Raw genomic sequence first — 71,567 nt, forward strand, 5'->3', positions numbered from 1 at the left:
AGCCACTTCTATCAGCAGATGGAGCAGGGGAGGGGCGGCGAGGACGGTCAGTTGCATCATCAGCAGCCTCTGTTGTCGCCAAAGGAGAATTCACAGGAGTCAACGCAGTAGACAGGCAACGGGTTCGAGGAGCTTCGAAGGAAAATTCAAGGAGGAGATTGAAGAAAATTGCAGTCGAAGAGGCTGATAGAATTAGGCTGGTTGGTTGGTCTTCTTCTGTGTGTAGATTTGAGAATTATTACTGGAGAAAAGAGGTGATTGGATTTAGATATCTACTGAATTGGTTACTGGATTATTGGGTCTGCTCTTTGTTTCTCTCTACAGAGTTTCATAATAGTAGCTGATTATTTTACTGGTATTGTTCTTTCTCAAATTGGTTGGATGATAAAATTATTCTCTTTGGCCATTTTGGATGTTGATGATGGACAAATGTTGGTTTTTGATGCAGGTTTATATGGAGGGAAGCCGAATTGCTTAGGATGGAGCTGAAGATCTTGTCTATCTGGAGTTGTATAGATAAGAGATGAAGCCATTTTATTAGGTTTGGATGGGGTGATGATTGGTTTGTATTTTTTGATGAATAAAGATATAAGGTTTCTATTTTTGTCACCGGTGAGATTCTCTGAGAGATGGTGCGCCTAAACATTTACGATAGTTGCATAACCAATTCTTTACCAAGTAATGGTTTAGTTTTAACTAGTTATGTTGTTCGCCATTTTATAATTAATTTTATTATATTTTGATTGCATTACTCCATCAAATGACCATGAAATAAGACAGTGCAACTTTTCTTCTGGAGTTGGTAATGGTGATTGATGCCCAGGGTGCTATTAGTATAGCAAACCATGATGTGTTCATGCTTTTAGACATTGCATATGCTTTTGTCTCTATTCCATCAACAGAGTCCATAACTTTGGAACATTGACACTAGGTTTGACCTTTTCCAAGTCATTGAGCTTTCCCTTTTGCTTTTCCTGTTGAATAAATGCATCTTCATTCTTGTATGCTGTAAAGTTGAGGAAATAATGAATGTGGTGTAGAATGAGTTATTCCAGACATAAGATAAGCACATGATGCTTATCCTTGACCATTAATACTTCAATCAAAATGATGCTTGGTGGTACTACACTTTCTTCAGAAGGTCCTTTTAGCTAATTTTTTGCTTGTGGCAGTGATATGAGTATTAAGAGAGTATAGAGGACCTGCACATGGTTTTCATTGACTCCAGGACTACATGAGGTGCAGTGCCATGGCTTGGTAATTTTAAGAAGATTGGCGTTCCAAAGGGTATTCTATAATGACAAGTGTGTGATATGTGAAGCATCCTTGGTGAGAGTGGTAAGTAACTTACCATGGCAGGTGCATAACCAATGATCATTAATAAGCTCTTCTTTTTACTTTTTATGTATGATGCCGTTTGGTTTTCTTCTTGCTGATGAAGTGAATAGGAGTGAACCAGGTTGCACACCAATTAGAATAAAGGCGAGAAACTGTAGAAGATGAGACCAAAAATTTATAATTAAGGCAAAGTACAACCAGAACAATTTTAGTGGTAATAGAATATAAATGAATATTATGCCTCCATCAAAATCAATGGCCTAATAATGACTACAATTGGTGATTTTGTTATGTTTTAACTTTCTTAAAAGGAAAAGCAGGAGAGATACAAAGTGTACATGCTGCGATCAATCAATCATGGATATGCATCATTTCAACGGTGTTATGGTGTTGCTGCAGGTGTTTGAAACTTGGAAGGCTGTATAAGAAATTTCTAGGCTGGCGTTATTATGGGAATGATAACTTTTGCATAACACAAGAAATTGCAATAATGCTACATGATGAAACCTACATGCTTGGTCCCCAGGGACTTTTGTGTATTTTTGATCATGAGGAGAGAGCTGGGCCCGTTGGTGTTCTTGTTGCAGGAATAAGGTTTGAGCATTCATCTTATGCAACAAATAATGCAGTCAGTGGCACAAATTGCAAATCAACTTTCTCCACGTTTCGGGGTATGATTCTGTCTCTTAAGGTCTTATAGCCAGTCAAGGTCAAAACAGTCTTTTCAAATGTCGTTCAGAGTAATTTTGTCATATACTTTTTTCTTACAGTCTTAGCATCTAGACTCTAGAAGACTGCATAGTTTCATGGATATGACATGATTCTTGTCCTGGCTATATTTAGCTCATATTATTACTAAAAATTTTTGCAATTTTGTCGAGTAAAATTCATTGTGAATGACAAACAGCCACCATATATTTGAAGAACCTGAAAGAAACATGTAGATCTCCTACTGCCACCATACTCATTTTATGCCACCTAAAGCAAATGTAGAAGTACTCTTGGTTCCTTAGGTTAAATAAAGTGCTCCTTCCCATGCCACTATTCACTCAGATCTTAATCTAAAGCCATACATTCACAAACAAAATCTCAACAATGATTAAAAAGATCATAATTCCTGCAGCGTAATGGGATAGCATATGAAGGACAGCATAGCAGTGTGTTACTTGTATAAGGGATGAAACATGAAAAAATGGGGTTACTGTGCGTGGTACAGGAATCTGTTGCATATATCATTTTTTCTTCCAGTACTTATGGGATTTGTATTATCAATTTCATCGCATACTGAACAAAGGAACAAACATAATTATAAGCATAATGGGAGACAACATTTCCACTTATTTTGAGTATAATTGCTCTTTAGGTATTGTGACATCCATGAACACCTGGGAGAGTACATGATTAATCTATTTTCTAACACTTTTAAATTTAAAATTACAGAAGAAATTTATATTCTACAAACTGACAACTAAAAGGTAAAACTATTGAAAATTCATGCTGGAATCTGTAAAGCATTTCAGTTTAATGGAAGAAGTGTTTCTTTCCTAAAGGTTTATGAGTCATGAAATGTTGTAACCTTATTTCGACAAACAACTTCATTATTTATTAACTATTGACAACACTGTCTCTGTTGCGTCCTTTTGTGTATGACATGATACAGAATGAAGGCCAATCTGAGTTAATTAATGTGCCATATTGCCACGTTTGTCTTTTATGTGGCTTGGCATATGTAAGAACTTGACTGAAGTTTGTCAGTCTCAGTGGCTATCGAGTTAAAGGAGACTTCTAGTGTTTTTTGCAGATCTTGAATTGATACTGACCATTGAATTGTAAAGGTTGCTGTTCATCTGAATGCATGATTCCATTCAATGGTATGCCTCCCCTCACCCCATCCCTCTCTCTCTCTCACATGACCTGGAAGCATCAGGAACATCTATATGTGATGTTGTGTGTTCTGGATGTTTGCAATTTTAAGCACCAATCATGGTGGCTTGTAATTAAAAATTCTCCAAGTGGCTGTGTCACTTCCCTAGGAAAACTACCATATATCATCTATGCTAGTGTTACCTCATCAACTTTGTCTGGTTATAGAAGCATGCACCAACGATATCAGATATCAAAATGCTGATTTATGTGACTACATCGTGGGACCCAAAAGCAAGGTTGATGATAAAAGTGAAAGCAGACCATGTGTTGGCAATCTGGGTGAACGAATCTTGGAGTAAGGACATAGTAAACTTGATTTCTTTCTTATTCCTTACCCTTGATATTTAGCTTGTTTTATGTAACTTTGTCCCCCATTGTCATTGAAACTTTTTGACCATGTGCTCTCAGGGATAATGGGATCAATATGTTTTGTCCTTTAGATTTTATCCAAGGATATTTTTGGCATATCATGGTCCTTTTTTTTTAGAAAAAATGTTCCAAAATGTTGAGAACCATGCAGTTGTTCTTTTTCCAGCAGTGTCAAGGATGTGACTACCAAATGCTAATGGTCTGATATACCATGATGCAATGACCTTCTTTTTGTCTTTTTGAGCATGCAGGTACCTCAACTCACTGAGGGAAAGATGGTGAAAGATTGGCTTCTGTTTGCACTTTGGTTGTCTGATTTGCCACTGATGAGTATCAGACAGACACAGCAATGCCCCTCAAAGCTGCTGCCATGCGCAAAACACAAGCATCATGTGCAGCACATCTGGAGTGTCAATATTCAATGGAGTCAGATGATAAGCTTAAATCCTCAGAAGAAGAAAAGGCTGCTGCATGAAAAAAGTCCAAGAGTATAGACACGCATCGCTCCTTGCAGCCATGAGGATTGTACTTCAGAAGGATATCAAGAGTCAGACTGATAGCAAAAAAAAAAAAACAAAAATTGATGACTTGTATGAAACATAAAGATAATCTGCCAGCTCCACCTCTTCCAGTAACTGGATTTCCTTCTCTTTACCTCTTATCATCCTCACCACCTGAGCCAGAACATGTGCAAAGCTCGTCTCTTTCTCCCTTGTGGAGTGCGGTGTATCTTTGTTGTACATCCCTCCTTTGATGCCAACTCTACTTTTCTTCAGTCAGTTTCTGTCATTATATCATCTAATGTTTCCTACCTTCTTTCATCATCAAACTTTACACCATCTTATTCTTTAGTGCTTGAGTGCTAGTGACTGCATTTGCTGCTATTTGTGCCTAGCCCTCACATGCTGCTTTACCTGGTTATAATGGAAACTTATGGTTATTTGAAATTGGAGGATAAATCTGGCATGTGAACTGCTATTGTTTTCTTGTTTAGTGTACTTGCAGGAACGATGTGCATGTAAAATTTTGAAGTGTAGAAACCCCATTCATGGTTTGTGTTCTAAAATTAATTCTGTATTACCAAGTGCAACCTTTGGTGTTTGTTGCCTCAATGGGGGTTGTGATAAAATTTTACTCTATCATTACCTTTCCTCATTGAAGGGAGAAACAAACCATTGTCTTTGCTGGAATTGTTTGCTGCTGAATGATTTACTCCATTCATGTGTGTTTCAAATATAATTGAAACACATGCAGTCTCCTTCATGAAGTGCAGATCCTCTGGCATGCTTTCTGGCACTCCACACTTTGTTGGCATGTTTTCCGGATGCTACATCTATTCATCTTAATATATCATTAAAAAAAGTAAAAAGAAATGATTGAAGAGCATGTACTCTAGTTCAAGGCGTGCAGGTTTTCCGAGATGATGTGTTCTAAACAATACAATGTCCTTTTTAGTGCATTCAACAGCACAACCTTTAGTTTTTATTTGTTTTTGCCTTCTGTGAGGCTTCCTGCCACACCACGCGCTTAATCTACCAATTTTTTAATATAATTATTTTTTGGTTGCGGAAGCCAATTAGTCATGGATCATCTCCAACTTTAAAAAGATTTCCTTATAAAATTGCATCTTTATTGGATATTCCTGCTTCTGGCATATCTTTTTTTATTCCTTTCTTGTTCTTTATTAATTTGAGAAGAGATTGGCAAGTTTAGCAATAAACCACAATATTTATTATATAAGAAAAATAAGAAAAAAATTAAAGGAGTTCCTCATCAATTTTTGTTTAGTTTTATTTATACATTATCTATATTAAAAAGCATCAAATTAGTTTTTCAAATTTTCAAAATATGTTAAAATAATTTTATCATTTATCTTCATTAGTTAAGTGATGTCACATGACTATCACATATAGCAAAAGTGAATCTTTTGATCAACTTGGAAAACTATCCCTTTTACATGATTTGTATAAGACTTTACGTCTTTTAACTAAGAAATCTCAAAGTTATGTATCATTTTAGCATCTTTTTTTAATTTTTATTTTATTTTAATATTTTTATAATTAAAAAGAAAAAAGTTATATTTTATACATGCCATCGTGGTCAAATAATTATCTCTTGCCGGCAATTCTATGCTTTCCTTCATTCTGGGAGGTTGCAGAAGTAGGCTTGTTTGGTTCGAGAAGCACTGCCCTTAAAAAGTGAAAAAAAGACTTTCTCACCTTACCTTAAGAGCCGATTAAATGAAAGAATTTTTGACGTCGGTTTCATGATTGATATAGCATTGGAGCTCTGGGTGGGCAAGGCGCCAATTTTGGTTGGTTAATTCGATCAGTTCATCGATGGTTGGATGGATGCTTAATTAGCTTTAATTGGATAACTTCTTTTCCTTACACTATTGTATAAGAAGAGCCTCGAAGAGTGAAAAGAAGACCACTGATCATACTTTTTATTAAATATTTTAGCAGATTTGACTCGGCACAACCTAACGATACATCCAATACCAATGATTTGTGCCTACTTAAGCCTTCATTTCTTGCTTCCGATGCATCAGGAATCCCAGCTGATAGAGATGCGTCAGATGAGAGAGATGCCATAGCACTTTTTTTTCTTAGCAGGAACGAGTGCAGGTGAATGAGTGGGGCAGGTACAGAAATGGTGATAAGGGAAGGGACATAAGGTTGAAAGATCTTGAAGGTGGTTGAAGGTAGAGTGTTAGTTAAAGGATTCGGAGGTAGGGGATGACTTGTAATTAATTTGGCTATTCGGGTTAAAGGGAAGGGCCACATCGAAATCATCGGCTTAGAAGATTTGGATTATTTGTCTAGCACAGGAAGCTCTCTACTTTCTTCACTTCATCCTTCTAGTCCATTTTTTCTCGACTCATTTTCAGACTCATGAACGGGAGTGTTATCTCACACTTTTCTATCTGATCGATCCATTCAACTTCCAGCCTGGCCCTAGCTGGGACTATATTGTTTGCCTGCCTAACTTTGACTTCCTGCTGGGTGGGAACTCAATCTTCAGAGAATTGAAAAGGATCCCCCTTTCGTTGTTTTTTATAGGGCAAACACACACGCGCAGGCATCCTTTCAATTTTATGGACTTTTTAGCTTGAGTTTAATAATGGAATCGATATTTTTATTTTGTAATAAATCGATCACACATGAAGATAGGCATCCCTTCAATTTTATGGACTCTTCAGCTTGAGTTTAATAATAGAATCGGTATTTTTATTTTGTAATAGATCAATCTTGTTAATTAAGTTCCACAAAAAATAACAAGCTTGTTAATTAAAAAAATTATATAAAAATATTTGATTAAATATTTTTTGAATATAATATATATTTAAGTATAGTATTTTTATAAAAATACATCTTAGGAGTTCTTGGATGATATTGTCTAAAGTACAATAACGATAAGGTGATACATAAATAAAATACATTACAAAGACAGGCATCCCTTCAATTTTATGGACTTTTCAGCTTGAGTTTAATAATAGAATCGATATTTTTATTTTGTAATAAATCGATCTTGTTAATTAAGTTCAATAAAAAATAACAAGTTTGTTAGTTAAAATTTTATATAAAAATATCTGATTAAATATTTTTTGAATATAATATATATTTAAGTATAGTATTTTCGTAAAAATATATCCTAGGAGTTCGTGGATGATATTATCAGAAGTACAACAATGATAAGGTGATACATAAATAAAATACATTATATATATTTATTAAATTTTTAATATATATACTATATTTGTTTACTTATCTAGATTTAGAGAGGAAGTATGTTTTGTGTTATTTTTATTTTATAAAAAGAAAAAATAAAAATAAAATATTAATTTCTTTATTTTAACTATCTTCTTGCAGAAGCATTTTCTATACAATATTATCAAATGTTTATTTTTTAAAATTTTTTCCTTTAAAAGTTGTAAATAAGCACTTTTTGTAACAATATCTAACATGCAGCTCATCCTAAAGTTGCTTGCAAAATTCAATTTATTTATTAAAGATCTATTTTAGTAAATATTTTTTTCTAGTCAGGATGGGATACGCTCATGGGCATCCTCTCACGTGCACGGCACGTGTCTATACAATAGCAAATCATAACTTCCCCTTCCTCCTACCCTTCTCCCCAACATCGCCCTTCTCCCCATCAAATCCTGCAGACTTCTCCGCCCCCGCCGCCGGCCTCTCCGCCGCCCCCGCCGCATCTTCACCTGCGGCCTTCTTTCCCTCTCCTCCCCTCCCTACTCCTCGCTGGCGGCGAGGACTGCTGTGAGAAAGGGCTGGAGGCTTGGAAGAAGGAGCGGAGGAGCAGCGGCGGAGTGGAAGGACGGTGAGGGGCGAAGAAGCGAAGAGAGAGAGACGGCCGACGGTTCCTAAGGGAACTCAGCAATGGCGTCTACTCTGGGTGCTGTGTTCTTGTCGCCGCGACAGGCCCCAGCCCTAATATTTCTCTCCCAAACCCGGCAGATGGACCAGTCCTCGCTTCTCTCCTTTCTTCCCCCAGTTCCTCCTCGGAGCTCTCGTTTCCCTCTCGGCTCTTGGCGATGGAAGCTGTCAGCAGCTCCCAAGGACGTCTTTCCAGTGATAAAGGCAAGCTAAAAATTGGATTTTTTTTTTTCTTATGGATTTCCCAGTTCCTAAGATGCAAATGGAATTTTTATTGGATTTTCTTATGATGTTATCCATGAAACTTCTATGTTCTTAGGGTTGGGGTAGGACTGAGGGGAAGCAGTATTGAATGCATGGCTGTGGTCTTATCCAATTACAAATTTTCTTTTTAAGTTATAGTTCTTACTACATGCATTCTTAATTTTGGTCGCTGCACTTCTTCTATTTCCTTGAATCTAGTTTCCAAATTTAGTCCTTCTTTCTGTGTAGAAATGGAAGCTAGGTCGTGTGGCATGCTTTATGCGTGAAGAAGAAGAAGCCTCTTCCATCAATGGCAGTTTTGAGTTCATGGACAGCAAGCAAATTGAAGACTTGGGAAAGGCTAAGTTGGATCAATCAAGTGCGAAGAACAAGGACTGGACCTCAAAAATTAGAAAGGTGCACTATTTGTATTGTTATATTTGCTGCAATGATTTTATTTTACCCTTCTTTTCCTCTCTTGATGATGAGAAAATTAGTTCATAGATGTTCTCATAGCTAGAAAGTTCATAGTTGTATACATGATTAGATTCATAGAAAGAATAAACAATTCATCAATTACAGATAGTGTATATATAGGCAAAAGTGTGCGCATGGCAGTGATACTAAATTGTATATCTTTTACAGTTATCCTGTCATGATTTTATGGCACTAATTAGAAGTTTAAGACTAACCCATGTTGTATTTGATCCTGATTATGGAATTGGATACCATATTATCACTTTTTGGAACCCTTTGCGTGATAAATATTCCAGCATGCCAATTATTTTGTTCATGGTAGCCAACTACTTTAGTTATGTATCTGAATATCAATTCTGCCATTTTACTATCGTCAGCTGGAGTACCATCTGATACAGTTTGTGATTCAAATCATTGCCAGTAGAAAATTGCTCCATGAAAATCATCACCAGTCTGTGGCTGGGCCCTCCCTAACCATCTGGCATCCTTAGTTATGAAATGTTGAGATCTTTTCCCATTTTTGCCTGTATAAGTTCGTGTTGCATGTATGTAGCATTCTTGCTATTCCTTGTGCTTATTTGATGCTAGAGCATGTCAAAGATTGTTAAATCGTAAACCTGTCATGTTCCTTATATTCTCATTTTTTTTCCCCATGTTTTTGTTTTTTGGTATGAAATACATCTGATTGTAGGCTCCTTTTTCATCACATAAAAATTAATTTCTAGCACACGATTGCATGTGGGAGGGCATGTGGCTCTTGGAGCCTTTTGGAGTGTTTTCAATTATTATTATCTTTCTTTTTTCTTTGTGGAAACAGTGGGTACAATGCATCCTTGGTACCATAGAATGAAGGGGAGAAGACCTAGGGTCTATTTGATGATGGGGCTGTTACCGGGTTTATGTTAGAGTCTACATGCACACAGAGTTGTGTGTTTCAAGGCAAGGCACATGGATCTGTTTTTATCTTTTTTCCCAAGAAGTGTTACATAGGGGCAAGGATAACATGGAAAGCTTTCAATTTTCATTTATATGAGTCAAGGGAATTTACAGATGGAGTTATTCGTATCTGTGCCTTCTTTGCCAGAATAGAGAGACTTGGTTGAACTTCTGGAGGTGATGCATCATTTGGTATTTGGGTGCATTGTGCAACAGGAGATATTGTTATGATTATAAGCCATTTGTGATTTCCTGTGGAAATATCTAGCATTGTCATATTTTGGTAGCCAATTCACATTGTGTGGTCTTGTATGTGCGGAGCCTATCATGCTGGTGTGAAGAGCCCATTGACTTTGTGCAATTCCATGTCATGCTTATGCCTGTTATGTTCAATAGTTGGTAGGGTATTGCAGGCTCATTGTTTCAACCTCAGTGGTAGATTATGACAACAAACATGATAACTGAAAAGAAAGGCTTAGCCCATCTACTTGCTTAACTGCCAACTGACTCAGATAATTCAGAAGTTCACAAATTTTCAGATACTTCATGAAGTTGGAAGAAATTAGTGATGACTTATTCATGAATCATTTATATCCCTATCAAATAGTTATTGTTTTCTTACACATGTTGTTATTTGTGTCTAGTTGTTAGTGTAACCTATTTAATTCTGTTTTCTTTATTTTCATAAATTTATTTTCTTTCCTTTTGATTATCCAGAACTTTTCTTGGAGCCCTGCCAAATTTGCTGCATTTTTCACTGAGTCTGAGATTCCCCCTAAGTATTACTTTTCCTTGCAAGATACCTTGTGATTGCAATCAATTCAAACAATAATAGAGCTTCAATATCAACTCTAGGATCTGGAGCAGCCAATTTGTAGACTTGAATCATAATCTTATTGAGTCCACAGCTGTAAGAAGGATATATCTTGCTCCAAGTGACACAGAAGGTCTGATATTTCGTTCTTTCTGGACCATATGGTGATGATGAGCTGCTAAATCTCTAGTCATGGAAGACAGGCTATTTCTTTATTTTTTTGTCTACCCTTCCTATTGTTTTACCTCCTCTTACTCCATCTGAGCTGAAACATCTCCAATCCAGTTCGTATTCCTTGTACAAATCCTTTTGAATTCCAAGTTGAGTGAGATTGTAACCACATCTGTTGGATAATTGTGCATGACCGCTAAAGAGACCTGAGTGGAGCGTCAGAGTGCTAATTAATGGCATCAAAACTTTCGGCATTTCCCTCTTGCTCATTACACTCTAGTTTCCTTCTTAATTAATGGCTTCCAAGTGGAATAGTTTAGTGAGAAAAAAAAATCTTGTGGTCATAATTATTGTAAATGACAACAATACCTCAGCTACAATAAGATAAAATGCCAACAGCTTGAAGCTTCTTGTTAAATTATAGGTTCCGGGGGTCCGGACTAAGGTCGGAATGGGCTTGGGCCGGCTTGACTTCGGGTCGGCCTATGGGCTAGGCCCGAATAAAATCAAGCCGGATTTGGGCTTAAATATATAGCCCATTCTTCTTTCGGGCCGGGCTCGGATATATCATTGGCCCTGCCAAGCCCGGTCCGAGCCCGATGTGGCCCAAGCCCCAGCCCGATGGAGAAGCCCGGAATAAAAGAAGGGGACAATGGGTGGGGTCTCCCATCTTCGGTGTGGGAATAAAGAAGAACTATGGCGGTGGAAGCAAAGCTGCGATGATGGAGAGATGCATCTTGGTCATCTTGCTTGCATGGAGGTACAGCAAGAGACTATGGAGGAAGGCGGAGTAGCAAAGGCTAACAGGCTAGAGCTTTTCTTTTCTTCTTTTTTTTTTGTTTTTTTTTTTAATACACACACTCCCCAACCCACCCCCTTGAGGCCCGTCCGGCACAAATCCGCCGCTCTAGCACGTGCTGCGGTGGCTGATGTGCTTCCTAAAGTCATGGGAGAGGTCATAGAGAGAGGGGGAGGGCTGTGGGGAAGGGAGAGAATGAGAGGGGGAGAGGGTTTCGGTGGTAGTGAGGTTTTTCGAGGAAGGTTTTTTGTTGGCGGAGAGGGAGAGAATGAGGTTCCGATTGGCATATTGTAGTGGTTCAGATGGGGGAAGGGAAGAAGAAGAGGGAGCTTGGCGTTGAGGAGAGGGAGAGGAAAGGGAAGAGAAGATAGCTGTGGGGGATCAAACATTGGTTTTTCTCTTCTTTTTTTTAGTTATTTCCTCTCTTTCTCTCTCTTATCGTTATTGATGGATCTCTACTGGCACTGTGGTAGCCGGTAACAGGGATCTAAGCCCTAATTTTAGGGATGAATTTGGGATCATTGGGTTGGCCCAATCGGGCTCGGGCTAGTTTTTTCAAAAAAAAAAAAAAAAAAAAAAACCGGACCTAAGCCCAGTTTGAAGCCCGAAAAATTATTTTGGGCCGAGCTCAGGTAGGGATATGGCTCGGCCCAGTTCCAGCCCTAGTCTGGACAGACTTTATATCCAGTTATTTCCTCTCCATCTAAAGTTTATTTATGTATTCCTTTAAATAGGCGGTTTGTACTCATGGGGAAGTGCTTAAACAATTATCGAATTTCCCATCGCATCCGTTTTTGTCCAAGTTCATGTTGTCAATCATCTAACTTACTTACACCAAAGGTGGGCCTAGATAAGAATTGTTTGCATATGAGGATCCATAAAGCTAACCACAAATAGTTAGGATAAGGCTCGATGGTTATGGTATCTAACTCATTAGCCAAATTGATTACCATAGAATAAGCATCCACAGGTATATGCATGATTCACCATTTGAAGAGTAACTAGTTGTTCAACCAAAATTACACTTGAAGAGATATCAATTCTACCCCTGATTTTCGCAAATAATATGGCACCCAGAAATTTGATGAGTTGGGGAGACCTTAAGCTACAAGGAGTAAGAAAAAAGGTAGAGGTCATAAAACCTTGTTTCCAAATAAAACATCCTTAAATTATAAATTTCATTATTTATATCATGGCATATTCCCTTTGACCAATTGACCATATAATGATATTTTGGAAAATTAAAAATGTGATTTTCTTCATCAATTCTTCGATCCAAATGAGAGAGAAATTTCCATTTTTTTTAATCTTTTCTTATTAATAGATGAAAGGGGGATGGGGAGGTATTATGAAATGTGAAAATACATGGCTACTGCCTATTACTTATGCTATTTGTTTTTTATTAGAACTTAGGATAAAAATATGTTTGTTTGTTAAGCCATTCCCATCAGTTGTACTTTTTATCTCATTGTTGTAAAGCTTATGAGGCCCTCACTATACAATCTTTGCAACTGCCTCCCTCTCCCTTGCCTTGTGTTCCTTCTATGATTTGATCAATGCACTAAAGTCAAGTGTCATTTTCATACATCACATCATTAAGCACATGTACCATGCCTTATCCAACCAAAAGAACACCCTAGTTCATGACAATTCCCTAAATGTTAAAGTATCCATCTATGGAATAGGATATCACATTTTTTATACTACAAGCTTAATTTCTTTCAATTTGACGACTCCAACTCATCTATTGTTTCCCTCACAACAAGCCTTTCTTCATCAATTTGCTCCACCTTCTTTCTCCCCCATCACTATAAGGCCTTGGTTGGTTACAAGATAGAAAATGTGCGCATAACTAGCCCTACGCCCTGGTATCCATCAAAATATCCTTATTTTCGAGATAAGAACAAATTTCTCTTTGGTTGAAAAAAAGAAAGCCCTGGGAGGGTGTCCCACCTCCCATTGTAATTAAATTAATCTAGAATATTGAGAAAAGTAGGGTTGTCTAGGTTAACTTAATCTCCCAAAATAGAAAGGTGTCTGGTAGGATAGTGGGATAAAATTCTCCTATCCCAGGGTTATTCTGTAACTGAATGCAGCCTAAATTTTAGAAGCACCACCCATTCCAAAGCTTTTAACTTATCTTACTCTCTAGGTTTCATAATCATCCATTGTTGACCTCCGACAAACACATCTAGAAACTATTCGAGAAGCTTCCACCACAATCAACAAAAATCATTTTCCATCAAATGAATGACAGTCCCCCATTTCAATAAACAATTTCAACATCCACCTTCAATCTAAACTAGCTTATAACCCCATGTGATGCATGGGATGTGATTTTTTTAAAACAATATTTGATTTTATTTGCCTATTTTATTATATCTTTCTCCAACTCATTTGTGAGGGGAAGATCGCTGGTTGCATCATCCTCCTTGTCGGCTAGCTCAACACTAGTAAGACTGCCATTGCCATGGGCCTCGTCAAGTCCCTAGCAAGAAGACCTCCTTCAAGATCGAGCCCCTCATCTAGATTTTTTTGCCACGCCATCGGTGTCTGCATCAAAGAGGAGACCGAGATAGATATACATGTATCGAGGCCCTCACTCAGACTTTTCATTGTGCCATCGGTGTCCGCATTAAAGAGTAGGCCGAGATAGATACACGTGTTAAATACTACTAAGCGAAGAATCTTTTTAAAACAATACAATTAGCTGAACAAAATACTCCAAAATAATAAAACACATCTAAGAAATCAAAGCACGAACACCACGAGAAGATCGAATCTTTCCTAAAATTATTAGTATCTAGCATGTTGCAAGTAGAAAAAGCCGCATATTGGCAAACTTGAAAAATAACCTAGGTGGTGGGCATGCGGTCAGAGCCCAAATGACCTCTGAAGGAAGGTGATAGCTGTAGATGACATCCCGTACAACTCCACCGTTGGCACCACTCCATGGGCCATTGCCTGTGGTGGAGCATTGGGGCGCCACTATTTGTGGTGTGGAAGGTCGGGTTGGAGAATGCCGTCGCAACCACTACCACCATCCCCACCGCCACCAGCGGTCCTACTACTATCCCCCTGATGATCTGCCCCTACGGCCCGGTCAAAGAAATCGACAGGCTCACAGCGGTGGAGGTTAGGGATAGCGTTGGCATCGCCGGGGGAAGGTGGCGGAGATGGATGGGATCTTGAACGGGCCATGGAACCCGATGGTCGCCCTCACCGACGGCGCCGCCCCATGCGACGGGGCTGCGAGAAGGGAGGGTTGGCGGAGAGTGACATTGGTGATAGTGCCGGTGCCGGAGAGGACGCAGATCCTGAGGTTCCACAGTCGGGCGAAGCGAGCGAGCAAGTCCACCACGTCGTGCCTATTGGGGATCTCGAGCACGTGGGGGTGCATCGCAGCGGATGGCTCCGCCTTCAGGTGATGATCATCGGTGGCTTGGGCTTGTTCTTGGACTCGAGTGGCTTGCCATAGGGCCGCTTCACCACCCCGATGCTGGCCCCATGTCCACCACCATCGTCAGCAACCACTAGATACTTGTCTCTATTCTCCATTTTCTTCCTCTTGGACTCCAAGCTGCTTTTGCTATTGACCTCATCAGAAACGCATTCTCTTTTTTGGTGCTGCAGCTGATTCTAGCTCTTTTGGTGGAAGCTCGCAATTATAGCCGTACGGAGATCTCAGCAGATCTCTGTGAGTCCCTCGTAGAACCCCCCTCTCGCCCCCCCTGTAGAATCCTTGTGAAGCTCTATCAAAAATCGAAACGCCTCCCTGTAGAACCCCCTACACGTGTTAAACCAAGAAAATAAACACGTGGCAGATAGAGGCTGATGTCTCCATTTTAATATATATAGATCGCCAAATTAAATTGTGCAGCTCCCATCTCCTTATAGCTTATGCCATCTGAACATAGCCTCGCATGGTACTTATCCTAGCTGTTTCAGATGGCTTTATGGCATCTTGTTATCTGGGATTTGAACTTGTATGGTAGTTTTGTCCTCCATATTGCAAAACTATATGCAATACTTTTCTTTTGGTTATTCTATCATTTTTTGGTTGTCTCATTTCTTTTTATTTGGATTTGACTGCCATGACCCTACTCACTTCTTTTGTTCTTTTCTAGTTTTCCTTGCATTTGTTCTTTATGTGGCACTTTTTAATTTATTGGGGATTTCTTGCTGCTCCAAGCCATTTTAATCATACTCACCTTATATTGCATAATTTTTCTTTTTTATGGTGTTATTTAAATATTTTTCACTTAATTAGTTTATTGCATCATTTATCACTTAAGATTCTTTTGTCCATATTTTGTATTCTTGGGTGATTTTGAATATTTATGGTTTTTTGGGTCTTCAGGCTCATGCTCTTGCATACTTATGCCTAACCACATTTAAATTTTATTTGGTTCCTTGGTGTTTATATGTTGCTTAACATTGTGTCCTTTTTGGCCTCCTGCTGTATTTGCTTCCCTCTTTAGATTCCTTTTCACTTTTCAAGTGGTCTTTATCACATTTTGCCTTGCTGCCCCTTCACAGTTTATGGTGACTTTTGATATGTTGAGGTAGGTCATAAGAAGTTAAAATTAATGTTTTGCTAGGACCAATGTTTTAAATCTCGCGAGATAAAGGTGTCCCAGTTTCTCAATCGAATGGGACGTCCTATTGTCTTGTCCCATCCCGATAGCAGTCCCGATCAAGGATCCTGGTGGATAACCTCCATCTTTCTTCCCTTCTTTTTTTCTTTCTTTCTTTCGTTTTTTCTTTCTTCCTTTGTTTCTTTTTTTTTCCTTTACCTTCCTTTCTTTTTTTTTCCTTTTGCTTTTTTTTCTTTCTTTTTCTTCTCCCTTCCTTTCATGTTTTCATTTGTTTTCATTTTTCTTATTTTTTCCTTTCATTTTTCATTATCTTCATCTTTTCTTCCTTTTCTTCTTTCTTTTTTTTTCTTTCCTCGTCTCTCCTTGCATGGATGGATTTCGGAGTCTCGAGCCCATTCCGATCCCGTTTTCTTACAGGAACAGGATGGGATGGCCGAAATGCCCCCATGCGGTCGGGACGTGACGACCGAAATGCCCCCTGTCCCATTGGGACATAAAATCTTAGCTACGACCCTTCCATTTCTTGGATATAAGTAACATATGTAAGAATATGGTGACAAAAAACATTCTTCAGTGGCATTACCGTCGTACCAAGATTGTTTGTGAGTTCAGAAGTAATTGTATCTTGGGTTTGATGAGATCTCTTTCATGTGTTTCTTGTAATTACAGTTTGTTTGATTGCATATAGTGATGAAACCCATTGCACTGGCAATGTGATATATCAAACTATTGAGACTTATCAAAAAAGATAAAAATATGGCAAAAATAAAATATATTTGACCAAGCCATAAAACTTGTATGTTATATTTCACTACTTGCTGCAACAACCATTATGTTTATGAGGAATCTAGATAAGTTGCAAGTTTTCTGCCCTTAAAATGATTACTATTTAAACAGTTGTATGGTATTAACATAAAGATAAGAAAAGGGATACCTAGCATAATATATCACTTTTCCTATTCATAAAAAAGTACAAGAATCTCAGTTCTACCTGGAAGAATCATGCTGTTGATCATTTTTGTGACTTCAAGGCATTAGAAGGAATGGGAGGACATGTTCAACAGTCATGTGATTTGTGCAATTCCTAAGTGGTGTTTCTCTAAATCTTTTGGAGTACTTGAGCAACTTCTTGGTCTCTCTGGTTTGATCTTTATGGCTCATGGTGCAGTATTAAAACAAGTACCTAGATCATGGTAGAAAAGAAGCAAAACTTTTATTGTAGGCTTTGAGGCATCAGAAGAAGTGAAATGATTCGTCCGATGATTTATTTGTTATTTTTCTAACTGAAGGAAATCCAGCATATTAAGATACTTTATGTGCCATATGAATCAAAAACTTTGTTCATAGCAATTAGAGATACAATACCCAAGTACACCTAGATGTGATGGGTATTAGCTAGTCCAGATCTTCTAGTCTATAATTGCAGAAGATAATAACTGAAGGATTGATTTTTGCAGCTCATGATAAGTTGTTGCATGGAAGTTTGATGGAATATAAATACAGAAAAATGCAGAACAGTTACAGATTCTTGACGCCATCTTTAGCTAGACCTGCCTTAGAAATTTTTTTTTGAGTGATGCTCTAGTTGTATCACTTGAACGAATGAGTTGGAGATTGTTCACTATGTTTAGGTAGGTCTGCAGTTTATCTAATGTTAGATACGTAAATCGTATTCCTGCCTAGGCATGTTCTAGTTGTAGCTATGGCTTGTAACAAAAATCTGTCACTCCCGTAAGCACTGAAAGCCTGCAATTCTGTTTGTGGCCAATCTCTTCTAGAGAACTAATGTAATAGAAGTAGTAAAGAAGACAACTTACAATCTGGTAGTTCCTATAACTATAACATTTCTGGAAAGAAAGAATGATTGCTTTAGATTTACTGCATGCTTGGTATGGAATCACCGGATGTTAACTTACTCATGGAACAAGTGGTTATACTTTTTGTCAATATAAATGAGTCTCTCAACTTCAAGGCTTAAAATATCTGCGGAGTCAGTTTGTTTGGCTATTTTTCAAAGATAAAATCCATATTTGGGTTACAAAATCAATTCTTTTATGGATTGGTGATTGAACTACTTCATGTAACAATTGGCTTAATCAGGTCTAGATTGAAAAACAATTTAGTTATTGGTTTCTGTGGTTGTTGTTATGCTGCATCAGGTCAACTAATATGCAGATTGCTATTCCAGGTAGCAGATAGAATGTTCACTTTACATGGTGATCCTTGGATGGTACCATGGACAGCAGAAACTATTGTCCAGGTAAGTGTTTTCTTATTCCATATTCTTGGGTCATGATTTATTACAATCAAAGGATTGCCGAAAAAAGGTTAACCAGAAAGAGAGAGTAGATCTCAATTAGCTGGTTGCTTACTGGTTGAATTGTGCAAGTACAATTTAATCTTTCTGTTTTGAATCTTAATACATTGAAATTACTTGCCTTGTTAAATTAATTGGGCCAATTCATTATTTTAAATTCATTTCCAATTTGTGGTGCACTTTCAAATTGAGGTTCCTGGTAGTTTTTTATTTGTTTTTATATGTTTAACCCTGTTGGTCTTAAGAAACTATTGAAACATGTTGTCGAGGTCTGAAGAGATGTATGAATCTATCACAGTTCATCTGAATGTTGTTGAACAACCATTTGTGCAGCAGAGAGTCTATCATAGTCTTAGGATTACGCAAGAACTGTCCCATTTGTATATGTCATCGTTGTTGATTTACAGTGTGATAAATTAAAATCTAATTTTATTTCCTTTTTATAATTTGTAATTAATTTGATGTCAGCTCTTTTTCTAATGGTGCTGAGTTTCTGACCAAGTCAGTTTAGGTGGGACAGAAATCTGCCATGAAATGGAAGAGGGTAGTTGAAGGTAGGAAGAACCACCTTGTTCATTACGAATTTTGAGCTCACATAACTAGGCAGCAAGCCTCCAATCTTTCCTTGAAGAAATAAGGCAGGAAGGCAGGCTTCTTGGTATAGGGAAATGCATTAACCTGTGGCAGATATTTTAAGCCTAACTGATGAGAAACACATCTTTAACATGTGGTGTAAAGAAAACTTCCAAAAATTACATCAGAATGCATGCAAATATGTCCCTGACATCGGTCATTTGATACATGGTTGTTAAGTTGTGTTCTGTATCGAGGATCACCTGGTCAGAATTAATATACCTTTCAACTTAGAATGTTAGCTTGTATTAGAGGATTGGTGATTGGGACTCTCTCTCTCTGTTACACGCACTTGCATTCTTGTTCTTCTATTTAGCTAGCGAACATGGCCATGTACAAGGAGGGGGTCTTGGGAACATATAAAACCTTAATTGTTGAATCAGGACTCTAGTTACCTGTTTCAAAATGTGTTTTCTCATCTTGAAATCATGTTGTGCTTTCCTTTTAAACATGTCCATGGTTCAACTCCGTGATACCAGTCATCTTTTGCCTAAAGAATGTTTGTGTAACCAAACTCACAGTATTACATGTATTTTCTTAAAATGAAATTTGAACAATATGTTATGACTGTGCAGGTCATGCTCCTTTGGATTGCATCCTTCTGGCTTGTTGGATCTTGGATAATTCCATTTTTGGCTCATGCTGCTGGTTTCAGCAAGGAATCTTTTACTCACAGAGGTCAAGCCCTATACAGCCTCCTTACTGACATTGCTGAAGGCCTAGCTGGGATTGCGATCCTTCACCGATGCCTTGCTAGATTCCAACCCCTTCCATCTGGTTGGTTCCGTTTTAGCCTCAAAGGTAACTGGCACTTTGATGTAGGCTTGGGATGCCTGCTCTTTCCATTGGTCAATCTCCTATCTCAGATAAACATCAGCCTGGTTCCAGTTCTCCCTGCCCCGCCTGTGGGGATCTCTAGTGTGGAGCAATCGATTGTGGCTCGCGATCCTGTGGCCATGGCTCTGTATGCAGTGGTGGTCTCAGTGTGTGCCCCAATCTGGGAAGAGATTGTGTTCCGTGGCTTTCTTCTCCCCTCACTGACCAGGTACATGCCACTCTGGTGGGCTATTATCGTGAGTGCATTTGTTTTTGCACTAGCGCACTTCAATGTGCAGAGGTTGTTGCCACTTGTGTTCCTTGGAGTGGTAATGGGCGTTGTGTTCGCAAAATCCCGGAACTTACTAGCTTCAATGCTCTTGCATAGCCTGTGGAACGGCTTTGTCTTCTTGGATCTCATGAAATGACGAAACCATGTTTGTACTATTATTTGTATATCAGGTGCTGATTCATCATCTTGTTGATCTATGCTGCCATTGCATGAAAAATTGGTCAGATTCACTGAAGAGAAAAGCTAACCTGCACCTATTACTAGTCTACTAAAATTTCTAGTAGAACTTTAGCCTTTACCTGAAAATGTTTATTCTTGCTTCCCAGACAATTGATCCATAAGATTGTTGGGTTTATATTCTGGTTCCTGTGGCAATATGTCCATTCAATTGTAATCTAGCAAGTTAGCCTGTATCAATTTTGACATTAAAGAAAATGATCAATGAAAAATTTTTGAAGACTCATGTATCTGTGTTAGTTGACCTGCCAATTTTATTTCTGAATATGAAGGATTTGTTACATTGGACAATGTTGGGAAGTAGACATCTTCATCATTTTATGCTTTAGATTTTAGTCCTGAAATCATATGTATGTATGTGTGTATGCATGCATTCAGGTATGTATTATGTATGGAAAGTGGCATCTTTCATCTTCTACTTAATCCTATTTAATTCACTATATAGACTTTCCTCCACCTGGTATGTTGAAATTAAAGCAGTGGGCTTGTAAGCAATTGAAACCAACACAATTTAGCTGGTTCAGCCTGGCTTAATTGGTGTTCTCTCTTCTTTCCCTGGGAATCTGACACCCTACGGAGCTGCAGCTTGATTGGTAGGGTAGTGGAGAAGAGGATAAGAGGCTCCATTCTTCCCTGACTGAGAAGGTATTCACTGATACCTCAATTTGGTCTTGCATCTTGGTGCTAGAAATTTTGTTTCCTCTGTAATTTTTCCACTTCAGTAGTTGAGTAATATCTCTTCATGGTAATCTCTTCCTCCTTCAGTTTCAGTTTTTAACCTGGATTTATTCTTCCTGCAGTGGTTCTAGTTACGGGTAATGGTGTTAGAGCTTCTGGTGGTGGTATTAGCATGAGAGATTTCCTTACTACATATGGGCGAGTTCTAGTTGTCTATCAGATAGTTAATGCCTTTTTCCTTTTGTATGAATGCCCCACAGAAGCTTCAGACTATGCATATGTAAGTTTCATTTGTTTATTTGCTTCTGTTAAATAAACATGAGTTTTGTCTAGTTGTCTAAGCCCCTCAAAGCACGGCGGGTGTATCGTTACAAGTGTTACATACTATAATTAACAACATTGGTTATGGTTAGTGACATTATCAATGATGTAGTGCCCAGCAGCAGAGGCCACAGTAGCAATAGACAATCATGCTATTGATAATTGTATGAGCTGGTGGCCATAACAACAGCATTGGACCTGTGCTGTTGCCATCGCTGTTTGCATATGCCTTTATAATGTGATTTGAACACTTCTATCATATGCATCAAGGAGTCAAAATAATGTATGGCATTGTGTTGTTTATATCACATGATTTAAATAGGCTAGTACATCACATGATTTTTTTGTATATAAATAGTTTAGAGGTAGTAGATCACATCCGATGACTCAGATTGTGAATGGGAGTGATACATAGCTTTTTTGTGGGGTCTGTTGTTATACATTTTTTAGAGGGATGGTCTGTTGCTGTGCTTAGTATCTGGTTAACCATATAGAGTTGTCTTTTATTTTTGCTAGGAACTTCTTGTTTGGTTTGTACAAACTATTAATCTCGCAGCTTGGGTGGACTTCTTCTAGAGTTTTTCCCAAGGAAACGTTATTGTGATATTTCTTTTTCTGTATAAGTTATGAGCTAGAAGCTTTTGTATGTGTCTTAACCTTGTTAATGCTCTGTTTTTCTTTTGTTACAATAAAATCCTATTAACAGAAGTGCAAACTGTGTTGCTCACTTGTCTTGTCTTGGTATACAGAATTACAGATCTTGGATAATATAAATGCTTAAACTTATGAGACATTTGAGAAAGACATGGTTAAATATACTTGTACTCATTATAGTTTTATATTGGGTATACAGTGTAGCAAAACTGGGCTTTGCACGCATTTTTTTTTTTAATCAATACATGTTCTAAATCATGTCCTATGATTTTTATTTCCTTTTAGAATCTTTTGATGTAAGTAGATAGTTAACATCATAAATCAAATTTTATTTGAAAGTTTATTATTTCTAGCAAGCATGGTATGATGAGCTATGAGAGCAATCAAATGTTTTGCAAGTGCGAAGTGCTAGCTTATCTAACTAGTATAACTGAAAATGTGGAGGACCATGATATCTTCTCCTTCAATCTAGTGTTCTTGGCAGTAGGCATCAATATGTTTTCCAATCTTATGGGATAATTCCTTATATCAGGAATTTTATCAATCTTGTTGAAAAACATCATCTCCAAAAGGAAAGTTTGTGGCACAGCAAGTACCTGAAGAATGAATCAGATCCACTGAGATCATTGATCTTATTCTCAAAAGAGTCTGGTAATACACCTATCATATCCATAAAGTCAGCAGTTCACCATGTACAAATTCTTTCTGCCAATGTTCTTCTGTCTTTCTTGCTTTCTTTCTTTTTGTCTTTATAACCTTTCTAGTTTCCATCTCTTTCACCACCATACAGGGGATAATTAGAAGCTCAAAATGAGAACAGGGAACATCATAAAATCTTTCATTCCTCCCATTTGACTTGAAGCCCATATCCAATTTATGCATATTACTTCATGAAGGGTATTTTCCCATAATATGTGGGTGGTTTCTGTATCATGGAATCTAGGTTGGTTGCCATCAACATGCATGACAATTTTGGTACGAATTTCGGTCAATTTAGGTGCAATCTAACACAGTCCATTTGCATCGATCCACGAACATCATTCAACTTCCCACAATTGGCTTCCGATATGACTTGTAAATCAACCTGCAAATTGAGAATCGGCTAAATTAGAGATAATCCCTTGCAACTTGAAGCAATATATGCTTACAGAGAGGGAAATCAAGCTGCAGATTGCTTTAAAAGACAGATGAATAAGAAACATCTAAAATCGTGACACGGTCTATTGCACGTGTCAACAGATGAACAATGTTTGTATGTGAGGTGAGAGCTTTGTTTTTCCCACAGAAATTGGCCACAATAATGACACTTGGAAGTGCACTTCTTTTAGGTTGGGTTAACCTAATTCCGATCCAGGACAAGCAATAGTTTGGGTCAGGTTGGTTGAACAAATATGTAATGTGGACTGCATCTGGGTGAAAAAATTTATGCTGGTATGACTTCAAACTCTTCCAGTCAATTTACATCCCAAGTAAAGGACTTGATAATCCAAACTAAGATTGAATTTATATACCAAGAATTTTAATCCACCTAACTCTAATCCTGAAAAGAAACAACTTGACATAAGTGCGCCCATGGTCTAGTGTGGTGATTGGGTTTCAAAAATTGGAGATGAGTTGGGTCTAGGTTTTCACTGATGGCTCTATGGTCAAGCTTTGTCCATGTTAGCCAAAAACTCATTTACACCACTTCAACGGCCATAAACGGTCATAAAATATTAAAATAGAATAAGTGGTTATAGAAAGCTATTAACAAAATCATAAATTAACATTTAATGAGTGAAAAATAAAAGATAAGATCTCGAGTGTGGGTAAGCCAGACCAAGTACACTTCACCTAAATCTAAATTACACAACAAATGGCACGAGGAATAGCTCTTCTTGTTATGGCACTGTCTCTATATAAAGTTTTTGGAGCAAGGGTTGAGAAGCCTTTGGCTACATTTGTAAACAGACATGAAGATTGAAAAATTCCTAGAGACCTAAACCTAATCGTATCACCATCTTTAGCATTGGCTACAAATGGAAAAGAAATCGATCACAAGATTCCTAGAGGCTCAGACCAATGGTGCCATCACCTTCGCTATGAGCTACACATGCATATGAAATCCATCCTAAGATTCCTAGAGGCCTCGGCACAATTGTATCACCACCTTTGTTGTGGACTATCAATATATATATATGAAATTGATCATTAGGTTCCTATAGGCCTGGATACAATAGCTTCACCAACTTCTCCATAGGCCAGTGATGGATATGAGATCGATACCGAGTTCCCTAGAGGCCAGAATTTAATGGCATCACGACCTTCCCCATAGGCTACAGATGGATATGAAATTGACAGGAAAGTTCTTAGAGGCATGGATACAATAGTTTCCACCTTCTCCATAGGCCACAGATAAATATGAAATCGATCACAAGGTTCCTAAAGATCAAAACCAAATAACATCATCTCTTAATCTATAATAAGTCTAGATACATGATGCTAGTTGAGTAATGAGAGAAGTCAACCAAAAGCAATCCCATTTGCATTATGCCTTTCTATGCTTAATGCGTCTTAACGGTCTAATTGGGTTTCATGTTGGATTGGCTTTCAGCATCTGCAATGTGCATATGAACATATTAGAAGAATATTTGATGGATGGTAGTCATTAAAGGAGGACGAATAAAATTGATTTGACAAATGGACATGTCCCTGAAAATTCGCAATGTTTGGAGATGGGAAATCTCTCTCTCTCTCTCTCTCTCTCTCTTAAATTGTATTATTTTTGAAGGACAGAAGAGACGATAATGCTTTACAAATTTTCCATCTCAATCTCTTTTTTACATATCATCCTTTTTTTTTTTCAATTAGAACTGAAAATGGATTGAATACAAAAACATATATCATTATGTTCATGTTTGTATATATCTATACGAATACATATTTGATATAAAACAACTACAGAATTCATATCTATATTTATTTTTCAAACAGATACATACACATACCAGCACCAAGTAAGGATGGATATAGATATAAAGTAAATGGTTAAGCTTTGTGACCATTAAAAAAAATATCATTAAATAGAAGATATATTAAGTCATTTATATATGGAAATAGCTTTAATTATTTTTTTATAAATCCATGAGTACTATATCAAATTAAATAAGATTATAAATAGAATTAGATATTCTAATACAAATAGAGTAGTTGTCGACCCGTTCTTCTTTGATAGATATGAATATAAATATAAATATTAAGTAAATAGTCAAATTTATATCAATATCTAATTAAATTCAGAGACAAAAACTAATTGGAGTGGATATTATCCACTTTGTCTATTTTTAACCGAGCAAATAAAAGAGAGACCACTTATCTCAAAATTTAAAATAAAATCATGGAAAATGTCACTCCTCCAACGAGCACCTACGTCTAATACTACATACTCAAAATTATAAAAAAATAAAAGAGATGTTAACAAAATTTAAATAGATATTAATTGTGCTTCCTCCATCTCAGCATGTCAAGAGAGTCTTCTGCGTGGACCCACTTGGCCACTTCTCTCTTTGGTTAAATACTGGATGGTCCACAGTTCTGTTGCTTCGCGTGGAGTCGAATATGGTATACTCGCCTGTACTCTTATTTGTGGCACCACATTTTATATAAATTTATAAATTATATAAAAATAATATTAATAATAGTACTTTATCATGTTTATGAGCTAAGAGGTGTACTTATAAGTTATAATTGTCAATATAATAAATTTATCTTTGTTCTGTGCTAAAAGCACTCCTAAACCTTATCAGCCTGTTAATAAAAAAATTATGATTGAATATGGTGTGAATTTAAGGGTCTATTTGGTTGGGATGTATCAAATTATGGGATAATCTAATGATTCATAAAAATTATTTATTTAAAAAATTAATTATAAAAAAATAATTTTTACTACGTTTGGTTGGCAGGAAATTTACTCGAAAAAATGAGATTGAAAAAAGATTACCATATTTGATCGGAGATAATCCTATATAGGAATATGACGAAACTTATAAATATAATTTTTAAAATAAAATAATTTTTTAATATTAAGATAGTATTATTATCTCTAATTAGTTTTTATATAATCACTATAATCATAAAATCTTTTGTATAATGTCATTTTCATCTTTTTTTTTTTTTGTAAAAATTTTTTATTGAATAAATTTGAAAAGATATTAAAATAAATTCAATGATTCCATTATTTTTATATATAGTTTTATTGGAGATATTTTTATCCAATATAGATTATCACCATTCGAAAATTTATCAAATACCAACCTTCATATGGTATTTATTTTACCTTATCTTTTCGAAAAATAAACATGGTGCTTATCATATTTTTTACCTTCTCTTTCTTTCATTTTTCATATTAAATATGATAATCTGATATAAGATTTATGTTTTCATATCATATTATATCCAACCAAACGGATCCTAAGTAGTATTTCAGAAAGAGAGAGAACGCGGTCATTAAACGTTTTCTATTTAGAAAGAGTTAGATGCCACTCGTTCCAACCCCCAACCCGCACCATAAGAAATTACTGGTTAGATCTGGTTAACCAGGGATAATTTATTAATTAAAAGGCATTAAATACCTATAGCACATGTTATTAAGGAGAGAAAAGTATTAAATACATAGTAATGTGAGTTGTTAATGAGGGAAAATATATTAATTATCTCCCCCATCTCCTTCCGCAACTCCTGTTCCCCAACCTAGCTCTCTCTTCTCTTGCCTTCCCCTTCCCACCTCACCCTGGCCCAAACAAGAGGGCTAGAGCCCCTACATGTGAACATCTTGCAATTTAAGTTGCAATATAACTCAAGTTATAGTGTAGCCTCACCAACGAAGCTCCAAAACAAGCTATCCTATATATACTCCTTCTTTGATTGTTGACTCTAATAAAAATTGAACCCTTACCCTTGGGTCAAGAGGCAAGAGATGATATCATTTGAGCAAACACTCTTAAATAATTTGGATCGATTTAGTTATTTAATCATTTTTATATGTATAATTATTTGGAGAGTGGTAAGGGGTCATAGAGAGGTTTTAGCATATCCTTTTCGCTATAGTTTTGAATAATAGTGTTAAACCATTCTAATGGTCATTAAAATGTTTATGGCCATGCCTATTATATTGTCAAGATAAATAACATGAAAAAATAATGGTCGTTATTTTTCGTTCTAATGGATCATTATAACATAAATAGTGGCTATTATATTTTCTTGTTCTTTTTTTTTTCTATAAAATAATATCTGTTTCAAATTTCAATTTTTTTCTTCACAAAATTCCCTCCAAAAAAATATTTGTACGGTCTCCAAAAGTATAGTAATTTATATAATAAAACAAAGAAAATATCATAATGTTATAATTTTTCCATCATTGCGCATTATGTCCTGGTAGCCATGATTTCAATGGTCATTCTAATCTGGAATTGGAAATTAAGTTTCTTTCTGAGATTAATAACAGCTGCTATGACCATTAAAACGGCTAATGAGAATTTGGATGGAGGGTTGCCATAACACCACCACACATTATTTCAAACTATATCCTCTGCTTCTTGATCTCTATTATTGTTTGTGAACCATATCAACCTATTCATTCATAACAAAGGAGGATGCACACAGAACTTTATCTGGAAGATAGAGATTACATCGTCATGGATTGAGCTGAATTTTTGCTGGATTCATGGATGGAGCCATCTATTATTTTATCAACCAAAACACCTCCCAGTCCAAATCTTGTTGAAAGCGGAAAAAATTTTATGACTCTTTGTTTTCCCTTCCTGCAGCCCAACAGGCCCACAGATTAGGATAGGGTTGGGATTTGTGCAGATCCTTTGAAAATATCAGCTGGATGGGCTACCATGTCCGATTCCTATAGGATTTTTAGTCTTGCAGGAATATTAAATCCTACAGTAACGTCCAAACAGCCTCTCAGTGCCTATTTGGATGTCCATATGTAATCTAACAGGATCACAAGACCATAGGCCGGTCCAAGTCAATATTTATAGAATATCTAGAAATAGTTTCAGAGTGGGTTGGCTTGAATCCCATAGGAAGAAAAGAGACCTCAGTAGGTCCTTTTTTTTTTCGTCGGACCCCTACAGGAATGGGTTGGGAAAGATCCGGCCAACATCAGCTAGGTCAGTTCTTATATTCTATAATACAAGAAATCCTATTTTTTAAATCCTGATGATCCAGCAGGATCATTGCTGGATCATCTAAACAAGCCCTCAATGTTTTTTCCCTTGACAAGAAGGAATGATGTCTTGTATGATCCATGCAAATGAAAGAGTAGCATTTTGTTTCTGTCCAATGTTTGATGGAAAAGTTCTCTAGCATTCCCCTTGTCTAGAACCTTGCCTTGAAATACATATCAAGAACAAATACCAAGCACAGTTTTCATGACTCAACCCAATCTCATCACATATAGTAAAACATATCTAACTCTCAGCCAAATCATAACAGAATCATGGTTAAATATGAATATGACTTGCTCTAAATCATGTTCATCTTTATATTTAGAACTCACTTTTTGATTGGGTTTCATTGCCTTTGAGAGGGACAAGAAGTGAACCATAGTTTTTGAGTTGCAATGGGAAGTTCTGCTGCACCTGAGTACTAGACTGCTCTAGGATTGGTGGTCAAAGTTTGAAGATAAATTTTCTACCAAAAAAAAAGTTTGAAGATAAATAATTTCCTTTAATGCATACTGCAATCATGCATGGTAGAATTTGAGAATGTAGTTTTACTTTCCTTTTAGAAAAACTAGCAACCGACAGGGTGCAATGCGTGCTTGGAGAAGAAACAAGAGGGGGTGATAAAGTACCATATATTTAGTAGTCAAATCTTAGTGTGCAATATATTTCAAAGTCGACGTAGAAAAAGAGATGGCTTCCAATTTATTTTTGACTTTTGTGAAAGAAGACATTAGAAAAACGAGAAGAGAGGAACAATGAGAAAGATTGTCAGATAATCAGTGTATTTATTTAAAATATATAAAAAGTATTTTTTTGACATAAAATTGATAAAAAAATTAAGAGATAATATTTTTTGATTTTAAATAATTATTTTTGCATATAGTATAGACCAAGCTATACTATAGTAGGGAATAAATAATTCGAACAATTTTAGCTGTAACTTAAAAATAGTGACTCTTTCCATCCAAAGAATGGTAAGAACCCAAAAAAAAAAAAAAAGAAAAAGAAAAAAAAAAAAAGAAAAGCTAGAAGCACACTAAATTAAATTTTTTATTTTTTAAAAAAATATTATATTTTATGTGTAAATATACCTGTGTGCACATTATAATGAGATATTAGCATATAGACCCATATGATGTGTGGAGGTTTTTTTTTTTATTTTAGTTTCGAATATTTACGAGCTCTTTCCCACCTATCCCACTCTCTTTGCTGCCATCTCTAGCCGGCCTCCACTATCGCCTTCCTCTTTATCGTCACCGACATCAGCCTTCCTCCTCCAATCGCCCTCAAATACTTTTCTTCTCACATATCTTTGAAAAAGAAAGATGCAAATCTTCTCCCAACTCTCTTCGTCGTCACCTCCCATTGGTCTCTGATGTGGCTTTCCTCTCTATCGTCATCGATATTGGTCTTCTTCCTCCAATATCTGTCAGGTACTTTCTTTCTCACAAATCTTTGAAAAAGAAAGATCAATTCATTAGATAACCTCGAAAAGCGGCTTGGATCTTAATTGCCGTTGCATCCTTCCGCTTCTCGATGCTAGCGGCGAATCCAACGATGCTCTGCCCACTGCTTGTCAACCTCACCACTACGACGGCATGACTGCCTTCGCCACTGTTGTGGTCATCGTGGTTAACATAATCGTCTGTTTGTTTTACTTATCTCCATCCACATCCACCAATCCTATCGTCGCACACACCAGGGAGGATCACGCCACCTCCCTATACAAATCCTTCGGCTGTACTGGTGATGGCAATAGGTATTCTTCTCTCTGTTGCTATTACTATTTACTATTTTTTTCACATGATTTTTTTTTTTCAAAAGCCCATGTGCCAAACGAAGACCACTGCATTGGTAAAGATGTTTATATATATATATATATATATATATTAGGCGTCTCTTTTTCTTTTTTTTTTTGAATTAGATATCTGTGTTATATTAGCAAAAGTGAGTTGTTTTTTTTAATCAAAACTGTCAGTGGTTTTACCTTTTTACACGTTTACATGACACACTAATGTAAATATAGAAACCTATTCATTTCTCAAGCATTAAAATATCTCTTTTCAATCCATATCCTCTAAAACCCAATTAAATTGTCAAAAACTGCCATTGGTTTTACCCTTTTACACATTTACGTGAAAAACTAATGTAAATATAGAAACCTATTCATTTATCAGGCATTAATATATTTATCTCTTTTCAATCCATGTCCTCTAAAACCCAATTAAATTGTCAAAAACCGCCATTGGTTTTACCTTTTTACACATTTACATGGCAAACTAATATAAATATAGAAACTTATTAATTTCTCAGGCATTAATACATTTATCTCTTCTCAATCCATGTCCTCTAAAACCTAATTAAATTGTCAAAAACTGCCATTGGTTTTACCTTTTTACATATTTACATGGCAAACTAATGTAAATATAGAAACCTATTCATTTATCTCTTTACAATCCATGTCCTCTAAAACCCAATTAATTTGTCAATGAATTTTAAATTGTAAAGGACCATGAACATTTAAAGTATCTCTTGTGTCATTGCCTTATTCTTGCAGTAGTTCAGATGGGAACATAGAATGATTCTATATATGTAAATTTCATGAATCAATGTCACAACAATAAATGATGGAAGGGACTGGATAAGCACACAAGGAAATCTAGTCCACAGAGACCCACATCTCACAAGGGTTGCATGAACAAAGTGCAGAGGGATGAAGGCAATGCAAGAAGAGGAGCCGCCCAGGGACTAGAAATGCAGGCCACCCAACCAAAAGCAAGACCCCAGGGGCAATTTGGGTAAGTTGCTAAATGGGCCCCACCTCTCCTCCATTCCCCCACACATAAATATATTATACACTATATGTTGCACCTGAGTGCAAAAAAAAACAAACATCTCTCCCTCTGTGTGTGTGTGTGTGTGTGTGTGTGGGTGTGAGCTGTGTCTCTCCTTTCCCTCTCCCCCCCCTTTCCCCTTGGACCAACCGAAGAGCCACGAAGACCCATAGTGCATACCAATATGAGAAGACGCAGAAACCATAGCCCTTTAAGAGGGAAAGGAGTGAGATAAAATAAGAAACAAAGGGAGAGACCTTTTGTTTCACCACCTTGCTGCTCTTCTCCCCTCCTATAGTCCCTGTTCTGCTACTGCTAGCAGGTGCAGTGCTTCTCACACTGTGATGGATTATGGGCCTCATCTTGACGTTGATGATGAGTATGGGAAGCTGGTGATTCGAATGAACCCTCCAAGGTAGAACCTTCTTCCATTTCCCTCTTCCCTGTCTTAATTAAAATTTGTATCTCATAGTCTTGTGGGAGTATTTTGATGAACGAAGGCAGTGTTTGCTCTGTTTCTTGCTCTCAGGGTCACTGTGGACAACACTTCCAGCAAGAAAGCCACGTTGGTGAAGGTCAGTTGTGTGGTTTTGGCCTTTTCTTTTTCTGTTTTTTTTTTTTTTTTTGGTGGTGTTTGGTTTTATGTCTTGTTAGGCTTTGGATTTGAGAGGTTCAGCTCTTTTTCAATGCAGGTGGACAGTTCGAACAGGCATGGGAGCTTGCTCGAAGTTGTGCAAGCCATAACCGATCTCAATCTCACCATCAGAAGAGCATATGTTTCCTCTGATGGAGAGTGGTTTATGGATGGTAGCCCTCTCAATTCTCTTCTTTCTCTCTTAATCTTCTTAGTTTTACTCATCTGTTCTCTAAAAAAAAAAAAAAAAAAAAAAAAAAAAACTTTTATACTGCTATTTGTAGTTTTCCATGTTGTTGACCAAGATGGGAATAAGCTGCATGATAGCGAAGTCATCGATCGCATTCAACAGGTAAGACTGTGAATCTCATCTGTCATTTTAAGTTTGGGAGGTGGGGCGAGGAGAGAAAATTCATTCATCATTCAAAATTACTAACTCTTTATCATACGTCGCTTCCTTTATAGCTGTTTACTCTGTATTGGGCATATAAATATATATTTGTCTTACTAAAAATCGGGAATTCTTTTGGAGTCAGATGAAATGTCTTATATTGGCATGCAGATGTCAGATTTTTCTTTTCTATCCCATACCTTGTTAGGAATTATGACTCAGTCGAGCTGTTTCTCTTTTTCTTAAATTTTCTTAGATATCAGCTGGGAATATAAACAAAGATTTCAGAACAATGGTAATTGATGAGTAGCAATTTTTTTTTTCTCCTTTTCAGAGCTTTTTTTTACAAGATATTATTTTATTTTGGCATGACTCAATAGTTCCTTCCATTTTGCTGCGGATAGTAGTAATTACTGATAATATGTTCCAAGCTCGGGGGAGTGCTGACTACCATCTTGCAGTCACTAGGAGCAAAAGCATTTGATTTGTGGTCATTAAGAAGATCGGTAGGCGTCCAAGCCTCTGGGGTGCACACGACAATCGAATTGATCGGCAGAAACCGGCCAGGGCTGCTCTCTGAGGTCTTTGCTGTTCTCACAGACCTCAAGTGCAATGTGGTGGCTGCAGAGGTCTGGACTCACAACTCAAGAATGGCATCAGTGGTATACATCACCGATGAAGCCACCGGAGGACCGATCGATGATGCCGATCGCCTTTCTAAGATCAAGCAACTCCTTCGCTATGTGCTGAAAGGAAATAGAGACAAACGAAGCGCCAATACTGCCATCTCCTTAGGCGTGACCCACACTGAGAGGAGGCTGCACCAGATGATGTATGCTGATCGTGACTACGATCGGGGCGATGCCGATGAGGAAGAGTCCCCAAGTGATAGGAGGAAGCTGCAAGTGACCGTCGAGAATTGCACCGACAAAGGCTATTCGGTGGTGAATGTGAGGTGCAAGGATCGGCCTAAACTGCTTTTCGACACCGTTTGCACGCTAACTGATATGCAATATGTCGTATTCCATGCAACTTTGATTGCTGAAGGGCCAGAAGCATATCAGGTTTCCTTCAACTCAATGCAAACAATCCCCACTCTTTACATCAAGAGGCAAAAAAAAAAAAAAAAAACGTTTAGCATTATTATCATCATGTCATTAACTTGCATATGATGTCTGTGAACCAACTAGAATGAAATTTATATGTTTCACATGATGCAGGAGTACTACATTAGACACTCAGATGGATTACCCATCAGCTCGGAAGCAGAGCGGCAGCGGCTAATTCTTTGCTTGGAGGCTGCAATTAAAAGGAGAAACACAGAGGTCTGTGCTAATAGAGAGTTGGTAGACTTCTCTTTCAAAATGAGAACTATCCTATATTGATATCAACATTTCTTCCACAATTCAGGGTGTGAGACTAGAGCTCTGCTGCGATGACAGGGTCGGCCTACTATCTGATGTTACCCGTATATTTAGAGAAAATGGGCTCACGGTCACCTGTGCAGAAGTCTCCACAAGGGGATCTCAAGCTGTGAATGTGTTCTATGTCATGGATGCATCAGGGAATCCAGTTCAGAGCCGAACAATCGAGGCCATAAGGAATGAAATAGGGGAGGCAATCCTGCATGTAAAGGATGACATGTATTCGAAATCTTCGCCGCAGGATGGTGGGAAGTTCTCATTTGGTAACATTTTCAGGTCCAGATCAGAGAAATTCCTCTATAGCTTGGGTTTAATTAGACCAGACTCTTGAGATCTTTGGTACAATAAGATTGCAAGGTTGCTTCTGATTTCCATGGAATTCACCAAGTACTAGTTTCAGAACATACTATCTAAACTTCCTTTCACCTTGGCTTAGGCCTTGAATGAATGCCAATGCCTCTGCAAAATTACAAATGAAGAATTGTTGGATGCTGTAAATAGAATGAATTTTCTTCCTCAATCTGGCTTTCCATTGTCATTCTTACATTCTATCTATTATCTACGCCAACACTAAAGAAAAAATTTCAATAGTTCTGAAACTTTTTATCTAACTATGCTATTTTGCAAAATTTCGTAAAGCTTCTTCCTTGACTGACAAATATTAATGTGGAAGGCTTCTTATGGATTGAGTTATAAGTTTCTGTCAATCTGTTTCTCTGCCATGTCTAAATGTTTTCATGCAGTTTTTTGTACATATGGTAATGATGGATTAGAAAAGGGATTGCTGGCTCCAAATAAATAATAAGTCAACTAGAATTTTACTCGATCTAGTACAATTGAACTATTACGATATCATAGACCGGAAAGGGACCTCTGATTACTCCAGTAAGCATGTGGAATGGAGCAGAAGGGTAATGACAAGTTAAAACTAAAACATTATGTTCTCTGGATATATAGTTAGAATACTTGCTCTCAAACTTGTTGGACAGTCTGACAACAGGTACAGACTGCAGCATAGGATATGCTATTTTGGTTCTCATGTATGGAACATGCTAATCAGGGCGAGCTTTGGCGCAATAATTAGGTTAGTTCATTGTTTTCTGGAGATCATAGATTCGAAACATGGAAATTATCTCTCTGCATTCTTGGATAAGGCTGTCGGTCTCACAATGGTGGGGTTCATGCATTGGCTTACCCTTTATGGCATGTGTTAATTCTTTCCCAGAGATGAAAAATATCCTAAGTGTGCAGTAGAAACTTAGAGGCTTTCTTTTTAAAAGCAATTGTAGTTGAGTTGTCATGAATATAGGCAATCATTGGACTCCATGTACAATGTTATCTTTTGCAGGACTTTCTTTTTGATCTTTGCTCTTTTTTATAGTGAACTTTGGACAATTTTGACTCCAACCCCACCCCCAATGTTAGGGGTGAAATATATTTATATCCAATAGTTTGAAAAATTAATACTCACCCTCTTGAGGTTTGTTTTTATCCAATAATTTAATTCATAATTTAACAGAATATTAGTCAAATCATTAATCTTAACTAGCACAAAAATAAAATGAATACTATATTAGAATCATGATCAAAATTAACAAAATAATCTTAAATAATATAATAATCATCCAAGGATAGAAAATTATGTGCATATTCCTTCCCATCAAAGAGAAATTTTGATTTTTCATATCAAGTAAATGGTTTCACTAACTCCGCTAATTTAACTAGATGTAACCATAAGTTCTACAAACAATCAGATATAAGCGCTATAGAATTTACTTGATAATTTATTAAACCATTGCTCTAAGCCTAAATGCATGATGCAATTTATTAATAAAAAATTGAGAGATCATATCCACCAATAACATTTGACAAGCAATGGTATATGAAGTCATATTGATGTCATTTAGCAACCAATGAGCATGTGAGAAACTCGAGAAGGAGATCATGGAGGGGTCAAGACCTTGATATGCTGATAATTACTAATCATGGAACGAGCCCATGGTGATGGATACATATCACCCTCCCCCCACTGCACCATATCCAACTACCGGTCCCATATGAACGCATGCCCTCTTCGTCCCGTCTCACACACATGCTGAGAAGGGAAAGCTTTTTCGTGTGGCCTCTCGTGGGGTCCCTTTCCCATTCTGAAAACCCTACCACCTGCCAAAAAGATCCCTTTCCGCTGACGTGGGACACTCTAACCCCTATGCAATTTCCCCCACCGCCACTGGGCTCTTCTAGAGTATACCCTTGCCATTATCACACCAAGAAGAAAACAGTCTATCTGTAATAAAAGTTCAATTAGGATCCAAACTACCATTAAAAAATGGTCACTATGATTGTTTTTCAGAGAAAAAAGGATCACTATTGTTGGAGGTAAACTGCAAGATTTCTTACATTATTACCGGTGGGAGGGCCTAATTATATATTGTTTGGTTGTCGATGTAAGAAATGTAGGTTCTAAGTACAAGATGGTTCAAAGATTGTTCAAGTATGTCATATTTGATGATTGTTTAGGCGAAGGTACTACCATAATAGTTTAGAGGTTTCCCTTATCTAAGTTGATAAGATTTCAAGTTTGACAAAAATCAACTAGCTTGTAATCTCTCATTTGGCCTTAATTTGAAATATCTATCACCTTTTTTCTCCACAAAAAAAAGAAAAAAAGAAAGAAAAGATAAGGATTATGCCTGTCTTCTAATCGCCGTCCGTGATAACCTAATGGCCATGATTGAATAAGACCCGTATGCTTTGATGAGGTGCACTGTCCATGGAATCCACTTAATCACGGCCGTTGATCATGGAAGCTCGTGATTGGATGACAAACAAGCCCTCTCTAGTCCAAGTTAAGACTGGAAAAGATCCAAGACCTATAGAAAAAGAAGCAAGATTACTTGTCAAAGTATATAGAAAAAAATGTTATAAATTAAAAGATCAAACTAGAAGATTAAAAATAGAGACCTAGCTGGTGTACCGTCTGTTTAAGAATTTAATCAAACACCCATCCTTTTGAACTTGGGAATCAAATGCAAGGCTAGTTTGCTATTCATTTGATAGGTGGAAGTTGGACGTGAGACAAGCATCAAGGCAAATGTTGGAATGTTGCACTTGTTTTTTTTTTTTTTTTAATGAAAATTTCTTGAACAAAGAGTAAACAAAAATAGACATTACTTATCGAAATAAATGACAAACAATATTTAAACAAATAATAATGATAAAATTTTAAAGAAAAGATTGATACCTTTGATCTAATAATAATGATTAGCATGTCTATTTTTTCTCAATTATAATTTTTTGTCATCTGCTTGTCCAGTAGTTTATAAATAGATCACAACAATGCCATAAGAACAAATATTTAATGAACAATTGGTAGCTAATTATCTCAAAGAAACCTTCCAAGGATCATGACAGATAGGCACTTGTGTTTTTTTTTTTTTTTTTTTTGTTCTTTTTACTGGATCCGGGTCAATCTTAAACGGACCTAGCCCGGTTCAGTCACCCTTCTAGAGAAATGGTCCCAATGCGTAAAGTGATGTAGAGCATTAGGTGGACCACTGTTGGGTCGGATTTGGAGAATCGGGCACGGTAACCAACAAAGATCCCGGATCCAGTGGAGCCACGTGATCTGGAGCCCCAAATTGGGAGGGTCGAGATTAGGATACGTGGAAAGTGGGGGCGGGCCGAAAGGGACTGGTCGGATAGGGAAGCGGTGCTACCGCCGGAGTTGCGTGTCCGCTTTTCCCGCTTCGTCGATAATGTCGGCCCAACTTTGGATCCGACACAACTAAATATCTGGTGGGTCCCATCTTTGAATTAACAAAAGATAAATGAAGAAAACTAACCACACCTAAGCTATGCTTACCTGCTCCTTTGGACTTGATAATTAACATGAAAAAGTTTTAGATGCTAATGATGTGTTGGCAATGATTGCATCGCAAAAAAAAATTTATATAACCAAGATAAAAATCTTATATTCCTCGCAAAGAATAAGTATAATAAATAAATAAATTGGCTCATATGAAACAAGAGTCTTCTATCCTGCTAACTAAAGATCTATCATTTACTACATATAGAGAAAACATATCCTTTAATCTAGCTAGCATGTATCTTTTTCTTGATGTAGTTTATGCAAAATTAAACAAATGTACCTTATGTGCTGAGTAAATTAGTATTACTTATGAAAAAAGAAAAATTAAACTAAATCTTTGATTAGTTTTTCATTAATTAATTCCTAAAATCATCTATATTTGGATGTTAATTTCTGTCTTTTGTACAGTTATATTTTTCTTCCTAAAACCTTCTAATTTATACATCCATTAGATTACGTTAATTTGATGGCAATGAAATGTCATATTTTTACTCTTCTAGTGGTATTAATTAATATCTTCTAGGAACTTTTGTTCTAGACTTAAGTGATCCCTTAAGTTGTTGATGTCTTAGTGACCAACTCTTGAGAAAAAAAAAAAAAATTAAGTATGAAAGTTTGAGATCTCTAACTTAGCTTGCTGTTAAAGTAAAGATACTTTCATCCTCATGCAATTTTAGTTAATTGTAATTCGAGTTCCGTTAACAAAAACTAATGAAAGACTTGTCTTTCACAAACAAGCAAAAAAAAAAAAAAAAAAAAAAAACTCTACAGGAAGTTTTAAATAAATATAGGTAATATAGAAAAAATAATATGTACAAATGAAGGATTCTGGGAACCAATACATAAAATAATAACTCTGCTTAGTTTGTTTGGTTTTCGTATGAAAAGAAAAATATGCCAACACGAATGAACGCTGGTATTCTCACCGATGGGGTCCAAACCATAACGTAAACGAATCTAAAAAGAGCAGACTTATGCTGCGGTCCGGTCCAATACTGCGGCGGGGTCAAACATTCCAATTTGGGAAACCGATGTGGTACACCGGTAAGATACCTCGCGGGTGTTCGTTGGGTGGAGGGAGGAGCGCTGGCGATAGGCTTTTGGGCCCTAAACTGACATTACGGCGTGGAGGTGGAGCACAGCTGTTCGGGTGGTGGACCACCGTAGGATGGTGTGGGACCACCACTAGCGGCTGCCGTCCATTCTCCTGTCACAAGTGACGCTAATTAATTGGGCCCAGATTTTGAGATTCTCTGGCACTGTCAATCATTAGCCGGACCACGGCCGGCCAACCGGGAAGCTTCCACCCCAAACCGCATGAGTTTGCCGTTCATCTCATCTGATCTGATCTTTTGGATGAAATGAAATAAATGATGACAGCCGTCTGATCGATGTTTCTTCTACTGTGCAAGACCTGATGGAAGGCCTAAGAAAAACATGTGAGAAAAGGAGGAGAAAAAAAAAAAAAAATATCACAGAACTTATTTGGAGAGATAGACTGAAAATTTTATTGAAATTACGAGCTAGATCAATACAATCAGATGAAAAATAGATGATGAGAATATACACTGAGCTTAACCTATAAATACAAATATTTAGGACAACAAAGATTTTTTTTTTCTATAATATTTGAATCAGCTTACTCACAACCCATATTCCATCTGTCTAGCTGGTTGCACTGCTGCAATCATCCAAATGAGTACACAGTTGCTGCACAAACCATTAATTGAGATGTACCTAACGTTCTTGCCCATACTTACTAGTCTGTAAGCCATCATTCCTAGGTGCACATATGTCTCCTATTTGTTCAATTATTAATTCCCAAACCTGAGGAAGATCTTTTTCTATGCTACAACCGCTGCAACCAAATCTTGATGAGATACATTTGCTAACAAATGGACAAAAGAAGAGCTTTGAGATAGTCCGCGATAGCAAAAGATGCTTGTAGGTCCTCTTTCTTTCTAGCATTTGTTCTTTCAATAAAAGAGAAGTTTTTTTTAACAGATGAGCGAGGTTTTTGGAAGAACATGTACGTCTGCATTGATTGAATGGTTTGATAGTAACCATGTCAGATACCTTCATTTTTTATGAAAATACAAAGTACCCTCTGTAGATTGACGTTGGAAGCAAGAATTTTTTCCTGCGAACGGCTCTAGAGAATGGGGTGCCAAACATCAAAAAGATCATAGAATAGGAACTTATAGTATGTATGGGTGTAGGCCTAAACAGTACATGTCTGCCCACCAAAATGGTGTAGACTTACAACCTAGAATAGACCTATCACCATTCCCTTCAATGACCATTTTACCCGTATCCACACTATAAACACTAAAAAAAAAAAATGAGTGCAATTTAATCTTTACCATAAAATCTAAACCATCCAAATACCAAAATGCATTCCCATCCCTATAAGGAATATCTTCCAAAATCTATTCGGCAACCAAATATTCCTTCAAAACTTTGCAAATAATTTTAAAATAAGAGGGTTTCATCATATATGAATATTCAAGCAAGTTCAATATTCTTGGATTTCTGAAAACCAATAGAAAAAAAGAAAGCAAAGAGTAATACCAAACAACCCGAAACAAAGGACTTATATTCATAAAGCAATCAGAGCCTTGACAGAATAACACTGGTTCAATGTAATTACTCCAAATTCCATATTCAGTCCAACCACTGGAGCGTGGAGGGACCGTAGTTTGTTTGGTTTGGCTCCAGCCTGCTGGAGGATATTTGTCCCATCTCCAAAGAGGTAGCTTGAGAAATGTTTGAGCATTCAAATGACGTTCAAGGAGAATGTTCATAGTCCAAACAACACGATATGACCGGGCATGTCAGGAACAATACAATTTACTGTTTTACTGCCGCAAAATGCATATGATTCATCAAACGTAAAATCAACCGACCTCCAACGTCAATAAGTGTATTTAAATGGATCCGGATCCCCTCATCAGCTTCAGTTCAAGAATCTGGAGTGCAATATTCTGTAGCGGTCTTGGGTTCTGATGACAAATGACTCTAGCTCACCAGCTTGTGTCCTCATCTACACGTGGAATTCCAACCAGTCGACAACAGAACTACAGTAACAAAATCCAATTTCACATTTGATTTGAAATTCCCAAAGATCGCACCGCATCCCAACAGCAGACAGCAAATGGATAATCACTTCAACTATGCTCAGCTTAAAATCAACAGTATTAGTATTTTGAACATACCAATGCTGGTTCACATGAGGCCACTGAATCTTTTGATATGACATGCTTAGCAGATGCGATTTGAATCGAGAAAAAAAATTGAAGGATCATACAATGGTGCCCCGCTTGAATAAAGAAAACGGGGTAGATCCTGTACTCAAGCCATGCTCAGACCATTGGAAGCTCGCCACATTCACTGATGACCACTTTCTTTTTGGGCCGGTCCCCCCGGTCAGTCTCTTGTGACTCGATCACCCTCACTACATCCATCCCCTCGAGTACCTGTCCAAACACAACATGCCTCTGGTCCAACCATGGTGTCTGCACCAAAATAGTATACAGAGGTTTGCATTGTCAGCTTGATCAGTAGCCACCATGTGCCCATAATCAGCACAAGCACATGCTTGCACACTATTCTACCAGAGTCAGTACAGGTCCTGATAACAACGTGACCAACATGACTGAGGAAGTGAGGCTCGAACAAAGCCAAAAAAAAAAAAAAAAAGAAGGAAAACAAGGGGTTTCCTGTAGACAACATAATATGAAGGGAAATTTAAAATTGAACCCCAAACAGTTTACTAGAGCTAGTACATGCCCTTCAAAACCTGATCAAAATGCAATTGAGCATAGGCCGGTATTTTTTATTCCAATGGTTCTCCAAAGTCAGTGATTCAGATTTCAAGATATTCTTTTCTCTTTTCTATGAACTGAAAGCACATGCAAGAGCCTCTTGGTCAATGCACCACCATCTTTCCATAAAACTATGACATAAAAATACAATGGAGAAGTTTTTCTAGACTCAAGTTTCAAGATATTTTTAATAGCAGGGAAATAAGGCCTGCATTATGCATGTCCTTAGGCCAGATAAGGTATCCTGAGTGTCTAACAGTAATAGGTCAACCTCCAAAGTCTCACTGGGGGAACTTGTGTTCCCCACACATGCACACGCACACACAAGGGGTCACTTGTTCTTAAATATGAATCATGGATCATGCATTTGTCAATGTAAAGTTGAATAAAACCTGTTCAGCATCGTTTAATTACAATAATTAAAGGACTTAAGCCTTATAATGTGCAGAAGGTCTGTCTGCTGTACTGGTTAACTGGCATAATACTTCCTAAATCGTGATTTTGAAACTGAAAATTGCTGTATCATTTTTAAGTGTTGGAATGTTGCAATGCCTACAAAGTGACATCAAGGTGACAATATTACCGCACTTTACCACGCCATTTAATGGCATAGTTCTCAGTCAAGATAAATTAGACCCCATAACATGACAAAACAATATGATGCATCCCAAAGTTGCTGGAAACCAAAAGCAAAACCAGGATCCAAATTTGGAACATAATTTCAAATGAGTAATAATATGGTTACTTACCTCGACAGTGCAAATGAAGAACTGGCTTCCATTGGTGTTGGGCCCTGCATTTGCCATGCTAACTACCCCAGGTCCCACATGAGACACTACAAATTTTTTAAAGATCTAAAGATTAATAGCCATCTGAGTAACTGATATTAGGTGAAGAAATATAGAACATGGAATTCAACTTACACTTGAAGTTCTCATCTCTAAATGTACGGCCATATATGCTTTTACCTCCAGTTCCCTGCAATTCAAAATTATGTTTTGGATAACTGAGATACAACATTTCTACACCAATGTACAAATGTCTGAATGATCATCGTCCAATATATTTGCTTGTAAATGTACAACCAAGAACCAACTATCAATATCATAGGAAGAAGTCAGACAAGAATCCACAAACATAACTTTGCACCCGGTACTGATCATTCTGTTTCCTCCCCTTTTAGTTAAATTCGATGCGAAGTTTGACATCTGCTAAGATGATCAACAAATTATGACTTAAGTAGTTATTACGCACAGACAGCAAGCAATGCCGAGATAGCATGAACTTGGTCCTGCTGAACAAGGCCAAGCTGCCTGCAGTAAAGTACTATGAGTGTTGGCAGCACCTTGACTTCCTTGTGCACTAAAGAAACATGTTACTTCTCTGAAAGTTTAGCCAGGAGAGAGCCCTTTGTTTTAAATATTCCCAACAGCAAATGTTTGAAAAGGAGTAGAACAATTGTCCAGTGGCATAGAGCACATATATTACTTCTGTGGTCATGTCATATAGAAACATCGATATCAAGAGGATATATGTTTGGTTTTTTGTCAAACAGAATGGCAAGCAACCAAGTATGACTCTCCTAATATTCAGGACAGTGAAGAAATTATCTAATTCTTCATAGGCCCTGTTTGTCTCATACATAGTGATTATATTTCTTTAATCCAGTACAAATCAAAGATTTAAGTGCCGTTAGCATGGGTGGTGCAGCCACTTGTCCAAACAGCACATATGACTACACCTAAGTATGATAAATAAAGTAAAACAAATAAAGAAAATTCTTGAGCCTTGTTGACTTGATACTAGGCCATATTGACCCAGAACCAGAACATGTCAATATGAGCTAGCACTTCATATCGAGTGGCTTGCGTAGTATCTGGCACCAATCCAATGCCAAGTGGTAGTATTCGCATCAATTGTCATGAACGACAATTGAAACCACGAAATAAACCTGGAGTATTTGAGATGTTTAGTCATCATTTGCATTTCCCAGGGTATTTTAAAACTTGAGACTCACGCCTGTCAGTAAGATGGAATCAAAGAAATAACAGTCCAATACTATAACCTGCGATTAACAAAATAAAGGGCCATTACCTAGTTATGGTCCCAGCAATCCAAGGTCCTCGGAGGGGTGGATTAAGGGACATTACCCTTAGACATGTGCACCGTGGATCAAATTGTGAATCATAAATTCTTTTAATTTTTTAAAAAATTTAAAATATTAACAACTATTAAACATTGAAGAATTAGTAAATTACCAAGTAGAAGAATGGAAAACAAAAGGCCACACATATAAGTAGTGTAGATTCCATCATCATAGATCCATGTGTAACATGTCCAATAGGGCATTTAATATGTTTAATTATTTACAATTTTATATAAAACCAATCAATTTAAATATCCTTTTAGGTAGCATATTTTAGGAAATAAAGAATTCAATGAATAGTTGTAAAAATATCAAAATCTCCTCTTGATTCCGTGAACTCTTAGTTTTCTTTAATTTTACTTTTAGAAGTTAAAAATTGTAACAAGTTTGCCTATTTTACAGTTTTGAACCTATTAAAGATGATAACCTATGTAAATGGATTTCTGCATGATTTAATATGCAAATAGCATGATCAGTTTGGTAATTATGATCTAAGGGACTGTATGATGATTAATGTAAATATAAATCTTAAGATACTAAGTGACCCCAATCCAATGATGAGAACGAGATTGTTTAGGTGATTTTGGTTTGGATCGTAAGATTCTAACATGTTCCAATGAGGGTTAGGCTAGTTCAAATAGGATGGATACAACAAATAAGCAGACTGGTTCAGAGGTTTATTAAAAGAAAGGTCAATTCACTAATTTGGTGCCCTATTTAAAAAAAGAGGGGGAAACAAAGAGGAGAAGAGGAGAAGAACAGAACCATTCCTGCTAATTTTATGCTCCCAAAGCTCCAAAGTTGAAGCTCCGTCGTTGGTGTTCCATAGCTGGCACACCAACAAGCTCATTAAAGAGAACAGAGTATGGCTTTGAAACTCGCAAGAGGTACACAAGGAGGATAGTTAGATGTAAAGATGTTGGAGCTGCAGCAACTGCTACTACATCTTCACAATCAAAGAAACAAAAGAATCAAAATGTAAAGATCGATGAGATTGAGTTTGAGTTATCAGAGTCAGCGAGGTCGAATACATTAAAACCGACGACTTGAATTCCTCTACTTTTGATGCTAAAGGAGTAGATCTCCTAGAAGTGGTTGATGATTGATCATTAAGATAGCCAGACATCCATTTGTCATTTGACCTTTTTTTGTCTGGATCCTTGTGGAGTCTATTATCCATTGATGATAATGTCTTATTTGGTGCATTATATTATATGAATATTGATTGTGGAGTCATTTCTTCTATGGTTCATGGTGTGTGACTGTGGACATCTATCTTATAAGTGATGTTACTATCTTTGGTAGATGATGATGTTTGTTATTAGATTGTGGACTTTTATATTATATGAATGTTGATATCATATTATGACATTACATTGATGATGTTTTATAGCTTTGCCCTTGATTTTTTTCACATGAAGTTGATGTGAAATATTGTTTTTTGATAATAAAAGAAAGCATCGATATGTTTTAACAGCCCGCTTTGGTTTTATAGTGCCTGTTATCCTATCCTCTATGCAACCTCTCAGCCACTACATGCCCGTGATCTACTTTTTAATATTGCTCTCAGCTGCTTTTAGTAATGTCATGTTTGCAATGTCAGGACAATGGCTGAATTTCTAAAATAAGATATAATCACTTAAAGTTCGCAGAAAATTAATTCAAGCATTGACCTACATTTGTGTTTTGTAAACATTTAAAAGTTAAAACACTCTTTCAAATCTCAAAATGGCTATTCTGTTAAAGAATATGTAAATATTTACACAAAATTTGTCACAAATGTTATCCCGTGAGAAAGAGATCACAAAGAAGAATACCAGTTTAGGATTTTCACTATCGTGTAACTTTTACATGATCGTGTTATTCCACTTCCTGTAGCTTTTTTATGAGTCTTCTTCTCTTATTTGTTGTTGGTTACACTTCTCCCCCCTATGTTTCTCAACCATGCCACGGTTGCCACCGTGTCTTATTGTATTGGACCAAGCAACAAAAATTTAGGGTCTTGGGTTGTAAGTTGGGTTAGCACGTTTTTAAAAAGAAAGCAACACCTTCCTTCAAATACTCCCCATCTCTCCTCTCCGATTGCCTCTCTCTCTCTCTCTCTCTTGCTCTCTCTCTCTCCAAACTCCGTCCCTCTTTCTTTGTCAACTCCCTCCTAAACTCTCATATCCTCCTCTCCTATGCTAAAACCCAGCAATCCTCGGACCACACAAAATTCTTGAACCCCCAATGGCCCCGAGGACTCATCCATCCGACAACCCAACATCTCCCACAATCCTAGAAACCCTTGTTGCAAAACAAGTTTAGCAATCTCAGCAGCATGAGCATATCCACATGGTCCTACTCCCCTTTTGTTCTCACTCCATTGTTGCCCACCCTACCCCACCCTTCCTTCCTCCCCAAAAATACAACCAACAAACATTTCAGATGATCAAGCCCATGACAAATTCAAATTTAACCTTAAGGCTACCCTGCAATAGTATTTCCACACTTCGACTAGACCTACCCAATTTCCGACCTTGGTCCCAACATTGGACAGATTGTTTCACTATATAGTGAGGCACGTACACTATGCCAACCAATGGCTAAAAAAGCATCATAGGTACTACTTTAATCCATAACAGAAAGAACTGAGGGAAATGAGAACAACACTGCATCCCACTTTATAAATAAGATAAGAAAAAAGAGTAAAGATGGAATAAGAGAACAAAGACTGAAAAGATAAGAGTAGAATAACTTCCCAACAATATTCTGCTAAATAATCAATCACTTATATACAAAATTCAAGATTTTCTAAAGCCTCAAAAAAGATTTATAGACACACTAAAAAAGATAACAACTCTCCGAACCCACTTTTTATAACCAAATGAAATCTCTGTGTATTTTAACCAATCATACATGAAACATGAATTTCAAGCATGGTACTAATGTTTCCGAATTTCTTAAAAATTACCAATTATCATATCTCAGAAGTTTCTAAGAAAGCAAATGCAATCTGAATCACTTAATTTGCAAACTATAGCATCTTATGTGAGAAACAAATAAATCAAGTGTCACAAAAGCAATTAAAGAAATCTTGTCCTTAACCCCAATTTAGAAAAGAGAAATAATTATCCCAAAGGCAGATGCATGACTCCCTTTCTTTTATTCTTCCTTCATTTTCCCTCTCTTTTATCCTCTTTAATCATCCCCTTTACTAAGCAACATGCATCGACAAGCAACAAGCTTACAATTGACCATTGAGTGATATATGACAACATCAACTTGCCCATTCAGTCAGACCCTCTAATCCTCCCACTATCTTGTCATTTTCCAACTTTTCCTAGGGAGAAGATGTTGCTCACCCCTTGTTGGTCTCAGTACCTCCACAAATCCTTATGCAACTACACATATCCATTAAAAAAATAAGAATTAGAAGGCCAAACTTGAAATCCTTTATTCCATGACCTGGCCAAATACCTTATAATCAAGATTCCATGAATCACTCCCCTCCACTAAAAGTCAAATCTATACAGGTCCAAACCTTAAATTCCACTATGTATCCATTCTAAAAGCCCAAGACTTTAACTGAGCCAGCTAGAGACTCCATCTAATATAAGGTAGAGGACAACAGGGAGGAAAGGAGTCATTCCAATGATAATCTAATCTTTGCTTAATTTAATTTAGAGCAGTGACACTTCTCTTATTTGACAATGGAACATATGGAGCTATATCATAAATTCTTTTGTTAGATGCTTATGAGAATAAAATAAGGATTGTTACTTAGAAGAAGAATAAATCCATTCATTTTAAATGAGCACATATTTTGTCAGTTCTCTCCCATCTAACATGCATCACTCATGTTATTTACATAAGCCCCCATAAAATTCCATGAATAATTCATGCTATTTAAGTTTTAATAAATAGTTAAATTGTCGGTCCTGCCACATCTGACACAACATAGACGAGGAATTCAACATTCATGAGCATGAATCATGTTGTTCTCATCATGTAGTATGACTCTTTCAATTTTTTTTCCAAGTCCAACATAGTTAAATCTGGTTGTTCGGTTTTATATTTTCATGAACTACACTTATAAGAAGATGAACATGGAATGGAGCATTTACAATCAACTATTTCATTTTGCTTTATAATGAAAAGATGAGTTGCCTTGTTACGGTATTATGCATTAATTTTTCATGAATCATTAAACAACAAAAGTAAATCCTCTTTGATGTTTTATTCAGCAACCATAGGAATTCTGTTATTTCAAGTTTATTACTTTCAGCCGGAAACATAGAAGTATGTAGAAGATGGACATGATATATTGGACTGATATTCTGATACATAAGGTAGCCAAAAATATGGCAACATCTGTTGTGTCACGAAAGAAGCAATGGTTGTAATATGTGCCAGTTTTTCAAAACATTGCAGTGACAAAAATAAAAGCTACTACCATATTTAAACTTTCCACAGAAGCATGAGAACTAAAATAAGAAAACAAGGAAAAATAGGACATACGTTTCCCTTCTCGAAGTCTCCCCCTTGGATCATGAAATCTTGGATGATACGATGAAATGCTGATCCCTTATAGCCAAAGCCTTTCTCCCCTGAACAAAACATCATGTAACTAAGAAATGCATCTACATTTTCTTCAAACTAAATCAAGAGATCAAAACATGACAAACATATGAAAAAGGTATCAAAAAATAAAAGCTAGCTTTCAACCTGTACAAAGGACACGAAAGTTTTCAGCTGTTTGGGGCACATCATCCCCATACAGCCCTATCACAATCCTTCCAACAACATTTCCCTCAGGGTTCCCAATACTTATGTCAAAGAACACTTTGTTGGTGACCTTAGACTGCAATTCAGCCTCCTGAGCTTCCACAAAAGAACAGAACCATTATCAGAACCCAAAAAACTCTACCCAAACATTGCTATCTCTAAAAATCTCAACAGAAATCAAAAGCTCATATCAGTGAGTATCACCAACAAACCCCATTATCTCATAAACAATAAATTTCTCAAAATACACCGCAACAGAATATTAGGTTCCATTACAAATATCAGATATCAATACGAATTGCATCTAATAACTCTCACGGCATTCTCATCTTAAAGGACTGGAATTTTTCTGTGGAGCTAGCAAAAGAAAAGGCTCGTTTTTTTTTTTTTTTTTTTGTTAAAGTTTCCAAAAAGAAGGGACCTGCAAGAATGTGAAATTAAACTCATAACATCAGATAAGAATCCAACTTCCACCATTTAAAAGAAAGATGAACAAATTAGACAAACTATGCTCACTCAGAATTCCATTAAAAACCTAAAAAAGCTTTCGAGAATAATGCAATAATATGTTCATATAAATCATATTCCATTACAAATAGCACACTCCGGTAAAGACCACATCAAACTTTTGTGGCATTGTTTTAAAAGTACCAAAACAGAATCAGAAACGGAAAGTTTTTGTTTTCTTTGTGTTATCCTAATTCTGAAAATCAAAAAATAATCAAGTATGACATCAAACAACAATGCAGCTTCCAACATTAAAGAAATAAAGAAAGATTTTACAGAAACTACAATATGTACTTAAAATTCGATGAACCCGATAAAAAGATTCAAGAAATGGCATTAAACTTCTCAAGAACACTGCAATAACATAATAAAATCCCATTAAACATGGTAGATTCCACTGCGTATTTGCATCTTGTTATCATGACATTCTTTTCTTCGACGATTAAAATGGTTTCTCTTCTTTTCAGCTTAGCTCCTAGAATCAAAGCGATCAAATATAGCATAGATCAAGAATCCAATCCCCATCACTGTATAAGGAAAGATGGGCATCTCGTATCAAGTAAAACATTACTAATAAATCCTACTAGAAAGCCTAATCCAAAATGCACAAGAAAACGAACAGCAGCGAACCCCTAAGTTCCCGTGTACTGACCTTCAACTCGGCACGAGCTAAGGTGGCGTACCAGGCACTCCTTCGGGACGAAGGAGAAGCGGACAAGAGGAAGAGGGGGGAAAGCCCATGACCGCCGGAGAGAGCGGCGGCGGAGGATATCTCCGACGCCGGCCAGGAGGTTCTCCGGATCCCCAAGAAACCCGGCGAGGGGGTCGGGAGATGGGAGCGGTGGAGGGTCGTCGGCCCGGCCACCGCCGGCCGGACGCTCGCCTGAGAGAAAAGAGAGAAGGAAACAACGTCAGTGAGAGGGAGGGAGAGAGAGGAAAGAGCGAGAGAGTTTGGGAGGTCGTACGAGGGTGGTGAGAGAAGACGCCATTAATGGAGGAGGTGGGCGGAAGAAGCGATGAAGAAGAAAGAGGAGGATTGGAGGGAGGTTTTTGTTCGGGTGCTGCTGGTGCGGATGAGAATAACAAACTGGAGGTGGTTTGTTAGTTAGTTCCTGTCGTTTGTAATGGAGAAGAGGGAAAGTTAAATGGGCGCGTGGAATTGAAATTACCAAAATGTCATTTTATTTATTTATTATTAATAATAACTATCATTTTGTTTTTTTTAAATAATAAAATCCTATTTGTATATTTTTGGATAATTTAACTGGCCATATCGAATTACTGCATTTGGTACGTTCTTTGGATGGTAATCTGGATTACCTTGGCAATTTAGATTACCTCCTAGAAGGTAATCCGGATTACTTAAGAAAAGGGTAGTTATTTAAATTATCAAATATTTGATAATCTGACAATGAATAATTTAGACCAAATTATCCTCATCAAAAAAAAAAAACTAAACCCCTCTTTCCCCACACCCCCCTTCTATCGTGTGAAGCCGCCTGTGTGCTATTGTCACCGAGCCCTAGCCACCAAATTCTCCTCCTCTCACCTTGCCTTCGGTCGACTCACCGCCTTTCAACTCATCGCCGATGACAATTCTTCAGTTGGTAAGTCATAATTTTTATTTTTTTTTCCACTATAGGCTATCGATTTTTTGGGGATGGGTTGTCTCTGTGAGCTGGCGGGTTGCGGAGCTGGATGAGGTGGCACTGGGTGCTAGCTCAGGGAGGCCCTGGTGGCTCTCATGGGTGGCGGACGAAAGTGTCCCCCTAGCGATGAGCTCCTCCATCAGTGAAATCCCCCACGATAAGTTCCTCCGTCGATGAAATCCTTGGGGGCCACAGGTGGTGGTGCTGGTTATCGATGGCTCTCAAGTTGAGAAAGTTGCGGTCGATGGTCTTGTGGAGGGTGGTGACAAGCTTGTCGGCAATGGGGATATGATGGAGTTCCACCCGAGAGAGGTACTGCCAAGGGATGCGGTGGAGTTCCACCCAGAGAGGTCAAGGTACGTCGCGAGGATGGCGATGGTGGGCACCATCAGGGACACGGAAGGAAGAAGGGGGAAATGGGCGGCGAAGCCATTTCTTTCTTCTCTTCACTCCACTCCACCGGAGAGAGAGAGAGATAGAGAGACCAGGTGGCTGGAGTGTGATCTGATTTTTGTTCTCTTATTCTAAAAAATTAAAAAATTTTTGTTCTCTTATTTTGAAAAATTGAAAATTTTATACATGGAGTATGATCTGATTAGCTATGCTGGCAATGAGGGGCTGGTGTAGGAGCTCCAAGCTGCTGGTGCTCCTACAAATCATAGAGCACCAGGTGCTCTGTGATTTTCACAATGTTCTTTTTTAACATGTACTTTGATGAAATATTTTGCTAGATTTTTGAATACTTATTATTTTGCTAGAAATTATTATTGAAATATATTATTTTCTTATGGTAATATTATGATTTAGATGGATCGATTGTCAGAGGAGTTACTTCCAAAATTGGTACCTATCATTGCAATGTACATCAACCTTCATAGGGCCATTATTTCGTTAATTGGTGTATTACATGCATATTGTACTTATTTGTCAGTCAGGAGAAGAAACAAGAGAAGAAGGATTGATTTTGATGAATATGATAGACACAAGATTAAAAAAATTACCTTGAGAAGGATTGTATTTGATTCTGAGCTGGTATGTATAGAAAATATGTGCATAGATAGAAGAAGTTTTCATGCATTGTGTAATATTTTACAAACTACTCGGAGATTGTCGAGTATCAAAAATATGTATGCTGAGGAGATGGTTACCATATTTTTATATATATGTGCTCATCATATAAAGAATAGAGTAATTAAAAGATAATTTGTAAGGAGTGGTGAGACAATTAGTAGGTAGTTTACAGTTATCTTGAAGTCTATTCTTTTTTGCCATGAAATATTGCTCAAGAAAGCAGAGTCCGTACCTGATAACTCAACTGACTACAGATGGAAATAGTTCAAGATACTTTTTCTAATTATGTAGATAAATGTTACATTAATTTTAAATTATTTTAAAAAATATTTTATAATAATATAATAATAACAATAATATATTTATTTTATTGTAGAATTATCTAGGTGTCTTAGATGGGATGTATATTAGATGCACAGTCCTTGACATTGACAAACCGAGGTACAGAACAAGAAAAGGTGAAATAGATATGAATGTTTTAGGAGTTTGTAGTCAAGATATGCAATTTATCTATATTTTATCGGACTGGAAAAGATCAGTTGCAGATGGTAGAGTACTAAGAGATGCTTTATCAAGAAGAAATAGTTTAAAAGTGCCACAAGGTAATAGTTCTAATTACTTCAAACTTGTTTTCTAACACATATGTCAAACTTGTTTTCTAACATGATTTTTTTTTTAATTTTTTATGTTAGGTTTTTATTACTTGTGTGATGCTGGATATACAAATGGAGAAGGATTTTTAACTTCATATAGGGATCAACGATATCATTTGAATGACTGGAGACAAAATCATCAACCGACAACACCACAAGAATATTTTAACTATAGGTACTCATCTGCTAAAAATGTTAATGAAAGATGTTTCGGATTTTTTAAAATGAGATAGATGATTTCTAGAGAGAAATCATTTTATCTAGTAAAAACACAAGCAAGAATTATTAATGCATGTGCTCTTCTTCATAACCATATTAGAAGAGAAATGTCAATTGATCCAATTGAGGATGAGATGCCTGATGCCTTTCTGACAGAAGAAAATAACAATAAAGAAGAAATAATTGATCACGTTGAGAGTACAAATGCTTGGACTTAATTTAGGGATGACTTGGCACAAGAAATGTGGGACCAATCCAGGGCTTGAAGAAATGCTTAACATTGTTGCAAACTTTGCTATGTATTTTATATCTTGTAGTACTATTTGATGTATTCTAAACTTTTTTTTATGTTTTGTATTTCAGATGTTGTTTTTGGATTGTTTGTCTTAATATGAACCTTGTTACTGTTATTTGAAATTTTTTATTTAACTTATTGTTGTCGTCATTTTTAGACTTGTAATATAAACATCTCTTATCTTTTATATTAAATAATTATTTTTTAGATATGGATGCTCCTTCAAGTCAAAGAAGAAATCATGGGAAGAAACATCAATGGAATGAGAAGCAAGATGCTATACTAATTAGATATATGCTTGATTTGAAGAATGATCCTATGTGGAGAGGAGAAGGTGACAATTTCAAGTCTGGGTTCTTACTCCAGTTAGAAAAGATGATGGCAAACAAGATATCTAATTGTGGTATCAAGGCTCAGCCACACATCCAATCAAGATTCAAGGAGTTGAAACAATAATATAATGCTATTTATGATATGTTGAACACATCAGGATTTGGATAGGATGATGCAAGAAAATGTATTACTTGTGATCAAGACGTATGGGACAACTGAATTAAGGTAAATGCATGATATATTAATTAATTTTTTATTTAATTTTTGATGCTTTAGGTATGATTTGCTCAATTTATATTGATTCATTATGATAGAGTCATTCTCAAGCATCTGGTATTCGGAACCAATCATTTTTATACTTGGAGGAACTCTCGATCATATTTGAAAAAGATCGAGTAATAGGTTAGAGGACTGAAGACCACGCAGATGCAGCAATTGAAATCCTTGCAGATGTGATGAATAGTGAGGAGGAGGTCCAGTTTGTAGATTTTACTAGAGTTGAGAGTAATAGTTTCATTCCTCAAACTCCTATTGATCATCCTCAACAGAATGCTTCTTCATCCCAAAATCAATCAAAGTTAAGAAAAACGAAGGTTTCTAATGAGGAAGAAGTGGCTCTTATAGGCAATTTGATTGCAACTATAAACAATCTTGGAGCAATGTGTCAAGCTTCAAGTAAAAGTATTGATAAATTGGCAGATTGTTTCCAGTTCCTTGTAGATGATCAAGAATTGAAGAAGAAGATTTATGAGGCAATAGCTGAGATTGAAGATTTGGAGCTACATGAGTCGTTGATAGTTAAAGCTAGATTGATAATTGTTCATGATAGTGCAAGTCTGACTTACTTCTTTTCACTATCTCAGAAGTTGAGAAAATATTATGCATTGGATGTCCATGGTTTGAGTCATAGTTAGGATATCTATTTGGCTAGTTATGGTTGCTTTGGTGGTTGTTTGGTTGGATTATCTATGGTAGTTTGGTATGAACATGTTAACTTTTGTGATGTGTAGTTGTTCCAACAAACTACAAATGCTTCTTGCTGATGTTTGATTTTTGTTTGATTATCTATGGTAGTTAGGACATCTTTCTCACATCTCAACTTGTTGAACAATTTTGGCACTGAACAAGTTCAAACACCGTCAATGAATTTTTATGCTTTAAGATTTGAATTTGTGCGTTGTATAGTATGCATAGACATATTCTTTGTGGTTGCTCTGTTCGGTGGTCCTTTTTGTTTTGAGAAGATTGTAGTTAATTTGCAGTCATCTTTGCGCAATTAATATGTTTTCACCATACTGATTTGCTTCTGCACTAAAGTGTGGCTTTCCTGCGAGTTGGTCCACCTGATCTGTCATGTACTACACTCCTGACTCTTTTAGTTTTACAAAACTCATGGCCTGCCTGATACTAAGCGGAGTTCTTGCTGTTTTAAATTTTATTGGCAGCAACCACATAATATGTTGACAAAGTTTTTTTTGCTGTAAAGAATTTGGTTTTGTACATGTCTGTGAAATTTGGTTTTGAGTTGTGCGAGCCATTGTTGAAGGGGGATTCCTCCACGTTGTTAGGTTGACATTCAGTCGATTGTTTCATGTTTACTTAATGATACATTGGACATCCAAAGCCATATAGAAAGTCAACATGTAAACGGAAGAATTAGATTTGCAGCTGATATAGGTTTGGTGGCTTGTATTTTGCCTGGTTTGGTATTTTGTGTTTATCAATCTTTAACTGGAAAATTGGAAATTTTACTTAAGGTGCGAGGTGTGAGGATTTGTTCTATTTTGGCAATCTCTCGGACCATGAGGTACAACAGATTTGGATCTTTATGATTAAAAAATAAAAAAAAGAAATCATTACAATGACTTATAAACTTATCATTAAAAAAAAATATAATTATACATTATAAGCGAAGTTTCATCATTGAGTAAAAAATAAAAAATTTATAAAAAAAAATCCATCGTTGGTGGCGATGGGGGTGGCGGTTTATAATGGCGACGATCAGTAGTTGTGGCATGGACGGCCGACGACGGCCTACGGACAAGCACGTTATTGTCTGATAGCCAGAATATTAGGATCTTGTTGAGTATAAGTCATAATATATAAATTTTTAATAAATTTGATTTAGGAGTATTTTAAAAATTTAATTTTATATTACCAGTAATCTGATTGTCAATCAAGATTCTCAGTAATTTTATTGCAACATTACCTGTATGTACCAAGCACAGTAATCAACATTATCAATAATCCACGTTACTGGTAATTTATATTATTGACAACTCAGATTGTCTGATGATGTATCAAACACCATCTTAAATTTCTAAGGATTTGCCCAAATTCCGACATGGCATGTGAATTTGTTAGCCTCTCAATGAAAAATAAAAAAAATAAAACAAAAGACCTATGGATTTAGGTTTGGACCTAAGGTGGTATTTTGTTAAAGACCCGTTGAGATTTTTTTTTTTCCTTCACATGGAACATGAATTAAGGGTATTGGATTAATATTGGTAATGCCCAAGCTGGTTACTCAATGGATGAATCCAATAAGAAATCTAATTCAATTCTGATGGATTATCTGAATAAATTTAAAAAAAAATAAATTTATTTAAAAGTGCATAACGATCCATAGTTTGGAAGATCGAGATCTTTTTTACCTTCCACAAAATTTCAGTATAGTGGTATTGGATTGATATGGGCCATTCCCAAGTCGGCTACTTAGACGATGAATGAAATAAGAAAACTAGTCCAATCCTACTGAATTACGTAAATAAATCCTAAAAAAGATAAATATATTTGAAAATGGATATAATTTAATCATTTATGGCCGTCCGATCAGATTTTAATACTACTACATATATTGGAAGGTTCAGCTCCCACCCTCACTTTGATTTTGGCCAGGATTCCTCTTGTCATGATTTCATGTTATTAAGAAAAGAATAATACAGTATCTATTGTCATTTATGTACCCCTTTTAGGTTATGGGTGCCAAACAATTGCATTGAATTGTATCTGGCAAATTCCTTGTTGATATGTTATCGTGCAAGTAGATAATCCGTCAATTCTGCCACTTGCTTATCTTAGAGGTTCATCCCCAGTTGATTGGTTTGCTGCTTTGCACGTGCAAGTAGGAAATATCAAGAATTACTTATTTTTTAGCGAGAAAGAGAGGGTTGGACGCGGAACCATGTACGAGCTATTGATAGAAACCTTGAATTCTAAAATATGGGCTTGGCCAACAACGTGGGCCACAATTTTTATTTAATTGTAGATTGATATTAACGGATTTGTGCCATAAATAGATTAATCAATCTAGATCTATTTATTAAATAGATTGAATTCAAATTTAAATCTTTGACTTATTTAACCTATGTTAACTGATTTAATAAAAGAGTCAGCTCATAATTCGAAATATATTTAACTTGTTTAAAACTTGCTCGATCCATTTCTAACTTGTTTAATCTGACTCATTTCACCTATTTAACTTCTTTAATCTGATTTGAACTGTTTAATAAATTAGTTATGTGAGCCAAATCAATTTATCTATTTAATTAACAGATGAGATTCATATTTAAATTGTTGGCTTGCTTAATAAATAGATAGGATTTGGGTTGATCAAATTTTGATTTGATCGATATCCAATCCGGCTCATATCTGACCTGGCCCGCTCGGTTGCACCCTGGGAGAGAGCGATGCGAGCGAACGGGTCTACATCGCACAAAAGGGATCGGCGATGGATGAAACGGTAAACGTTTCAAAGGGAAACAAACCGCGAGCCCTGGAAGCACCCAGAATGCGGTGCGAGAGGGATCTGCTGTACTTGGGCTGGGTGACAACCACATATGGGCTCATTGCTTACAAAAAGAACTTAGCTCAAAGTTGAGACAAAGTTAGGTGAGCCAACTGATTTTGCAAAACCACATACAAACTTAGCTTGGCTTCATAATAGGTTTGTCTTGGAACAACAAACTCATCCGGAACATCTCGTGTCAAGTTTTGACGCAGCCTGGACACATTTTGTTAAAAATCAAGCCCAAATACCTTATATTAGTTGAAGATAGTATTTAGCATTACTTCTAGTTTTATTATTATTATCTTCTTTTTTTTTTTTAAGAAACAAAGACTCAAAACTTGTTTGACAGTCATTTGGGTTGCATTTTGCCAATGACCTTGGTGGATGGAGCCAGTAATGAGGAGCAATAGTGGTAGTAATTATTGTCTATGGCTGACGATGAGAGTATGGCTAGCAATAGGGCCAATTGGTAATGACAATGCTTGATTGACCAACAACAACTGGTGATGATGGTGATAGTTACAGTCGGCGGTAATCGATGACCAGTGTTTGATCGTGGAGCCAATATTGATGGTGGTGATGGTGGTGATTGTAGAAATAAACAAATAATTTTAAGAAAAATAAGTATAGTAATAATGGATGTAGGAGTTTAAAAAAAAAAAAAAAATCTTTCAAGGTAAGTTGGGAGACCAAGCTTGTGGCTTCTCTTTTTGTGAAAAGAAATTTGTTTGAGGGAGAAAAAAAGACAAGCAACAAAAAACATGACAAAGGTTTCTCCGGTCTTGGGGTGCTAGATGAATTGGCCCTGGATCCTTAGGGAGCTTTTGTTTAGACAATGAACAAGATCTTTTAAAGACATCTATAAAGGATACAACGCACCAGTGTTTTACTTTGGCTAGCTAAAATTGTCGGAGGTTCATGCTATGACTTGGATGTACCGTGTTTGGCTGGCTCACTCCCTCGGATCATCACTTGATCACGACCTCACATGACACGGGCTTCAAAAACTCCCACAAAGTACAAGGACCAGTGATATTTGCTGGCACGCAGAATAGTAGGTCGTTATCCAGAAAAGTCACTTGGTTTTTGATGCACCTCTTCGCCTCCCCATTGGTTGAGAGTCTGCAATTATTATTGGGCGGCTGACAAGGGGGTTAACAACAAACATGGTGCTACAATGGCCACTCTATCATGGAGTCTCTCCCAAGATCTGAGCCCAAGTGGACCTTTCCTTGGTTCACTGATTGCTAAACAGTGACTACCTTCACTTTATCAGTTCTCGATTAGGGATTCTGAGTGCTAAAAATCCAGCTAAAGTTACAAGGTCCCAGGGATTTTCTCCAAAAAAACCAAGGTTCCAAGAGTTGGAGTTGGACCACTGGCCTCTGAATTATGACTTAGTCAAGACCTATCTCTTTGTTAATAGCCCCTTCATGGGGAGAAATTATATCCCACATACGATTATGTGGTGGTGCACCATGCCATATCACCGGCATTCATTTCTATGGACTTCATTCATCAGGCACTTATCTCAATGATTGATTTACAAGAACGAATGTCGATGATTGATATGGTGTACCACCATATGATATGTGCATACCCTGCTATTCCACCAAGTTGTAGATAGAAAGGTTTAATTTGGACCACCGGCCGTTAAACAATGGCTTGGTTCAGTTCCCTCTTTGCACGTAACTTCTTGAAGGGGACTCTATATTGTGCTCATGCTCCCACCTAGGCCTTGGGAGTTGGGTCTGTGTGTGAACACTTGACTATTGCTTGGGGAAATTATAGAATTCGTAGGGAATAGGGAATCTGTGGGTTCTAGGTGCAGTATAGAAAGGCTTGGGTCAGTTCGTTCACCTAGAACCAAAAGAAAAAAATGAAAAGGAGAAGAAGTAGAAGAAAAAAAGGAAGGCAGCAAGAAGTCATGCAATTTATTTAAGGGTACTTCCATCCCAATCCAAAGGTCTACAACTAAGTGTACTGAGGTAAGTTACATTCAGCAACCATCTAAAGCTATTAGTCAAGCTAGAAGAATAAATTGGCCGACATGTGTCAAAAGGACTAATCTTTAGTATTTTGGATCTAAACTATCAGAAATATGACTTGAAGTCCACGCTCTTTTAAATTTTAAGCTTAAACTATTTTTACGATTGCGAAGACCGAAGTGTAGTGCCTATTCCCATAATATAATTTACTAATATTCTTGCAATATTAGAACTAACGTAAATTATATGAACACTCCCTCAATTTTAATCCAATTTCATTTATATTTTTATACTTTAAAAAATATCAAACTAATCTTTTTAGTTATCGATATGTTCCAATATAGTCCAACCGTCTATCTTTGTTAATAAAATTTTATAAAATGATGAAAATATTCTTATCTTCATCTTCTCCCTCTTTCCTTTTTGATTAATTTTCTCCTCTTCCAACGCTTGCATCCTTTTTCTCCCTCTTCCTCTTCTTTCTTCTTCTTTTCCTCCTCATCCATTTCTCCTTCTCTATGATAGCTTCCTCTATTTTCCTCCTTTTCTTTCTCCCCATTTTCTTCTCCTTATTGCCCTCCTCCAACCCATTTTTTGTGGCCGACAACCCCTCTCCCATCCCCTTGCTCCTCATCTACTTTTTTTCCTCATCTTCTTCCTCCTCATCATCCTTTTCTTCCTCCAAACCCATTCATGACTCCACCCCTCTACGATGACATCCTTCACATCCATCTCTTTTTATCAACAACCCATTATTCTCCTCCTCTTTCTACTCATCTATGTCTCATCTTCTATGATGGTTCCCTCCATCTCCATCCATCCCTCTACTGTCTTTTCTTTCTCCTCATCATCTTCCTCCTCTAAGCTGCCAATAAACCATTCCTTTCACGACGGCCCCTCCACCTCCTCTCCTTTTTGCTGGCTACCAATCTTCCCCCTCTCCTTTCTTTCTATTTTCTTCTTCTCCTTATCCTTATTCTCCTCCAACCCATTCGGCTCTTTTTCCCTCACTTTTCTCCTTATTTACTTCTTCTTCTCATCATCTTTCTCTTCCAAGCTTATCCATAAGCGAGGGACATATTCGTTCATTGAGAGAGAAAGTTAACACCGTTTGTTAGTAAAATGAATAGATGGACCATATTAGAACATATTGATAACTAGAAGGATTAATTTGATACTTTTTAAAGTATATGGACGTAAATAAAATTGGAGTAAAGTTAAGGAGATATTTTTATAATTTTTTTAAATTTCAATCCAGCTCCTTACTTTTATTTTTTTTAAATTGACATGTCAAAAATATGAAGGATAGTCCATCAAGATGGTCCTCTCATTTGATCATTTTTCGAATCAACTAAATGACCAAGAGTTCTACGTTTTCCTTGATTTTGATTTAAAAGGCTCTTTCTTTGTCCCTTTATTTAATAACATAATCACTTATAATAATATTTTTGTAGTTAGAGAAGAAAGAGGATCTATTTGAAATGATAATTTTGGAAGAAAATGGAGGACGGGAAAATGGATGGGTCCACGAGGTCTTCTTTAATTTCATAAAATTACTTTTTTACCCTTGGTTGTGAAAAAAAAAGGATAATGAAGCAAATAATATTATATTAATGTCACATGGTGATCTAGAAATTTATTTTTCGGATTTGAGTTCTGGAACATTATAAAGTGGATTATTTTCCAAGGAGAAGAAGTAGATGATAATGATGGTGAGATTAGCTTCCATTTTATGGACTATCTAGAAGGTTAAAATAAACATAGACAATGCACTTGATAGGAAAAGTATATTCATGACATGTCCCTGTAATTCAAGTGTTTGGGTGTAATATCTACCAACATTTTTTTTCTGATCCTTTGTTGGTGAATGAGGTGATGAATATGTGCTCATATGACCTTGAAGTAAGCCAAAGTGAGATACCTATGGAGGTGCCTGAAGTCTTTCACCTTAGAGCATGATGAACTGAAAGCCATGATCACATCAAAGTTATGATCTCGACGGCAATTGTACCCACTCAATCATTATGGCATGATTAAAGTGGATATAACTATGGTGTGACATGAATGTCTGTTACCGTATGGTTATGATACGATGAAAATCATTGCTGGATGGTTAGCCCATATTTTGCTATCTTTGTAACGGTCGTTGACATTTCTTTTTAGATAGAGAAACCAGAAGATCCCCAAGTAAGTTTTCTTTTATAATCTCTTTTTTCTACTGTTTTCTAAAATTTGACTGATTTGATCATCGAAAATTTATCTACCAAAAAATTTCTAACAAGAAGACTTGATTTGGAAGTTGGCCCTACTTCAAAAGAGTCTGGACAGCATATCACCTAGTGTTCCAGCTCTTGATTCTTCCCAGCTTCACCTCATAGAGTGTCCGACCACATCATCACCTTGTACATCCACCAAACTTAGCTAACTTCAGATTCTAATGGCAATAGTGAAAAATAATGAAAAGATAGTTATAAAGTAAGCAATTTTTATCTTAATGTTTGATAAATGTCGTACTCTTTGTATATGCAAGCTTTTGTATCCACACATGCACAATACAAATGAGGGTGGATTGAGCTTTGCTCATATTCTTAGCTCTTGATTAATCATTGATTCCTGTAGCCACACCAGCCTTAGCTCAATCATTTTTATCCCAAATTTCGGTCTACACCACTCAAAGTTTTGTTTGAGGAATGTCACACTAGTTGCATGTTGGGGTCAATGATCTTCTATAATTGTGCCTTGTCACATCCATTTTTGCTTCATGTATAGGTAGGCTTGTAGTTTGTTCAAATAAGTCAAGCCTTATCTCATCCAGATTGCCATTCAGGCGCGCCAAGTATATTCTATAAAAGCATCTAGAAATATTGTGGCCTAATGCAGGGAATCATGTGGTAGTCCCACTCAGTCACTGTTGATGCCTTCTTCCAACATGTTGTTGCATGTACTTCACCAATCTTTGGATTGATTAGCAAAATTCCAGCAAGTCACCCCCCACCTCTCTACAATAACATTCTCCCCAAGTGACATATCATAGGAATATCTAGAATTTTGCGAGTCGAGATAATGAATGCACAACGAGGATTGGCACACAGTTTTACACAACAAAACAATATCTAAACTTAGCCCACATAAGGTTCAATCTTATCTTCTTTGCACCCTGGTTTCGTTTTGTTGTGTGCTTAATCCTTACCCAACCACTGTATTTGTGTGAACCCACATTTTTGCAACTTAGCTTCTATCCAGCCCCTTGGCCATTTCAATCCAGAGCATTTCAACTCCAATTAATGCCTCATTGTCCGTGTCCCATTCATGGTGAACAAGGAAGAATGATATATGGAAGTTAGGGCAACCTAAATGAAAACTCACAAGAAAGCCGTCATCTAGCCATGGTTGAAGTGGTTCGGATAGATCCAAATCTAACCTAAACTTGATCTTGGACCCAACTTCTATCTAGAGCGAGGATACGAAAATAACCTAATTAAAACCAAACATGCTCAATTTGATCCGAAAAAGTTGACATAAATTCGAATCTTCAAACCTAAATATAATCTTATCATTCAATTTTGTCTTACTTGGTTGGCATTCCTCTTCAATGATGAAGGACTCCGATTCGGACCTAGTGGCGAGCACCCCTCACTATGATTCGGATCCGACCCGCTAAGCGATGTTGCATACATGTTCAATCTTAGACTCCAAGTCGATGTGATTGGACTCTGGTGCAACCTAGATTGAGGCCCAACCTGGTCCATTGAGGACCATACAAGCTTAAGTGGGACCCGGAGCAGAGTTTTCTGGTCTCCTTGGTAGGTCGGTTCGTTTAAAAGACAAAAGAAAGGGCACATCCCCCCACCGTCCACGTTACCCTCAGCCCTTAAAAAAGGGGGTGATGATAGTTGGTGGGACCCCTCGATTCCGTTATGCCACTGAACCATCTCGTGGGTTGGGCCCACTCCATGATTTATTCCAGATGGGCCCCACCTTAAGATTTTCCAGAATATCGGCATTCCCCGCAGACGGGGGAGATGGATGACACTGACACTTGGACTTGGGTAACGTGGCAAGATCAGGGAAGTATTCTTCTTTTAGAAATTTAGTGATTAGAACTATCCTATCACCTATATTTTGAATCACCTAATAAAAATTTATTACATCATCTAAAAAAAATAATTTTTTCATTCAAATCAATAAAAATTATCGACCAGTGATTAAAATAAAAAATTTTATATAAAATTATCAAACCAAGCTCTGATATTAATATTTTTTTTTTAATAATGAATGGTGTAATAATTTTTAATTGAATGATGTAAGATTTATATGATAGAATGATTCAAATCAATAATTTTTTATGCTGTAATTTATAAATTATCACGTAAGCAGTTTTTTGTCATTTTGATCCAGAACTAGGTTGTAAATTAGTTTGGCTTGGAGTACTTCATGTAGGAGGTTTTGCTTTAATTTGAGCATAGTTTAGCATTATTTATTAAGACGTGAGAGAGAAGAAAGGTACATGCTAATTATAGTCTAGGGCTCATGGTCCACCAAAAACAGAGCACGTGGCTATGTTTGTGTTTAAAACAATTGATCAATCTTATGGTTGGTTTGGTAGATCAACAATAAAGATTCTGTGGAGCAGTGGAAGTACCACTATAGCTTGTTGGCTTTCAGCAAAAAGGATGAAAAAGATAGAAAAGCTTAGCTTGTTGGCAAAGTAACTTCATCTCAGCTTGTTGGCAAAGTAACTTCATCTCAAATCCTGCGGCATTTTTTGCTACCTTTGTTAGTTGTGAGCCTCTGTTGGTTAAACATTAAATAATATAAAATATGATGGTAGCATTTTCCGTAATATAGTAGTGCAACTAATAACCTTGCTAGCTACTGCCTTGCTGATACTCGAGCCCTTAGGTGTGGAAGGCGATGCACTTTCGACAAATGTAGACTCACATAGGTGGAGAAATAATTATAAGTAATTTTTTATTTTTTTTTAAGGATCCATTTAGTTAGGAGTAATCTGGCATAGAAAAATGAATCTTATATTAGATTACCATATTTAGTATGAAAAGTAGAAAAGAGAGATGGTAACAAAATTAGTGAGCTTCATATTTATTTTTCAAAGAGATAAGATAAAATAAATACCATGAGAGAGCTGGTATTTGATAAATTTTTGAATAGTGATAATCCATACTTAATAAAAATATCCCAGTAAAACTGCATATGTAATTATTGAATTTGTTTTCATATTTTTTCAAATTCATTTAATAAAGAGCTTTTATAAAAAAATTAAGATGGAGATGGCATTATACAAAAGGCTATATGATGATATTCATTATATAAAAATTAATTAGAGATGATAGTGTTATCTTAATATTAAAAAAATATTTTATGTTGAAGGGTATACTTATAAATTTGATCATATTCCTATATAATTTTACCTCGAATCAAACATAATAATCTTTTTCTAGCGTCATTTTCCTAAATAATTTTTTCATCAACTAAATATAGTAAAAATTTTCCTTCATAATTATTTTTTAAATAAATAATTCTCAAAAATTATCAGATTATCTCATAATCTGACATATCCTAACCAAATGGATCCTTAGCTGATAGAGAAAGAGGATAAAAAATCCATCCAACTCAACAAAAAATATATATGTATAGTACATATGTATGTGTGTATGTATGTAGACACACATGTGAGGGCATGATTTATATCCAATCTAATTTTTCTCGTATCGATCACCACCAATTTGTATGTGAGAATAGATTAAATAAGAATAAGATTAGTATATATATGAGAAAAAAAAATCTATTCTATTCTATTATATAATGCCAACCTTCTTAGCATCCATATCTAAGGCATGTCCGACCATCCACTTTTTCGGACCTGCCTTCTCCGCTCCATGTTTCTATTACATTTTCGCTCCAGGTTTCTATCCATCCTAATAAACCAACATAGTTAAGTTAACTATTCCATTCAAGGCCTTCTTTTGATGTACGTTATTCATATTAGTTTTTTATTTTATTGAAATTAGAAAAGTATATGTTTTGCAAGCTCATGATGATAATAATAATAACAATAATTATAGCGGGAGTGCAATAGTAATAATAATAATATTAGTATTAATAATAAAATAATGATGGTGATGATGATGATAATAATAATAATGAAAATAATAATAATAATAATAATAATAATAATAATAATAACAATAATAATAATAATAAATAATAATAATAATAATAATAATAATAATAATAATAATAATAATAATAATATGATGATGATATTGATAATGATGACTATGATGATGTTGATAGTTGGAAAAGGAGAGTACGATTTTTGAGTCTCACTAGGACTTGTCCTCTGACATAGCAGTGAAGCCAAAATCCCAATATTATCCGCCTTGGCTTTCATTGCTAAGCCAATCAAGAGATTCATCCAAAGCCCTCAATCTTATCTCTTGGACAACACCTCCTCTCCCAAGATAATAGTCAACTCAATACCTAGCTAGGTTGTAACAAGCATGAGCATCACTCGACTTCACTCGTCCTGTCACCCACAGCTCTTTTCTGGAAACTCCTTGGAGAACTATTTCGAGTATCACTTCTCCACCTTATATTCATAGTACTGTCAGAACTATATGTGCCCTATTTAAGTGGTATATGTGGCCACATTTTGCATCCTTCATTAGCACCATGATGCCATATGTTATCTTCAAAGCTCTACCTGGTGCTAAATACCCACCGCTACAACAAGTTAATGGTGCATGTGCCAAAGAGGGGAGTGCAGGAATGCCCTTCAAGGGCTACTTGGTTCTTTTCCTTCTACCTCATTTTTCTAGCTCATCCTTACACAATGTACATGATTTATAGCATCCGCAAGTGATGTGGAGATCCATGCTGCATATCTTTTGTTTATGGGTCTCACGTGGAAGGAAGCAAAAAAGATGGATTTCATTTCTTTATAATTCATATTATTTCTAAAAAACTATTAGAAAAAAAAACCTAGATGGGCTAAAAGCCAAGATTCTGGTTCCTAAGTTTTCTAGAGGGACAAGAGTTAATATAAAATTTATGAATATATTTTAACTGAAAAAGTAACTTTAACTAAAGCAGGCTTCTGTGCACAAATTTTAAGTAGTGTAAGCCTAGATCAAAAGCTAAATCTGAACTTTATATGGTATCATGATTCACATACTTTGGGTTCTTTTAATATTAAACCGAGACTTATAATCAATTCCAATATGCGATCATATTCTATCTTTGCTTCTTTGTCTAAATGATATATATGAATAATATACATGGCATATAAAGATATAGTATCTAATTAATTTTATAATACTTGTATCTACATTCAGTTCATCAGTTTATGCGAGCTACACCGAGTTGCCATCAATATGATACATCTAAAATATCAACCCTCATTAATTATATCGATTGAGATAAATTGATGTCTTCATAAACATTCAATAATAAAACTCTATATTGAGAATATTTTCTAATATTTATTATTTTGAATAATTTTCTAGGATAATAACTTATTAAGAAATTATTTAATCAAGGTTGATATATATTGGCCAAAATATAGATAGATGGATAAATAAACTGACGAATATGTTATGCTTCATTCGAATGGATCTAAAAGTAAATTCGGTCGCTATTAGAGCCATCCAATCCTAGACCAATTCTCAAGTAATGGGAGTCTTGATCAACAAGTTAACAAAAATAATTAGGAATAAAAAGAAAGAATTAATAGCCACCTATACACTTTTCCCTTTTCTCTCCATTATAGTAGTGTCATTTTTTTAAAAAGGTACTTTAGTTGTTGGAACAACAGTGCTACATTTCAAAAAAAAAAAAAAAAAACCACTAATTGTTGGAACCTATGTCTTGAATATTTCTCTGATATTTCTATTTATCATCATATACTAAGTGTTTATCCATGAGCATTTATATTTATTGATAAGAGGTTTAGTATTTATTCTTCAGGTATTTTTATTTATTTTTGGAAGAGAGTGCATGAAGGTAATGAACACCTTGTAGGTTTTTGCTTATTCTTTATTATTTAGATTTTTTAATCTCTTTTTGTTGGGAAAAATAGGTTTCTATTTATCTATGATCATTTTGTAATTACTCTTAAAAATTAATGAAGTGTATTCTTGTAATTAATGAAGTGGCATGTTTTTAGGGGACAGTGGAGATTTTACACTCTGATCTTCTCTCTCTATTATAGTGTCATATTTCAAAAAAAAAAAAAAAAAAAATCCCTACAGCGCATTTCATCTCATTAATACTTTCTTTTTTCTTGAACATGTTCTTGACCTTTTTGGGATTGGTCTAGGGTCGGACTGGCTCCGAAACCGACTAGAATTTTTTTTGGATTCAGTATGTCCGCGTGGAGCGGGAGAAGCGGTCCCTCACGCCGGCCTTGCCGCCAAGAAAACCGGCAGCGGTCCGACCAACCCACGCCTCACATGTGGGAGCCAAGCAGTTTTCCCACGTGGGAATACACACTCTCTCGAGGCGACGGACTCGCACTAAAAAAATTCACCCCTCCCAAAAATTAAAAGAATAAAAAACCAACCATGATATCTCCATTCCCCAAATTCAACAACCCACTCCTTCACGTGTGACCCTCCAACTCTCCAGGTGAAGCCCGGACCTGGATCAACAGAAAAAAAAAAAACAAAAGAAAGGTACAAATATCAAATCACTAAGGGCTAGCTAAAAGTTACCACATGAACTCCGGTTTTTGACGGCCCTGGCAGCTAATCATTGAGGGGCACAACGACGTAAAAAGAGGGTGGTTTTAAATTTTAAACGGCTTGAAAGAGTTGGGCCTGGGTTGCCAACCCGATCCTCTCCTTTTTTTTTTTTTTAGTCTCCTTGCTCCCTTTTTCTCGTACTCCTTCCCGGTTTCTTTCTCTGGTGTGTGTATATATATATATCTATATATATATATATAAAGGAATTGGAGTTCTCTCTTGTTTGAGGGTTTCATGGGGAGTTCTGTAGCTATGGAGGTAGATGATGATGAGTATGCTCAGCTTATTAGGAGGATGAATCCCCCAAGGTATGAGATTCCTCTGCTTGTCTTTCTTTCTGCCCTTCTACTGCTTAGAAATTGGTTCTTAATTGCCTTGGCGTGTGTTTTCGCACGGGTTTAATGGTTTTTTTTTCCAGGGTTTTGGGGCTTAGTTTGTGCTTGTGTTTAGTTGGGAATAGTTTTAGCTCTCCCCTGTTTGTTTTATTTTTCAATTTTCGTTCTTGTTTGATTTTGGTGTGTTTTGTTTGGATTTGATGCTTGCTTCGAAGGGTTGTAGTCTTGGTTTTTTGGGCTTTGAAGGTTGGGTTGGGGCTTGTTCTGTTTGTGTTTATTAGAATCAGTTTTTGTACAGCTTTTTTTCCTTCTCTGATTGTTCTTGTTTGGTTTTGGTGTGTTTTATTTGGATTTATGTGTTACTTTTGAGGGGGAGGGATTGAGCTGTTTCTGGTTAGTAGGATGAGAAGTTGTGGCTCTTACCTGTTCTCTCCTTTATTTTTTCTTTTAATTATGTTATTGTTTGAGTTGCGTATGCTTTGTTTGGGTTTTTTTCATGGATTTTTTGTGCCTTTAGGGCTGGAATTAGGTTGTTTAGAGTTTGTGGTGATTATGAACAGTTTAAGCTCTTCCCTGTTCTTGTTGCCCCAGTATTTGGTTTAGTTCTTATTTGGTCTTAGTGTTTTTTTTTTTTTTTTTTTTGTGAATTTGTAGGTTGTTTCCAAGTATTATTTTGGCTTCCACAGTTGTCTCTCTCTCTCGTCTTTTCTGGGTCTTCTATTGACTTTGTACTCCCCTAGATACTGTAGCTTCCCTTTGGCATGGGTTCCTTTTAGGTTCTGTAGTTCTCTTCCTTGGTGCTTTTATCCCCCTTTCCCTTTCTTTTTTTTTTTTTTGGGGACTCTATGGGTACTTGTTCTGTGTATTGCTTCTAAATTATACCTACTGCTTTTTCTGCAGGGTTGTAATAGACAATGGTTCTTGTGATAATGCGACTGTTATTCGGGTAAGGTTGACTTTTTTCTCCTGTGTTTAAGCCATCATCCTCCACTAAGTTCGCTCTATCCATATTTGTGGAGGTCTTACTTGTTGTATGTTTTCTTATTGTCTTTATCTTCTGTATCATAGGTGCATAGCTTTAACAAGCATGGAATTCTCCTAGAAGTAGTCCAAGTCCTCACTGATCTGAACCTTATCATCACCAAAGCTTACATATCCTCAGATGGGAGTTGGTTCATGGATGGTAAGGCTTGGTACTAGATCCAATCTAGATGATAAAAGAAACAAACAAAAAAAAAAAAAAGTCCTTTGACTTATCTATGCTGAAATTTACTCACTAAATTTTCTTATGGTTTTAGTCTTTAATGTGACCGATCGAGATGGGAATAAAGTTTGGGACAAAGAGATCATCTCCTACATACAAACAGTAAGCTTGAGCTATATCTGAGATTTAGGAATTGAAGGACTTCTAATTCTTCAAACACTTGAAATAATTTTGTGTTAAAGACTTTCGATGCCTAGATCTAGTTCACTCCTTATATTTTACTTCCTCATAGATTTAAGTATAGGATCAAATGGCAATCAGCTAATTATCTAGTTTTGGTTTGAATTGTTCTGCAGTCCCTGGAATCAGATGCTTGCTTCTTCCCCACACTCAGGAATTCGGTCGGCGTAATGCCCTCCAAAGATCACACATCAATTGAGCTAACAGGCACAGATAGGCCTGGCCTACTTTCTGAAATATGTGCTGTGCTCACAGACTTGAATTGCAATGTGGTGAAAGCTGAGGTCTGGACTCACAACACCAGAGCTGCAGCAGTGGTTCATGTCACCGATAAGTCCACAAGGGATGCAATTGAGGACCCTTTGAGGCTCTCCACAATCAAGGAGCTCCTCTGCAATGTTCTAAAAGGGAACAACACTTCGAGAACTGCGAAGATGACGGTCTCGGCAGGACTCACCCACACAGAGAGGAGGCTGCATCAGATGATGTTCGACGATCGGGACTATGAAAGAATCGACATGTCTTGGGAGGGAGATGAGAAATCTAGGCCTCAAGTTGCAACAATGGATTGCTCTGAGAAGGATTACACCATAGTTATTTTGAGGTCTAAGGACCGGCCCAAGCTCTTGTTCGACACTGTTTGTACTCTTACAGACATGCAGTATGTTGTGTTCCATGGAACAGTCCACACAGGAAGTGCAGAAGCTTATCAGGTGAGACAAATTGAGTTGCTGACGCTCATTATTGATATAGTTTTGTTGTTTTAAATATTTGTCCATGCAGCTTCTCTCAAGGTTTTGATTTTGCTTGACTGCAGGAATACTACATAAGGCATGTTGATGGGCTTCCCATAAGCTCAGAGGCTGAAAGACAGCGCGTGATTCAGTGCCTTGAAGCAGCTATTGAGAGAAGAGCATCAGAGGTATAATTCACTTCAAGCCATGATGAAACATGCACAATGCTTTCATTTCGTTTTCTAAAGTTTAATCTCTGGATCTTTGCAGGGGTTGGAATTGGAATTGAGGACAGAGGACAGGGTGGGTCTTCTCTCAGATATTACTAGGATATTCCGAGAGAATGGCCTGCGCATAAGGAGAGCGGATATATCGACGATTAGGGGCAAAGCAGTGGACACTTTCTGCCTTTCTGAGATGTCAGGCAACCCTGTGGAAGCCAAGACCATCGATTCATTGCGTAGGCAAATTGGTCCGACAAGTTTGAAGGTGAAGCAGAATCCCTTGCCTCCTCCTAAACCTCCCGAGGCAGCAAGCACCACCGGATCCCTCCTTGGAAATTTCTTCAAGGTCTGTTCATTTCAGAGCTTCAGGTTGATTAGATCCTATTCATGAACTTGTTTCACACTCATCAAAAATGATCTAGATGCAAAAATGAATTTACATGTATAGCCGACACTACAAAAATAACCATAGCACCACTCTGTAAATAGCTACACCTTCAAATTATTAGACTTTGGATTCCAACTATGGACAAAATTGTATAGGAATGTGGCCTTCATCCTTTAGTTCTTAATTACACACACATACTTGTAAATAGATATTACTTGGTCTGTAATCGGATTGGGATGTACTCAATTCTTCCCCCTCAGAAGAAAAGGAAAAAAAAACAAAGAGGAGTGATATTACCTGGCTTGTAAATGGAATATACATTTGTTACTATAACATGGAATCAATATATTATTTGTTTGTGTACTTGTATGCTGTTTTATTTCTTTCACTAAGTTCAGTTATGCCTCTGTGGGATGGAATAATTGGGTGCAGATGATGCTTGGACTTCTTTGCTGCCGTTCTAACCATTAAACAAGGGAAGATAAATTTATTGGTGTTGGAGGGATCAGGTTTCTCCAAACTATAGCTCTAACTGATCAAGGAATAATTTAGACTGAGAACAAGGGGCAAGTAATAAGAGCTTATGAGAATGGTGATGTATGGATTCTAGTTGGTGTGACCAGGCTACACACCCTCTTTTAAGAGTGCTTTTTAGTTTTTTCTCGACTTGTGAGTGTCATCCTTGTGAGGGTGACCATGCTAATCTTCTCTGTATTGTTCCAATTTTATCATATGTCTCTAAGGAGACGAGTGTATTTTGGTTTATGAAGCTTTTAAGACTGGTTGATGGTGCATTAGGAAGTGATCATACATTGCATTTATCCTGCAGTGGAAATATAATTCTCTTCACTCTTAGCTCAACTGGTTGATAAGCATCTCTGTGAACTTAAAAAGGTAGGGACAGTGTGACTGTATTCACCCATCAAGAAAGGCAAACAATTAGAACCTCGCTTCATCTTAAAGACTAAATCATCTGAACTCGAGTGGGCTCTTACTAAATAATCATGCTTGCAAGCTTGATGTCATCCAATTTTTATACCTGCAAAGCCATTT

General features: G+C 36.7%; 5 protein-coding genes, 1 non-coding gene and 1 pseudogene across 15 annotated transcripts in view; 4 read left to right on the top strand and 3 right to left on the bottom strand.

Moving 5' to 3' along the window:
• Positions 1-4,805, top strand: part of LOC105051012 (transcription factor TCP20) — a 5,915-nt gene extending 1,110 nt beyond the window's left edge. Inside the window, exons 1-4 of one of the 7 annotated variants that reach the window (XM_073243224.1) lie at positions 1-355; positions 449-612; positions 1,173-1,338; positions 1,738-4,805. The exon at positions 1-355 is cut by the window's left edge and continues 1,110 nt beyond it. In XM_073243224.1, the coding sequence (XP_073099325.1) occupies positions 1-111 (111 nt within the window). In that variant the 3' untranslated portion in view covers positions 112-355; positions 449-612; positions 1,173-1,338; positions 1,738-4,805. Of the gene's footprint in view, positions 356-448; positions 1,339-1,441 lie in introns of all 7 variants that reach the window. The other 6 variants (XM_073243225.1, XM_073243223.1, XM_029266448.2 and 3 more) reach the window with 6 other exon arrangements.
• A 2,952-nt stretch (positions 4,806-7,757) lies between these two features.
• On the top strand, positions 7,758-20,589 carry LOC105051013 (uncharacterized). Its single transcript, XM_010931262.4, has 4 exons — positions 7,758-8,234; positions 8,523-8,690; positions 18,257-18,328; positions 19,594-20,589. Exons 1-4 carry the CDS (start codon positions 8,034-8,036, stop codon positions 20,260-20,262), a joined length of 1,110 nt encoding a protein of 369 aa, XP_010929564.1. The 5' UTR covers positions 7,758-8,033; the 3' UTR covers positions 20,263-20,589.
• On the bottom strand, positions 12,034-16,555 carry LOC140851616 (AT-hook motif nuclear-localized protein 17-like; annotated as a pseudogene).
• A 10,554-nt stretch (positions 20,590-31,143) lies between the features above and the next one.
• LOC105051015 (ACT domain-containing protein ACR4) lies at positions 31,144-34,034 on the top strand. 3 transcript variants are annotated; one of them, XM_010931264.4, is made up of 8 exons: positions 31,144-31,480; positions 31,595-31,640; positions 31,758-31,872; positions 31,984-32,051; positions 32,347-32,385; positions 32,552-33,154; positions 33,311-33,415; positions 33,501-34,034. In XM_010931264.4, the coding sequence occupies exons 1-8, from the start codon at positions 31,410-31,412 to the stop codon at positions 33,843-33,845; spliced, it is 1,392 nt and encodes a 463-aa protein (XP_010929566.1). In that variant the 5' UTR covers positions 31,144-31,409; the 3' UTR covers positions 33,846-34,034. The 3 variants fall into 3 exon arrangements, with proteins under 3 accessions (XP_010929566.1, XP_010929567.1, XP_073099646.1); XM_010931265.4 differs by lacking the exon at positions 32,347-32,385 and having other exon boundaries at positions 31,145-31,480; XM_073243545.1 differs by lacking the exons at positions 31,144-31,480; positions 31,595-31,640; positions 31,984-32,051; positions 32,347-32,385 and having other exon boundaries at positions 31,760-31,872.
• Positions 34,035-39,970: 5,936 nt separating this feature from the next.
• Positions 39,971-49,727, bottom strand: LOC105051119 (peptidyl-prolyl cis-trans isomerase A1). The gene is made up of 7 exons (XM_073243498.1): positions 49,595-49,727; positions 49,282-49,512; positions 48,063-48,213; positions 47,856-47,944; positions 42,133-42,187; positions 41,959-42,044; positions 39,971-40,900 (listed from the first exon to the last, which is right to left on the bottom strand). Exons 1-7 carry the CDS (start codon positions 49,616-49,618, stop codon positions 40,748-40,750), a joined length of 789 nt encoding a protein of 262 aa, XP_073099599.1. The 5' UTR covers positions 49,619-49,727; the 3' UTR covers positions 39,971-40,747.
• A 17,770-nt stretch (positions 49,728-67,497) lies between these two features.
• On the top strand, positions 67,498-71,159 carry LOC105051016 (ACT domain-containing protein ACR6). Of its 2 annotated transcripts, XM_010931268.4 has the most exons (8): positions 67,498-67,697; positions 68,625-68,670; positions 68,793-68,907; positions 69,023-69,090; positions 69,285-69,881; positions 69,986-70,090; positions 70,173-70,472; positions 70,947-71,159. In XM_010931268.4, the coding sequence occupies exons 1-8, from the start codon at positions 67,624-67,626 to the stop codon at positions 70,983-70,985; spliced, it is 1,344 nt and encodes a 447-aa protein (XP_010929570.1). In that variant the 5' UTR covers positions 67,498-67,623; the 3' UTR covers positions 70,986-71,159. The 2 variants fall into 2 exon arrangements, with proteins under 2 accessions (XP_010929570.1, XP_010929569.1); XM_010931267.4 differs by lacking the exon at positions 70,947-71,159 and having other exon boundaries at positions 67,499-67,697; positions 70,173-70,877.
• Positions 71,155-71,262, bottom strand: LOC114914551 (U6 spliceosomal RNA). Its single transcript, XR_003801896.1, has one exon. It is a non-coding gene; the product is annotated as a U6 spliceosomal RNA (small nuclear RNA).
• Positions 71,263-71,567: the final 305 nt, after the last annotated feature.

The sequence above is a fragment of the Elaeis guineensis genome, chromosome 9, assembly GCF_000442705.2.
Source record: "Elaeis guineensis isolate ETL-2024a chromosome 9, EG11, whole genome shotgun sequence".
In the NCBI taxonomy this organism is placed as follows: domain Eukaryota; kingdom Viridiplantae; phylum Streptophyta; class Magnoliopsida; order Arecales; family Arecaceae; genus Elaeis; species Elaeis guineensis.

Bases quoted from the DNA above. Each gene is read 5' to 3' on its own strand.
- LOC105051119 (XM_073243498.1), bottom strand. From the start codon at position 49,618: ATGGCGTCTTCTCTCACCACCCTC. The intron at 48,214-49,281 runs GTCAGTACACGG...GTGGAAGCTCAG, and splicing joins TAGCTCGTGCCGAGTTGAAG to GAGGCTGAATTGCAGTCTAA. The intron at 42,188-47,855 runs GTATGTCCTATT...TTTGAATTGCAG, and splicing joins GAGACTTCGAGAAGGGAAAC to GGAACTGGAGGTAAAAGCAT.
- LOC105051015 (XM_010931264.4), top strand. From the start codon at position 31,410: ATGGATTATGGGCCTCATCTTGACGTTGATGATGAGTATGGGAAGCTG. The intron at 31,873-31,983 runs GTAGCCCTCTCA...TGCTATTTGTAG, and splicing joins TGGAGAGTGGTTTATGGATG to TTTTCCATGTTGTTGACCAA. The intron at 32,386-32,551 runs GTAATTGATGAG...ACCATCTTGCAG, and splicing joins ACAAAGATTTCAGAACAATG to TCACTAGGAGCAAAAGCATT.
- LOC105051013 (XM_010931262.4), top strand. From the start codon at position 8,034: ATGGCGTCTACTCTGGGTGCTGTGTTCTTGTCGCCGCGACAGGCCCCA. The intron at 8,235-8,522 runs GCAAGCTAAAAA...CTTTCTGTGTAG, and splicing joins ACGTCTTTCCAGTGATAAAG to AAATGGAAGCTAGGTCGTGT. The intron at 18,329-19,593 runs GTAAGTGTTTTC...ATGACTGTGCAG, and splicing joins CAGCAGAAACTATTGTCCAG to GTCATGCTCCTTTGGATTGC.
- LOC105051016 (XM_010931267.4), top strand. From the start codon at position 67,624: ATGGGGAGTTCTGTAGCTATGGAGGTAGATGATGATGAGTATGCTCAG. The intron at 68,671-68,792 runs GTAAGGTTGACT...TCTGTATCATAG, and splicing joins ATAATGCGACTGTTATTCGG to GTGCATAGCTTTAACAAGCA. The intron at 69,882-69,985 runs GTGAGACAAATT...GCTTGACTGCAG, and splicing joins GAAGTGCAGAAGCTTATCAG to GAATACTACATAAGGCATGT.